The sequence below is a fragment of the Mytilus galloprovincialis genome, chromosome 5, assembly GCF_965363235.1.
Source record: "Mytilus galloprovincialis chromosome 5, xbMytGall1.hap1.1, whole genome shotgun sequence".
Taxonomy (NCBI): Eukaryota; Metazoa; Mollusca; class Bivalvia; order Mytilida; family Mytilidae; genus Mytilus; species Mytilus galloprovincialis.
In genome coordinates, this window is record NC_134842.1 from 86,976,410 (window position 1) to 87,048,498 (window position 72,089).

Sequence of the window (72,089 nt, forward strand, 5' to 3'; positions counted from 1 at the left end):
CTATATTCATATATTTATATGGCATAAAACACTAGAAACAAACAGACAGAGTAATTTCGGAGTAATGATTACGACGAGTTCGTAAAAAAAAATCGATCGCAGTTTACTTTCCGAATGCTCAATACTTTTATCTGAGATCACCCCTAGTTGTTGGTTGGGTTCGTGTTGCTTCTTCTTAACTTTTCTATGTTGTGTCATGTGTTCTATTGTTTGTATGTTTGACTTCTTTCATTTTTAGCCCGGCATTGTCAGTATATTTTCGATTTTTTAGTTTGAATGCCCCTCTGGTATCTTTCGTCCCTCTTTTAGCGCAACTTGATTTTAATAAGATAATTTCAAGAAATGTTTTGCTTTCGTCAAAACCCAATGTGAAGGAATACATTCAATTTAAGTTGTTTTGAAAAAAAAAAATTATATACAAACCCTTCAAAATACATATTGATATATGTATTATAAATAATATTTTATTTGAAATATTATCAATATAATGATGAATTTTAATATTTCTACAGATTGCTGATGATATGAATTGGGAGAAAGTAAAGTTCCGCTTCCTTGACTAAGATTGTAACGACGACCAACTGATAAACCCTATAGCATAATAATTAGTATCTTTGATGAGTTGTCTTATAACTTTTATAGCCATGTTATGGTATAAATTTAAGGAAAACTATTTATTGCCAAATAAAAAAACAACAGACAAAGAAAGAAACAAACAAACAAAGAAGCTTATGAAAATAATGGTATTATTTATTTTTGGAGTGTTAAAAATACTTTAGAGGTTTTAGATAAAATACATGCTTTTGATGGTCCTTATAATTCTGTTGACAGTTATGATTTTTTTACTCTGTACACTACACTTCCACACAATCTTATAAAGAAAAAGTTTTTGTATTTGATAAAATGGTCTTTCGAAAAATCTCATTGTAATTTTATTTGCTGTAACTCGTTTAAAGACTTTTCTGTAACGAAAAAGGAAAGTATGCTAGATACACTTACTGGAAATGTGAGGATATGATTGAAGCTTTAAATTTTCTGCTAGATAACATTTATGTACGTTTCGGCGATAAAGTGTATCGTCAGGTAGTAGGAATTCCTATGGGCACTAACTGTGCCCCTTTAATAGCAGATTTATTTCTATATTGCTATGAATCCCAGTTTATGACCAAACTCAATAAAGATCCATCATTGTTATATTTGGTTGATACATTCAAAAATACCTACCGTTATCTGGATAATATTTTTTCGTTGAATAATCAAGAGTACTCTACATATACTTCCGAAATTTACCCAAAAGAACTTACTCTAACTAAATCTAACATAAACAGCAGCAGTTGTCCTTTTCTAGATTCACACATTTCAATTTCTAACGGGAAACTACATACTAAAATTTACGACAAAAGAGACGATTTTTCATTTCCTATTGTTAATTTTCCTTTTTTAGACGGCGATGTGCCTTTGGTACGCCCGTGTGTGTTCTGATGTCATAGCTTTTAACGAACGTAATCAATGCATCACTGCGAAATTATTGTGTCAGGGATTTCGATACCATAAATTACTTAAAACTTTTACTAAATTCTTTCATAGATACAAAGATTTGATTAGTAAATTTGGCTGTACCTGTAGAAAACTTATTAAAAATGGCATTTCACATCCTAAATTTTACGGTAATATTGTACTTAAAACGAGGAAATCACTAAGTGGTCCATATAAACTCATCGAACCTTTAAACAAACTTATAAGTAAGAGTTGTCGTACCAATATTGTAATTAGATCTCTGAATATAGTTTACATTGGCACTAATATCGATTTTGTCATTAGCAAATTAAAACATAACTAAATTGTATCTTCTTTTGAAGCGAGATGTATAGAGACACAGACACGTTCATTTTTATCTCTAAAGAAGTCGCTCCTCACTATCCTACTACCTGTCGATAAATTTATTTTTGGCATTGCACAAGTCATGTCTTCTCTGACTGTTCATGACGTTAAAATACTAAATCCCTGGGATGTGTTTTAGTTGATTTTGGTCTCTGATGCATGATTTTTGTATTATTAGTTGTTTTTGGCTTTTAACTAGCTGTCAGTAACTGCGAGTACTCTCAAATCGTATTTTCTTGTTAATTCGACCTGTTGATACTTTTTATTATTAATATGGATCTTGTCTATATACCAGCTTTGATTATTTGGAATATCTGCTAATTTTCACTTCTTCGTACTACATTTTTATGAACTTCAAGATTATTCTCCTTAAATCTGTACAGGAAAGTTTTAGCTAGCTCTAAATGTATCGTTTTATTGTTGATATTCACCCCAATTTGTATCTAGTGTTAAATTATGTATTTATATGACATAACTTTCTTGATATTCCTAATTATTGGAAGAATTTTATACACATACATAGTATACCTAAAACGATAAAGTTATTTTTCATTTACCTGTAGATATTATAAAAACCGTTTTTTTTTCAAAAGTGATTATTTTCGAAGGGTTAAATATTTCGCGGTGGTGTTTTGCCATGGCTTTGTTTGGACCTTTTTGTTTGCTTTTTGGCTTGTATGTTTGTCCCTAATATTCTATTAACTGTGTATTTGCATTCAAGTATCACAGATCAAATTTATTCGTTCATAGTGTGTTAATTTACGTTTTTTGATTGAGATAAGCCTTCCAATTGATATTTTATCGTGTGGTTTTCTATGTTATGATGTTATGCTATTGTTTCAGCAAAAGAGGAGAAGGTTTTGTACCATTAAAACGTTAAATCCCGCTGCAAGTGTTTGCACCTGTCCTAAGTCAGGAATCTGATGTACAGTAGTTGTCGTTTGTTTATGTAATTTATACGTATTTCTCGTTTCTTGTTTTTTTATATAGATTAGACCGTTAGTTTTCCCGTTTGAATGGTTTTACACTAGTAATTTTGGGGCCCTTTATAGCTTTATGTTCGGTGTGAGCCCAGGCTCCGTGTTGAAGGCCGTACATTGACCTATAATGGTTTACTATTATAAATTGTTATTTGGATGGAGAGTTGTCTCATTGGCACTCACACCACATTTTCTTATATCTAAACACACCAACACAAAAAACCCACAAAAACAAACAAACACAACAAAAAAACCCCACAAAAACAAACAAACACACCAAAAAAACCACACAAACAAACACAAACAGTATCTTGTTTCGAAATTTATAGACTTTGAATGAATATATGCGAAACACTTGAAACACGCTTTAAATGCTTTCTATGTTATCATTTAAAATTAATGATTAACTATGCTACAAAGTTTGAAGCTTCATGATTAAAAGAGACATACACATAATAGTCAAATTCATGAAATGTCCACTTTGTCCGTTGGAGTTGGATCCTTAGTTTCTTATGGAAATGTCCACACTGTCCGATGGAGTTGGATCCTTAGTTTCTTATGGTAATGTTCACTTTGTCCGATGGAGTTGGATCCTTAGTTTCTTATGGTAATGTTCACTTTGTCCGATGGAGTTGGATCCTTAGTTTCTTATGGCAACGCTGTGGTGGGTGGTTAGATAAGTTTATGTTATAGTTTGTTTAGACAGACAATACATTCCCCATTCCTCATTTCCTTTCTCAATTTTAATATCAACAGTCCGCAATCAACTGTATCGAACTAGACTCAGTGCTAATAAATTTAATAAACACTTTATATGACGTTGACAGGCATGGTCACTTTTGATCGTGACGCCTTATGAGAAATCCAGAGAAAAACAAGAAAATTTGACGTCATACTTGATTTTGACCGATGTGGACTAATCGGCTAAAGTAAGAACAAAATGTATTTTCATCCAACAGGACCGCTTAAACCTTAACATTTGATATCCAGTGTTGAGTAAAAAGATGAAATAAAAAAACAGCAAAATAGATGTATGGAAAAACAGGAAAACTTTTAAATGCATTCTCAAATATCTAAAACAACATCACCCCAAATTTGATGAATGCAACTTTTTAAAGAATACATAAACATTTTAAATTAAGAGAAATAATACAAAAAGATGATTAAATCAATTTGTGATTTTGAAAAGAGTAACAAATGGCTTAGTTTACATCGAGGAAGACTAAAAATAAGTGGCATAAAGGTAATGGTAGTATTATTTGCATATAACGAATCATAAATAAACTAGTCAAGCAATCATGCAACTTTCAAATTGATCAAACATAATTAAAACATTACAAAAATATAATAACAAAACCACACGTTTGCTGAATAATAGAATAACAACTGCATTAATGAATATACAGCTCGTGAAATTTCATGTAATTGAAAGTTAAATACCAAATTACCGAACCCCACAGAAATTTCAAAACGGAATCAAACAATAAAATCAAAAGCTCAAACACACCAAACGAATAGATAACACCTGTCATACCTCTGAATTTGCACAAACAGACATACTAGGTAAAAATATTGAAAATAAGGGTACATCATCAATATTATGTTATAATCTTAATCACTAACATACAAATATATAAACAGAGAAAAGCAGAAAGACATATAACCAAAGCACACCCGAAAAAAACAGAAGAAAGAAAACAAAAATGTTCTATAGCGCAATAACATAAAGACAAAATGTCTTAAGTTCCGAGACAGTAATAGTAATAACTTACACAGAAAATAAATGAAAACGAAATTAAAATTTTGACTCGAACCAAAACCTTCAACTATAAGAGGAAAAGTAACGGAAAAACAGAAACACTGAACTGTAACTTACCAAATACTAAAGGAGAATACACAATGAGATTATAAAACAAAAGGTGGTGTTTTGGATATGACACATCTTTTTTATTCAAACAACTTGTTCATTACTAAAATCCTATTATAACAACGATTATATAAACCAGTCCTATTTATCATTAAATACTCACGTAGATCGCGATAATTTATCTTTTTAACAACACATCAAAAGATTTGAAAATCAAATTAAAATAATTAGTGTTACTGTCATTTTCTTCGCTTATATTATATAAACGTGTAAGTGTCCATTCAATTTTAATTCGAGGCGAAATAAGCTGTTGTTCATTTCCGAATAAATCTTGATTTACACGGAATTAGGAAGTAAACCGTAGCTTCATAGATAAGATTGTTTATGGTAGTTTAGTATGATTTTGTATGAATTCAATTACTGACAGTAATTTCTTTAGATCTGTTGTAAAAATCAGTTGAAAAAGTTATAGGTTTTCATGGTTACTCATTTTCAAGGTATGGATACGTAAATTATTAGTTTAATGATAAAAATTGTCATGTTCTCTGTTTCCTAGTATACCAACAGGATTTTGTAAATGACGAAATTTACATACGCCATTATTAGTATTTCTATATCGTATTTTTTTAACTTTTGATGGTCCGTTTGTCTGTTTCTTCCCTATTTGTTAGCCCTGCCGTTGTCAGTTTATTTTGTACTTATGACTTTTAAAATTTCTGGAATGCTTCACCTCTGCTGTACAAAAGTTGGGAGACATCTGAAGAAAAATCTATAACGCTATCATTTCACATTGTATATGTAGAAATAGGCTCCAATTGATTATTTCTAACGGTGTGCAGCTTTCACAATCTTTTGACAAAATATATCTGTTGTCGAGTTTTATAAACTGTTATGACTGTATTCTGTATGTAACTCTCAGGTTATAAATTCAGGTTTATCGTAAATGCTTCTAAACTATTTTCTAGATTCTTTTACTGATACAAATGTTTTGATTGAAATTTGAACTTTACCTTGAATTAATTTCATGTAATTATCAATTATGATTCCTCATTCTGATAATGAACAAGGTTATCCTTGTTTTAAGTTTGTTAATGAAATCCTTACACATCTTAGATGTTCTGATTAACTGTTAAGTTTTGAACTCATGGTTAATTGTTAACTATCGATCTTTAAACTAGAAACAATAGTCGAAAATATTCTAAGATTTGTCACTAGTGTTTTTATCTTTTTGTTATTTTTGTTTAAGTATGTTATCTATGGAAATTTAAACGATATTGATGTTTTCTGAAGTTCCTGTATTTACATTTACACATTTAAACAACGATGCTTTGATTTTTGGTGTTTTAACTCCACTTTTAAGCACCGCATCATTCAGTATTTCGTGGCGGTCAGTTTTTATTGGTGGAGGAAGCCGAGTGCGTGGAGAAAACCACCGACCTTCGATAGGAAAATTGACAATCCTAGTCAATTAAGATTGGATTCGAGTGCACCCGCACGAGCGGGGTTCGATCTCATAACTTCAGTGCTGACTGGCTAGTGATTACAGTAGTAACCAATCGGCCATTGAGACCACTAAAACAACAACGAAAAACTCAGCTCAAAACAGACAAGAGGTTTGTATGATCATGATGATAGAAATATCAACAATACAAAGACAAAATGAATACGGAGGAATTATGAAGTACAAAGATAACTTTAAACAGAATAAATCAAAGTGCAGATCGAAAAAAGATATGATTTGTGTGAAATGACGAAATAATTTAAAACAGAAATAAAAGAACAAATCAAACTATAAAATAGACATAAAAAAGTCACAGAATAACAATCTGTATTTTTTTTATATTTATTTTTTATGTTTCTGTTGTGGTTTCGGATAGTTGGTTATATTATATCTTGACGTTTGTCGCCTTACCATACCATCATTGTTATGAAAATTGTTTTGGACAAATATTGTGAAAATAATTGTATAAAGTTCGAGATTGCCTGTTAGTTACGTCAGCACATCACCGTTTTGATCTTATGCGGTGTTTGTCGCTGATGATCTATGTTTGTTGTTGTGTCGACTATCATATTATTTGTTTGTGTCTTTCTCTGTTATGTATGTTCTTGCGTGTGTTTGTGCTATATTTCTGTCCAAATTGTTAAGCGATATTTTGTTAACATTATCTTAAAGCGTAAGCTTGTTATCATTTTTCTCGTTTCTTTGTGTTGGGATATGTTTGTGTTGCACCCCGATGTTCCTGTTGTTCCTTTGTTTTCGTCTTATGGTTGATGTGTTTGCCTCGGTTTCAGTTTGTGGCCCGGATTTTTTTGTCGGACGATTTGTGAATTTTCAAGACCAGTATAAATTGCCTTTGTTTTCAAACATAAAGAAAAGGGGAATACATCCTTAAACTTATTTCATCGTGTATTTATTGGATAAAGTATGATTAATGACGAAGACAAATTCACCAGACAAAACGACTGATAAAAAGTTGATATGACAATGTTAATATTAAATGTAATGATACAACAAAGCTTAACGAACAAGAATGTGTCCATAGTACACGAATGCCCCACTCGCACTATCATTTACTATGTTCAGTGGACCGTGAAATTGGGATTAACATTAGAAAGATCATATCATAGGGAACATGTGTACTAAGTTTCAAGTTGATGTAACTTTAACTTCATCAAAAACTACCTTGACCAAAAACTTTAACCTGAACTTCACACTATTATTTTCTATGTTCAGTGGACCATGAAATTGGGGTCAAAACTATAATTTGGCATTAAAATTAGAAAGATCATATCATGGGGAACATTAGTACTAAGTCTCAAGTTGATTGGACTTCAAATTCTTCAAGAACTACCTTGACCAAAAACTTTAACCTGAAGCGAACGGACGCACAGACGGACGGACGAACGGAGGCACAGACCAAAAAACATAATGCCCCTCTACTATCGTAGGTGGGGCATAAAAAGAATAGCCCGATTTATAGTTTATAATGACCTTAAAATTACCACAATTGATATAGTTATAGGAACATGGGGTAGATGTAGTATGAGTGCCAATGAATAAACTCTCCATCCATTTCTATGGGGATGGCTCGTTTGGAAATTATTTTATTCATGTTATTAAATTTTTGTCAGATAAGAAATAACCCAGTGAATGTTAACATAACATTAACGGTACCAATTTTACTGCACCAGATGCGCATTTCGACAATACATGTCTCTTCAGTGATGCTCGTGGTCAAAATATTTGAAACTCAAAGCTTATATAAAAAATAAAGCGCTATAATCCAAATGGTCCAAAAGGTATAGCCAAATCCGTTAAAGGAATCAGAGCTTTGCATGAGGGAGAAACATTCCGTAATCTATAATAATTTCGTACATTTTGTAACAGCAAATTTTAATAACACATACAATCCGTATTTACAAACGTCGATTTAACACCTTATCACAATAATCAACCCTAATTGCTATCATTGGCCGGCAACTAGTGTTTAAATAATCAAGGCAGACACACTTGAAAGGCAATTTCAGATGTTTAGTGTAACAGTGATTTTTTATAAGTCAAAGTACGGCCTTCAACGCGAAGCTTTGGCTGACACCGAACAGCAAGCTATAAAGGACCCCAAAATTTACTAGTGTAAAAACATTCAAACGGGAAAACCAACGCTCTAATCTATATAAAAACGAAAAACGAAAAACACTTATGAACCACATACACAGACGACAACCACTGAACATACACATAGGTTTTTCGGAAAGGGAGGGGGGGGGGGTAATGGCTCTTTCGGAGTTTTGTTTATTCATGCTACTTAGATTTTGTCAGATAAGAAATAACCCTGTAAATTTTATAAACGTCGATTTAACAGCTTATCACAATAATCAACCCTAATTGCTATTATTAGCCGGAAACTAGTGTTTATATAATCACGGCAGACACGATTGAAAGGCAATTTCAGATGGTAAGTGTAACAGTGATTTTATTTTTGTATAAATCGTGCTTAATTTCCCACGAAATTGCTTTTAAATGTATAAAGATAAATTATGTTTCAATGGGATAAATCGTAGACGAAAGTAACAAATAAAATTGCGAGCAGAAAACATCCAGTAAGAACCAAAGATATTTGAACACAGCGAGGAAACTACGCAACCAGAATCGTTTTTTTAGCTTCTCCCTAAAAACATACTTAATAATCAAAGACAGTCCAAAATACCAACATGAACAACAAAGAAATTCAATTTCATAAGTGAAAATTAAACTGACCAGGCCATTAACCATTGTTTAACAACGACGAATAACTGTATAGAAAAGACAAACAAAAGTATACAAAATACAATTTAGAAACATGAAGACTTAGCATCATAATGTTACAAAAAAAACCCAGGGGTGCTCTTATGTGATTCGATGGGATGGTAGATCCTGCTTCACCAGGGACACCCTTAGATTTTTTAATGTAGATATAGGTACATTCTCAATGACAATGGTACGCTATCATATATACTACCGATCGAAATAATGTTATTAGCACAATGATAGTACTTTCACTGAAATATTTGTTTTGTAGTAAACACAAGTAATGATGGTTGGTTTTACGTTTAATGTGTTCATGTTATGTTGTACGTTTGTGATTGCAACTCATGGTAAGATTATTATATTTTATCGCACCACTGGTAAAATATCACGTTGTGATTGGTATAGCGCCGACACGTGGTTAGTAAATTTCAAACGTCACGTCTCCTGTTAATGGTGACGTCATCTACTGATGTTGTTGTATTTCATTGTTTATTTTTCTACAAAACGGGGTAGTATAAGTCCTGCGTGCGATAAGTTCGTTATACGGTTCACTACTGACACCCAACGAATCCATAGAGGGTGAATGAAATATATAGGGATTTTACTTACCCTCTATGGATTAATGGGGGGTCAGTAGCGAACGATATAACTTATAATGCAAGACTAATGGGGAAATATTAACTGCTAGATTAGCATGACAGATGCCGCACCAAGGTAACTTTTTAAATCAACTAAAGCTGCAATATTTATTGAATTATGTTTACTTTTTGAATAGTTTGTTGCTAGATTGTCTGTTATGTTCTTGTTTCTTTCCCTTTATATTAAGTTTCTAGTTCATTTTAATTTTGTTTACCAAACACAATATTGAACAATTTATCGCGATGATAAATATCAAAATCCTTTTTGTTGTAAACCTGCAAACTCAGTTAGTCAATTCCTGAAGCGAGTGTATAGACATTCTATCGGCTAAAACTTCCTATTTAAGTTATAACTGTTTTGACCCGACATGATCACTGCTGTCTATCGTGTAGAACGAAGTCTGAATATGTGTTAAATGCAGTATAGGAGTTAACTATATTGCAACGTTGTGTTATATTGACTAATTAAGGATTTCACTATGTGCTTGTATATTTAGGTCTATCAATTACAAAGTACGCGGAGTTAGAAATGACCAAAGCCTGTATTGGACAAGGCGCAATGCTGTTTTGTGACATAAGTGGAGACCCATTGCCCGATTATGAATGGTTTAAAGATGGAGTCAAATTAGAACATGGTGGTCGTTTTAACATCAGACGACATTCCTCTGGATCATCAAGGTAATTCTTACAAAACCACATGACAAAACTCATGACCAACCACGTGAGTCAGTATATAAGATGCGGAATATAAAATCATAAACTAAAAGAGGGACCGACAAATATTTCACAATCTGTCAAAAAACTAAACAATTTACAAAACACTACAAATAACAATAAGAGTTGAGAAACACAACCACTACATAAACCACCGCTGATTTTACTTACAAAGAAAAACAAATATTTTCAAACGCATATATAATATAGGACTACTCTGTTTACCTTATGATTTCATGTGCCAACATCAGACATCAATTAGTAAGTGATATACATAAATAATAATAAATTATTAAAATGGCATTAGTAATCATGAGAAGTATAAAAAATGTTATTCTATATATAAAACGTCTGCAACTGACTGCTCAATCATGTCATATATATATGTACCCAATATCCTTTGTTTTCTATTACCAGTATATTCGACATTTTATGATGAAATTATATATATTAGAACTGTGCAGGATTTAACAAAATATTTCGTTGTCATGTTTCCCTCATTATATTACAAAGTTAAAAAAGGATTCTACAACCAACTTTAAGTGTGAATATATAGGATGCATAGATCTAAAGAAGTAGATAAAGATGTACCAAATATTCTTAATGTGGAAATGTAGCAACCTTTTAGTTTCATTTGGATAATGTATGCTGTTTAATTTACTATTTTTTTTATTTGGAAGGGTGATAATAGTAAATTTGAAAGATTCTGATAGTGGAATGTATGTATGTAAGGCTTCTAATTCGGCGGGGACAGAAACCAGTAGTGGTAGGCTCGGTTTTGCAACAGGTAATAATTTGCTGAATGAAGTGATTTTTTTTACTTACTTTTGAACAGAGTAAAATTCTTAAGTTTCAAAATACTATAAAATTCAGACAGAAAAAGACTAAAAGTATCAACAATTTATATGATTTTATAGAAAATATACGAGACAAAATAGACACATGTAACAATGAAAAGAAAAAAAACTTTCAAATTAAAGTTACATTGTATGCAATTGTGTCATTTGATAGACAAGATTGTTAACCTACAATCAATGTACTCGATTATCCCCTCTTGTCATTTATAAACTCACATTGGGCAGTGGAAATATTTAATTTTTTCGTGAATACAAGTTTTTAGGGCATATAACTTATTTGTTAACTGAAACGATATATACATGATATATGTGTCTTAATTAACGAGTCATGTTGATCTAGGATTCTCGAGAATTCGTCTGATTTGTAAAACTACATACATATCATAGAGACATTACGTCTACTGATTCCTTCAATTTTTTCACTTTGTTCGTATTTTTAAAATAGATTGTCGAGATTTGAACTTCATTTAGTACAGCTTTATTAATACACGATATTTCTTTACTCTTTTGCAGATTGCTAATCTAGTGCAGTTGAAGTAAAATATAGTTTCATGCGAATAAGAAAAAAATAAAGTTATTTTAAAAACTGCAAATACCACTCGTTTATCATTTGATTTTTCAAGATAATAGATAAAAATTGAAATAAATGGAAAACGCAATCAAAATGCGAAATCCAGGAGAAAAAGCAGAATGTATCAACACAAATGAAATGACCATATGTGTACATGAAAAGACTATACTATACGGTTAGTCTAGTTATTCACTTGGCAAAACATATGTTCGTACATGTCACATTTCAAGATCTCAATTAATTAAACATATTGAAAAGAAAATAAATAAGAACTCCGAGGATCGTTTTAAACGGAAAAGCCTTTATCAAATGAAAAGAAGAAGCTCAAACACAACAAGGAAATGGAAAACAACTGTCATATATCTTACTTGCTACGTATACACTGAACAAATATTTCGTCATGTAGAAAATAGTGGATTAAACCTGGATAACAAGCATTTTAGGGTTTCAATACTTTAACTCGGGGCAATGTTGAGTTTAATATATGGTTATAACATTTATGTGGCTGGTTCTTATATTATAATTGATAGGTGGTCTCAAAATGCATTATAGTTTCATGATTGTACTATAATGTACACCGATCATATACATCTTCCTGTTCTCTTAGTTCATTTGTGGTATATATGTTTTGCTTTCAGTCATACATTAAAATGCTTGTTTTGTTGTTTACCGAATGGCAATAATTGTTTTAATTATTGTGCTATGTACTTGAGATAATAATATTCATCTATTCATTTTAAAGACATCGATGTACATTAAAACTTAAGGAAAGATGTTCCGAAAGAGGAAAAATATACAGAACGGTAATCTCGTCCTATATTTGTGTATAATTATTTCGTATTAAATTAAAGAGGAATCTGAGTAACAAACATAAGCAACAAAAGAGGGATGAAAGATACCAGAGGGAAAGTCAAACTGATCAATCGAAAATAAACTGACAACGCCATGGCTAAAAATGAAAAAGACAAACAGACAAACAGTAGTACACAACATAGGAAACTAAAGAATAAGCAACAATTATAATAACAAAATACGTCAATACTGACGCTCTGACGTTGGTGAAATCAATTGGAACTACACTATCTGTTATTCCTCTCATTTCATTTGAAAGCATGGCGTTTACTTTACTGATTAGGATAGAAGTTCTTAGTAGCCTGTGGCACTTGATGTCACAATAGCGATTTCAATTCGCCGTTTCAGAACCTAATGCATTCTGGGTAATATTTTCAAAAGCGTACATCAAAACGTTGTGATTGGTTAAAAACATTCTACACAATTAAAATTCAACCAATGACGTAGCATTATTTTCATTTTGATGTAAGAACAATGAGAGTAATCATAATCTCTAAGATTCTGAACAGGCGAATTAGTTTATGGTTCCTATTTGTTTATTTTCAATTCTGATATTTATATTTGTCATGGCCATTATTGGATTTTAATTTCGTATTCAATATCTTAAAATATAAGAATAAGGATATGTGGTATGAATTTCAATTAGTCAACTATAGACAAAGTTAGATTTATATAGATGTAAGCAATTAAAGGCAACTGCACGGGGTTCAACATTGAGAAAAAATCCATATGGTCATGGTCAGCTATAATAGGCCCCAACATGAAAAATATGTAACAATTCAATTTAGAAAACTAACAGCATAGTTCATAACAAAATCATTAACGGAAAACAAAATATGACAGACATTAACCAACGACAACCACTAAACTACAGGCTCCTGAGTTTGGACAGGATCATACAGAATGTGACTGGATATAAACACCCTTTTGTGAACGCTAAATCTTCCGCTAACACAGTAATGTAATAATAGAAACAAAAGAAGAAACCATTAACATCAGTTTTAAAATACAAACTCGTCATAGGTATGCAAATAGAAATACAGAAAAAAAAAACACACAGAGTGGACATGGACTGGTACTTATACATCCCAAAAATAAAAAAAATATCAAGAACAGATATGAGAGTTCTCGCATTTATTGACAGACAATTCAAGGCGAATAAAGCCTTTTTATAAAATCATGATGTCTAGTTGTCGATACGTATGATATTTTGTAATATATCAAAGTTAAACATATAAATTATACATGTAAATACACATACAACATAAATGTTACTATTGATGCATCTATCGAGCTGTGATTAATCTTAGGTATTCTTTTTACTTTAGTGTCGTTCGGATTGTGTCTCAATTCATTTGAAACGAATAAGATATGTGATATGAGTGCTTATGAGCTACACTCCATCTAAGTAAAGACGTTGAAAATATTCACATTAATATTTCAAAGTTCAGCCTTCACCAACGAGCCTTCATTCACAACAAACAGCAGGATATAAATGACTAGTGTAAAAAAATTCAAACAAGAAAACCAACAATATAATTTATATAAAAAACAAGTAACGATAAACACCTATCATCCAAACCAAAAACTGACAACCCCTGAATGACAGGCAACAGTCTTATAAATTGCGCATAAACATGCACCGGGTTTAAACGTTTAATTTTCGCCAACTTTCACCCTAACCTGAGACAGAATGATTTTTGTGATAGTGTCTCTTTTTCAATATGTGTTGTAATGTATTATTAATGATTGACTGAATATAAATTGTCGAGCAGTTATCGAAACTAAGACCTTGCACCTATGCTTAGAACAATACGTAATTTTTTAAGGAGTTATCTTAATGTTTAAATAGTAGTTACATTTATTCTACATTTCTCTAATAATGGTTTATCATTAGTCTCTACAAACATAACTAGTCTGGTAAGTGGTATTTATTTTGTAATGGCTCACGAAGTTTACGATTTAACAAACTTTTTAAAACCGGTTATAAATTTTAAAATTATTAAGAAACTAAGTTGTAACACCCTTAGGCAAAGTTGACTTTAGAAGAATTCGGCTATTTATTTTAGGTATTTTTTACAAATAGCTCTTTACAATTTCGGTACTTATACATCCTCGGATTTCAAATGTTTGGCTTCGACCGTTCTGATGACGGTAAATCCAGGAAAGCACTTCCAACGCATGACATTATTAAACGTGTTATTTTCATGTTTTTACATGACTGGGTCGATACCTCTGCTGGTGGACTGTCAGTCCCCGAGGGTATCTTCAGCTCAGTAGTCAGTACTTCGGTACTGACATGATTCAACAAACTTTTTTAAAATTGTCAGACTTATTTTTCATCTGAAGATTTGATGAATTATTTTATATAAACTAGTAATGTTTGCAAGAATTATATGAACTCATTTTAAATACGTTTATTCACTCCAAAAAATGCTTTTCGTGCATGAAATCAAAGAGAGGACTTAATATAATACAAAAATATGCACAAAGCGACAATTGTTCAAAAGAACCTTAGAGACTTGAAATTACTATTTGTGCAATCATGTTTTGTCACATGGGACAAGACATGTACTTTTTTTATGAAATAATGGTGTTCAATTAAGTTATTTTGTCGTGCATGTAGAAGCACAGAGGTATTTCATATATAATTTCAAAGTCAAACTTTATTTTTTTTTCGATTAAGAATTCTTATTGAACCCTTATCAATACCATACTGATATCTTTTTTCAAATCTAACAAATGTATCATTTAGTATTATTTTAAACTTAAGTTTAATAATCATTTGTTTAAGGAGAAATGGTTTCCAATTACATTCCTTGTACATTTATGTTATGTTAGACACCATATTGATATATTTCCAGCAAATTCTAATTGAAACCATAATCCTTTGCCATTATGAATGCAATTTGTTTCAGAATCTAAATTGTTACAGTTGGCATTCCATACAAAAGAAAAACATAGTGCAATTTAGAAACATGAACAATGGCAAAAACAAAAAGATCTACCGCAAATTTATAAACTTTATCTTTTATATTTCTCGTCCTTTATAGATATCGTCTCTTTATTTTTTTAACATATAACAGCTTTGATAAGTGTTTTGTATGACTATAAATTTTCCTTTTGTTCTCGTACTATGAGCAACAAATTATTTTGTTAAAATTATTTCCGTTTTCCATTACTGAATACCTTTAAACAAAATTATTTTCATTTACGTGTTTAAATTTTTCTATTTAACGGCATTTTGTTTGAGGCTATGGTTGTCTTTCTGAATTTTTTTGACATCTCACCTCTTTTTTTTCCCGTATTTACATTGTGTCGTAAATCAAATTTATTCACTCGAAGTATATTCACTTGTTTGGGTTCATATGTGTTTTGATTGAGTTAAGCCATTTCAATATTCATATTTTATAGTGAGTCCTTCAATGATGTTACACGATTGTTTTAGGAAAAGGTGAAGGTTGTTACCTATTAAAACGTTCGAACCCGCTGTATTTGTTTGCACCGGTCCTTAGTCAGGAACCTGATGTTCAGTTGTTGTTGGTTGTTGATGTGTTTCTCGTTTCTCGTTTTTTATATAGATTAGACCGTTGGTTATTCCAGTTTGAATGGTTTAACAGTCTAGTCTTTTTTTAGCCCTTTATAGCTAGCTGTTTGGTGTGAGCCAAGACTCCGCGTTGAAGACCTTCCTTTGACCTATAATGGTTTACTTTTACAAATTAGACTTGGATAGAGAGTTGTCCCATTGGCACGGATAGAGAGTTGTCCCATTGGCACTCATACCACATCTTTTAATATTCAGTTATAAGATTGGGTTTACCTGAATAACCCTATAGTCTAAAATATATTGTTCCTCGATGTGGACCTTCACTATTTTGTAAATTGCAAGTGTTAAAACTGGCATATCGTCAATTTATCCATAAAAAACAAATAGTGTTTTCAGTTATCATAGTTTTGTGTAGATAAACAGCTAGAAAATAGGATACTTTTTACGCCTCAAGAGTTAAAATTAAGAAAAAAGGAAAACATGTCAATGTACTGTATAGTTTCATTAAATTCGTTATTCAAAGTTGTATTATCATTTATTATAACATGTCAAATAAATTGCTCCGCAGGACGCAGCTTGATACGACCGCAGAGGTCGAAAAGTTGGGGCAAGATACAGCTCTGAATTTGGATTGTGAGATTAAATATTTGACACAGCATAGGTTTCTGACACAAAATGGATGTGGTCTCAAATGAACTTAAAAAAATCAACTTTACCTACTATGGATCAATATAAAAAATATAGGTACATGATTAGATTAAGCATATCAAAGAATCCCAAACGTTCAACCAAAGTTTAATTTTTGGCCCTTTTGACCTCAATGTGGACCAATTTGATAATAGGGGCCAAAAATCAAAATGATGTTTAGATTTGGCATATGAAAGAACCCCATATATTAACCATGCTCAAATTTGAAAGAACTTATAATCTCGATACAAAATGCTGTAAAGAAAGTGACGCTTTTCCAATTTCTTGCCATTTGCTTATTTCTGCTAGTCTTTAATTCATACTGGTATTGTATAAAAATTTAAAAAAAATTAAATTGGATTTCTTGTCCTGAACGTCCGAAACTACAGTAGTGCATTGTCTGCCCAATTCTTGCTTGGTTCTTGTGCAGGCAGCTATATCAGTTTTCAGCACATGACTTTTTTTCGTATGAAGATTTGATGACTTATTTTATATAAACTAGTAATATTTGCAGGAATTATATGAACCCATTTTAATTACGTTTATTCACTCAAAAATAAGTGCTCTTCGTACATGAAATGAAAGAGAGGACTTGATATATAGCAGAAATATGCATGCAGCGACAATTGTTCAAAAGAACCTTAGATACTTGAAATTACTATTTATGTAGTCATGTTTTGTCTCATGGGCAAACCATGTACTGTTTTTTTATGAAATAATGGTGTTCAATTAGATGATCTTGTCGTGCATGTAGGAGAACAGAGGTATTCTATATATTATTTCAAAGTCAAACTTTATTTTCTTCAATTAAGAATTCTTATTGAACCCTTTTTTAAACCATGCTGATATCTTTTTTTCAAATGTAACACATGTTATCATTTAGAATGAATTTAACCTTAAGTTAAATTATCATTTGTTCGATGGGAAATCGTTTCCAATTAAATTCCTTGTGCATTTAAGTTATGTTAGACACCATATTGATATTTGTCCAGCAAATTCTTATTTAGACCATAATCCTGTGCCATTGTGAATGCAATTTCTTTCAGAATCTTAATGGTTAAAATTGGCATTCCATACAAAAGAAAGACATGATGCAATTTAGCAACATGAACAATGGCAAAAAAAAAAAAGATCTACCGCAAATGTATAAACTTTATCTTTTATATTTCTTGTCTTTTATATATATCGTCTCTGTTTTTTTTTTAAATATAAAACAGCTTTGATAAGTGTTCGGTGTGACTATAAATATTCACTTCTGTTATCGTAATATGAATCCCAAAATTATTTTGTAAAAATTATTTCCGTTCTCCATTACTGAATACCTTACAACAAAAATATTTTCATTTACCTGTGTATATTTTTCTATTTGACATTTTGTTTGAGGCTATGGTTGTCTTCCGAATTTTTTTCACATCTCACCCCTTATTTTATTATTTCGTATTTACATAGTGGCGTAAATCAAATTTATTTGCTCGATGTATATTAACTTGTTTGTGTTAATATGTCTTTTAATTGAGTTAACCCGTTTCAATTGATATTTATAGTGGGCCTTTCTATGGTGTGATGTTACACGATTGTTTCAGGAAAATATGAAGGTTGTTACCTATAAAAACGTTCGAACCCGCTGTATTTGTTTGCACCGGTCCTCAAGCAGGAACCTGATGTTCAGCGGTTGTAGGTTGTTGATGTGTTTCTCGTTTCTCTTTTTTATATAGATTAGACCGTTGGTTATTCCAGTTTGAATGTTTTCACAGTCTAGTCTTTTTTGTTTGCCCCTTATATCTTGCTGTTGGGTGTGAGCCAAGATTCCGCGTTGAACACCGTCCTTTGACCTATAATTGTTAACTTTTACAAATTATACTTAAAATCTCATATATGTAATGAAGGTATGATACTAAACCCCTGACGGGAAGGATTGTGCCCGATATTTTATGATAAAGACATAATCTTTCAATCAGTTTAATTGAAGTCTGGAGCTGGCATGTCAGTTAACTGCTAGTAGTCTGTTGTTATTTATGTATGGTTGTCATTTTGTTTATTTTCTTTGGTTACATCTTCTGACATTAGACTCGGACTTCTCTTGAACTGAATTTTAATGTGCGTATTGTTATGCGTTTACTCTTCTACATTAAGTAGAGGTACAATGTATAGGGGGAGGGTTGAGATCTCATAAACATGTTTAACCCCGCCGCATTTTTGCGCCTGTCCCAAGTGAGGAGCCTCTGGCCTTTGTTGGTCTTGTACTATTTTTAAATTTAGTTTCTTGTGTACAATTCGGAGTTTAGTATTGCGTTCATTATCACTGAACTAGTATATTTGTTTAGGGGCCAAGTGAAGGACGCCTCCGAGGGCATTCTCAATTTTATTGGATAGAGAGTTGTCTCATTGGCACTCATACCACATCTTTTTATATTCATTTTACAAGATTGGGTTTACCTGAATAACCCTATAGTCTAAAATATAACTTTCAACCATGTCGACCATCACTATTTTGTAAATTGCAAGTGTTAAAACGGGCATATCGTCAATTTATTCATAAAAAAAAACAGTTGACAGAATTTTGTAAAGATAAACAGCTAGCTAACAAATAGAATATTCCCCTTTTTACGCCTCAAAAGGTTAAAATAAAGAAATAAAGAAAACATGTCAATATACTGCATGTACTGTATGGTATCATTAAATTCATCTTCAAAGTTGTATTATCATTTATAAAAACATGTCAAATAAAATGATCCGCAGTGTGCAGCTTGATACGAACGCAGTGGTCTAACTCTGGACAGTTGGGACAAGACACAGCTCTACATTTGGATTGTGATTTAAAAGTATTTGACACAACATAGGTTTCTAACACAGAATGAACGTTGTCATATTGAGCTTAACACATTCAAATTTACCTATTATTGGCCAATATCCAAAATCTAAATGCATGGTTATATTCAGCATATCAAAGAATCTCAAAATTCAAATAAAGTTTAATTTTGGACCCTTTTGACCTCAATGCGGACCAATTTGATAACAGGGCCTAAAAATCAAAAATATAACTACATGGTTAGATTTAGCATATCAAAGAACCCCATATATTCATTTTTTTTTTATATCAAACAAAGTTTAATTTAGACCCAAATTTAGACCAACTTGAAAACTTGGCCCATAATCAAAAATCTTAATACGTGTTTAGAATCAGCATATAAAAAAAAACCCAAGGATTCAATATTTGTTAAAATCAAACAAAGTTTAATTTGGGACCCAATTTAAACAAACTTGAAAACTGGGCCCATAATCAATTATCTACTAGTAAATACATGTTTAGGATCAAAATATCAAAGAACCCCAAGAATTCATTTTTTGTTAAAATTAAGCTCAAGTTTAATTTTGGACCTTAATGAAGACCAATTCAAAAACAGGGCCCAAATTTCAAAAATTAATACACGCTTAGATTCAGCATTTTAAAGAACCCAAAGAATTCAAAAATTAAATCCCTTTGAAATTGATTAAGAAGTAACCAATCTATAAAAAGTATAAGAAAAGTATTGTTTTTGGCTCCAACTCCTAAACACTTTGGGCCATAAGCCCCCACAATCAATGTACAGAATACTATCATAAAAGATTCAATGTAAAATACTTGAACGTATAGGATGTCTGCATGTGGATTTATATTTACGAACGATAGACTTTTATCGATGATAAAATTTAGTAAATAATTAAAAAAATCATCTCTTTTTATCGTAAATTTTAGTATTGAGCATTCCGATAAAGATAAATATATTAAGATCCAGGAAAGAGCAGTGTTCATTGATAGTAATAGCTTTATTTAATTTCAATTCAGCAGGATAAATCTCTTTAGTATACATACTTCAGGTGTCATTATTGAGAACCAATATAGCATCCAAATATATAAAAGTATTATTAAATATCTTGGAATCAGATGTTGTTTCGATGGGTCATTGCTGATATTAATCATAAATTGTAATTCGTAACAATACAGAAACAGTTCCGTAATAAGTGGTGTACAGTTTGTCCCCATTGGAATTACGATGACTGAGTGATATACGGAATCTCCATAGCGAACAAAAATGTTATCAAGTAAAAACTCATAGTCAGTAAAAGTTTCAAAGCAGGTCCAATTGACATGGTTCTTTTGTTTGTTGTTACTAAAATATGACCTAAAAAAGTTTCAAAATATATATTTTCATTCTGACTTTTTATATGCCCATTTTTTGAGGTGTAAAATTTTTTTTCTTAATAAGATTATAAGACAAAGTGGTATATAGGGTTAAAAAATAAAAACAAAATTAACAGATTCAAAATCACTTATATAAGCATGTAATTTATCCAGTACTTACAACACATTTTTGACCCTCCAAAAGTAATTAATTCCACTATTCTTAAAGACCTCATTTGAACAATTTATTATCAGGTTTTTGATTGTATCAAATGTACTAGTAAGAAGAATAGATAGTTTGTTAGTGAAACAATGGCTTGAAGAGATAATCTATATTTGTAAGGGGTTTTATGCAGCTTCAGAAGCCAGTACATGGTTGCAACTTTCTTTGTTTTCTTTCTGCTTGTAAAGAGGTAGCTATTTTTCGATAATGGAGTCAGTTGGAATGTAGGTGAATTCGTGATTTCCTTTTGTAGAACCTCAATGTAAAATTTACGTCAAACAATAATGGTATTCTTAGAAGTCTTATCAGCCGGGACAAAAAAAAATATCCTTGGCGAGCTCTTTTAGCTTATGTTTGATATTAGAAATAGGGCTATAATGGTTGTTGTAAGGAGTATTAATAAATTACAAATAGTATCTAACGATTTCTTGTCAGCTTTTTCTCGTTTTATCCATTTTGAGCAGTATGTATGGATGTAGGTACCGTATGGCACAATGACAAGCTCAATATTTTATTTTTAAATACAAAATATTTTCTCTGCCTAAAAGTCCAACATTCCTTATCAACACAGCCTGTGTAAGTTATTTGAACGATCTATAAAAGAAAAATTAAACTTCTAATTATGAAACGTGTGTTGATATAGTAACTGACGAATCCTCGATTACTTTCATCTTGATCCGTGACCTTATATACATGCCGCCAAATGAAAGAAAAATAATTTAGTTTAACTCGATCACTGGTGTAATTCTATTAATTCAGTGCGATTGCAATTGCCTGCAGACGTCTCGCTCTCTTAAATTAACTATGAGCTAAGTTATTACAACATTTTCATTTCAATGTTGAGTTCAATCGTGGAAAGACGTTTTTTATAAGGTTTAATTAAAAATAAAATCTTTTAAAAAAACCATGTTTTAATTTAAATGCCTTTCATTTGACTTCGTTAAATGCGCACACAATTGCTATTTTATTTCATTTTGTCTACTGTAACAATAGAATACACTGCAGATGAATTAATTGCAGTTTATCGAGTGGATCAAAATTAAATGAGTTTTCAGTATTTTTCGAAAATTTAAAACTTAACATTTAATATCAAAATAAATATCCATTGTTTCAGACAGTCATGCAAATATTTGAAATCGCTTTGATAATGAGTTTCCTATTTCAAAACGTGAGGCTTACTGTTGGGAAATATCAGACAACTAAGGAATTCTTCAGAGTAGATAAAAACAAGGAAATAAGGTCAATGGATCTCGAAGTTATAGGTAGTATGTCTGAAATTCAATGTGCCGCATTCTGTGAGGAAAACAGTGATATCTGCTGTGAGATTACTTATGTAAAATCGAGTAAGGAGTGTAAACTGGGACCCTCTGGTTGCTGTCATATGGAATTTAACACCGTTTCTGGCTCAAACATTCTACACTCCGGTCGTAAATTTAACGGTAAGTCAAACATGTGCTTTATGATCTTATGTAAACCGAGAAACTTCATGACAGAATAATAGAACCCCTTGACTTACTACCATACGTACATGCTTTCAATATGGATACATATAGTAAATCCTTTAAGCTCTACACGTGAAGCTGTCATTATTTCCGCAGCCACAAATCATAACAGCTTAAAACTTTACAACAAACTCTCGACATTTTGAGTACGTGACTGATTTGTTTTTTTTTAGCTTGGATTTTTTAAAGTATTCGGATAGTCATCTGATGAAATCCCTCAGTGAGTTAGATGGACAGTTTTCTATACATTCAATATCTTTCCGTGCCGTTTTTTTCAGTCGTGTTTAGCGTTAGTGGGGAGGGGGGAGTATTACATTTCCCATCTTAAGGTTGTCCTTTCATGTACCCAAGGCAGGTAAAGGAAGTCAACTTATGAGTGCTGTGAATGATAAGGTATAATATGTTGGTGTTATTTTTTATTATTATTTTATGAACAACTGCAGTATGTTTATTCATAATATAAACTTTGAAACACATTTGTGGTGAGTAATTTGAAAAGGCTTCCAAATTTTCATAAGTTTTATGTAAAATTACGATGGGCATGAATCCCATACATAAGCTCCGTACGAAGATAGTCTTGTTACAATTTTACGTAAATTTCTAAAACAGAATAATAAACTACTAATATAACACATACCTGTTTTGTCAAGGATTTTATTATAAAAAGTGGTAAATCCAGAAAACCTACTGCGCACACCACCACATACATCGCTGGTCAGTATATAATCCAAAGCAGCCATCTTGACAGAACGGCCTAATACCCCGTACCAGCCACAACATTGCAATCGTAGTAAAAGAGAGCCAAAGATGTATTGCGCATCTGTTATGGCCAAGGCACTATATACTGCATTTCAATTTTGATTCAATTATTGTGCATACAATTTTATTCGTAAACCGTCTTCAAATTTGCTGCGTGTGTTCCAATGATTGAGGAAAATACATGAAAAAGAAGAAAGTAGTACGCCTACAAAACCACCCCGATTGAAATTACGGAAAGGACACTCAAAAATCATTTTATTTTCCAAACTTTCTCACTAAAAACTCAAGAGGAATTATCTTCAGAAAAGATAACAAACTAAAGTTGTCTACTAAGTCTACCTGAAGAGGTACAAGGCGACTATATGTCTCTTTTTTCTAATCATGCTTATTGTTTTTACGATTATTTTCTATTTTGTAAACCCCAAGATATAAAAGGCCACGTCATAACAAAATGCGAAAAATTTCAAACGAGGAAAAACAAATCCGATTAAATAATAAACAATAAACGAACAATAGAAACCAATGACCTCCATTGAATTAGAGGAGAACCAGAATGATTGTGTGCCCCATATCTGTCAGTGTCCTCACGAGGCGATCGATATTGGACGAATTATAAAAAGTTGATTATTCGCATTAGCGTTTTACCTAAGACAGGTACGTGAAGCATGTGGCGGGATTTAAGCATATTTGCTAGCAATGAATTTCTGTGTGCCTTTCCAAAACCAGAAATCTAGTACTAGACCTAACGGTTTTGCTATCTTAAAAAATAGTGTCGATTGCAGAACATTATTTCTGTCTAATTGATACTTTGTTTTTTTAATGGGGCGGAGGGGGAGGTGCTGGTGTTGCTTCAACTTATATTGTACACATACCTTTTTATTGTTGCATATACTCTGTATTGATTTTTAGAGGTCTTTGATTTGTGCTGTTGTGTTTGCTGTAACGTTAATCGTATTTATAAAATAACTGATGTTTTTCAGACTATATCTATACATTGTCTGTATCAAATGGTGGAGTTTTTGGTGATTGGACATACCAAGAGTTTTGTACGAAAGGTCATTATGCCGTTGGTTACAAAATGAAAGTATGTATATTTCCATGGTTATTACCGGTATATTAAGCTTACGGGTTTTGATCGATGTCAATAGGAAGTACGCACTACATGGTGTGGAGGCACCAGGTCAATAGGAAGTACGCACTTCATGGTGTGGAGGCGCCAGGTCAATAGGAAGTACGCACTACGTGGTGTGGAGGCGCTAGGTCAATAGGAAGTACGCACTACATGGTGTGGAGGCGCCAGGTCAAAAGAAATTACGCATTACATGGTGTGGAGGCGCCAGGTCAATAGGAAGTACGCACTACATGGTGTGGAGGCGCCAGATGCTCATTTTTATCTATTTTTTTTGCCGTAGAGAAATATCATAAGCGAAAAAAGAAATTATTAATCTTTTTTTTTTTTTTTATTTTGACAGGAGTAAGTCATGAGTGATTAATGTAGTCGGTGGTTTTGTTTTGTTTAATCTGTGGGTTTGTTTTCGACAGCTGCTTCAAATACCATTTTCTATAAATCAGAGAAAAACACTGTCATCAACAATTTATTTAAAACCATTCTCATATTTTTAATGTATCCTCACGTCATTTGGAATCGGGGCACAATAACAAATAACCACCACTCTTTTGCCCCGGACTGCAGTATGAGTAGGACAATTTTGCGGTTATCACATCTGCAAAACCCATTTTTTCCGTAACAAATGTGATAATACGATATATTATATACGGGGTCCGTACATTTGCATTAGATGAGTAGGTGTAAGATAATATAATTGCTCGTTTTTTCTTCTTTGAATGACAGATTGAAGGGCCACATACCGATAGAACAGAACTGAATGCTATCGAAATTATCTGTGGAAGCAGAGGGGGTGTTCCTTGTGGTGACACATCAAGTTCTGGTCAGCAGGAATGGGGTGGTTGGACAGATGAAGTACTTTGTCCAGCTAGTACATTGCTGGTCGCATTCTCCCTACAAGTGCAACAGTACAATGTAAGATGTTTACACTGTAATAAATGTATATGTTTTAGGACAGAAATTATCACGCGTCTATATATTGTCTAGACTGTAAAAATTACTAAACAAGAAGAATCAGGTTATTTGTATCAAATAATGCCTTGTTACAAGGTAGAAAATCTCCACTGGGAGTAGCTTTTTATTATATAGACAATAATTGTTTAGTGTCTGTAAATATCATCAGTATGTGTACAAGGCTACGAAACAGGTGTAAAGAGATCTTAAGCGAGGTATAACTCCTGTTTCGAGCCGAGTACAAATACAGCTGATATTTATAGACACTAAACAGTTATTTTCTTTATCCTGCAAAAGCTCATCTTAATGATAAATAAGGTAGTACCATAAGGCAATAACGGGGTTCCATTTTATTCTGTAGTAAGTGCTCTTTTCGACACTTAACACTGCATTGCATTTTGAGCTTTCGAAACAAATGATTTTTTTTTATTATTAATGATAAAATAGATTAGAAATAGATAAAGTAATTTCAAGTTAAGTTTTGTATTATATTGAAGTAACTACATGATTGCTTACAAGTGTTTGCAATAAATGAAATAAAACTATTTATTTTTAATATAATCAATAGTCATTTAATTGCATTCCTGGTGGAAGATAAAACACAACAAATCTTTTTAAAAAAATGTAATCCTGCAATTAGGTGTCTTACTATACATATACAGTCCAATGGATATCGCTTCGCAGATGGTATACAGATACAGAATAGCGATATCTGTTGGGTTGTATATGTTAAATCTTGCAATATTGTCTGTTTATCAATTTGCAACCAAAAAGTAAAATAACAAAAATACCAAACTCAAAGGAAACATATAATAATTCAGTTTACGGTGGACTAGTGTTACCCTTTCTCGTCTGTAGAATCTAGAGTTGTAACACAGTACATGATATAGTAGGCATGACGATTGAATTGATTGCACATTAGCTAAATATCTATCGTAAAGGATCGTAAGATACAGTCACAGAAATAGTACGTCTAAACAAGTGACAAATCTACGACAAATCCATCTATTGGATCACCAGTGAACATATATATTCATAATTACTCTTAGTATCAGCACAACAATGTTTAATTTGCAATCGTCGGGATTCGAACTATATAAATCTTAAAAATAATACAATTAAAACCGAAAACACACAAACACATAATATATATAGCGCGCAGGGCATAGTGCAAGGCGATTTGGTGCCACGATATCTCAGTAGCATGAGTTCGAATCCAGCCACGGAAGAAAAAAAATTGCTTCCGCAAAGGAGTAGGTCCGGTAAGGACCGATTTTGGCCTCAAATTTCAGGTTCATCTGACGAAAGATTTTGACCACTTTTTAAACACTTAAGTGTCTATTTTATTTGAATTAATTAGTTTATGAGAAAGATTTTAACAGATTTAATCATTAAAAACGATCCGATTCAAGCTCAAATATGAAAAATGTACCTAATATGCAGAAAAATGTCACTTTTCAGATGGTTTTTGGTAGAAATGAAAGTGGCCGCATTCGTGTTCATCCTCAACCTTTATATATGTTATGTATTATCATAAAATACAGCTTACATTTCAATATTAAGGATGAACACGAATGCGGCCACTTTCGTTTTACACGAAAACCGTCTAAAATTTAACTAAAATGCTAGAATTAGGAGGATTTCAATAATTTAGCATGACTTAATGGTGCTAGTACCGGATGTGTGTACATTGTATTGTCAAAAACAGCCCATATTTATGTAGCAGAAGCATTCCACTGTCCAATAAATAACTAAAGGTTTACATTTTAACAATTTTGTAAAACTGCAATATTTTGGGCCCAAAAAGGGGTCTTACTGAACCTACTCCTTTACAAATCTAACATTGTTGGGTTGTTAGACGTATTATGTATATCTTCCTTAGACACATATTTTACCAACGCAATCATATGTTTTCTCTGTTAAGCGGCGTGAAATCAGAACTTTTATTTTTTCCAATTGTTTTATAGGTTGTAGTTGATAACACAGGTGCCAACTACGTCAAATTCAAGTGCAGAGATTTTAAAAATGACGCCGGTAACTTCGATCTGAGCTATCCCCCCGGTTATGGTGTGTACGGTTCTTATGGCGAATGGAGTGACGCTTGTCCAGTGAACAGTGCAATATGTGGTATACAAACTAAAATCCATGGAGGAAATCCTTATGTACAAGACGATACCGCACTAAATGATGTTAAATTTTTCTGTTGTGAATAAAAGGCTACTGCATATCACTATAGCAACATGTACAATAATTATTCTAATGCATTTTTATGTAACAATCTTTTTCATTGGCTAAAAATTACCGTCAAATTCACAGTTGACCAGTCGTAACTAAGGAGGGACACGCCATTTTGAATTCATTGGATCAATTAATTAATGTTAATTACTGCAATATTCTGATGTTGTTACGGAAAGTCAGAAATATATGATATGAAACAAAAAAGTTCCTTTTACTTTTGAAATAAAAAGCCCGGTAGTTAATTTTTTTTCATAGACGAAAGTCTGCAGGGTGTTCATGGCTGTTTTTCTATTTACGAATTTTCACTCTCAACACTTTGGAAGTCAATCAGTTTTTAACACCAGATGAAACCAAACCAAAATGGGAAAAGGTTACACTTTCACATATGCAAATTTTGAAATGTTTTACATTTTAAAATCCTGATTATACAAAAAGGGTAGAGAACAAGAATCCGAGCGACACCCCCTATCAACTGTGTATTGAAATGCATCCCCTTCCTCCTGACTCGAAGATGCCTATGTAAAACGCTAGATAAATTTGTAAAATGTAGATAGAAAAATAAAGATTTTTCAACTTTCAGCATTGATTTGTTAATTAACTTCATTTCACAGATCTTTATGATTTAAACAATAAATTCATTATAAACATCTGCCGATCTGGAATGAGATCTGGACTATCTTTCAGCTTTAAGTTGATGAAAACATTCAATAATACGGCTAAATTGTAATGGGTATGGGGAAAGTTCATACGGGATACGGGTTACACATTTTTCACCGTACCAGCTGTCAATATGATTTGCAAACACGTGCTTAAAGTAAACTATCTAATAATGACGACCTTAATATGTATTCTATATAAATCTATCCTTTTGAACTTACTTTAAATAAAGCTTATACTAACAATGAAGCTTAATACAAAAATCTAAGATAAAAGAGATAATTTTCATTTCCTATCGTTAATCATCCATTTTTAGATAGTGACGTTCCTTGTCACCATAATAATCTTATGGTGTTCATATATCTCAGCTCGTGTATGGAACAACGTATTTGATGTTAACGAAAGAAATTTATGAATTACTGAAAAATTATTACACCATTTTATTTTATACGTTCAGGTTTTTCACATCCAATTTTTTATGGTAGTATCTGTACATTGATTCTGGGGATTATGGCCCAGAGTGTTTAGAAATTGGGGCCAAAAAGAGGCCGAAAAAATACTTTTCTAATACTTTGTAATTTTTGCTTATTTCTTGACCAATTTCTATGGGGTTCAATTTTTGAATTCTTGGAGTTTTATAAAAATTAGTCAGTACAAGTTAGAGATAAACAAATATATGACAATTTATATCATAATGAAAATCTAATAATGTATTCTGGGACAAATAGCAGGTGCGACATAAAGTTAAATAGTTTCAAGTATTGCACACATTAGATTAATAGTAATTAAACAATTATCGTAAACATCTGTTTGTTATGTCCATATTTCGAAATTCTATCAGTAGTGGTCAAGACATCAAAGATAATTTGATAATCAGTAATTACAATAAAGTCTACGAAAGCCTAGCTTTACAATTTGTGTTCAATTCGAACACTTATTGTATTCTAGGTAGGTTTGAAATAATTTGAAATAAACTATTTATTTTTAAGATAATTTCTAATAGTTAAAATAATTTATTTTTCATTGAGGAATGTTTTTAGATCATAAGTATTGTTATTATTATAACTGTTTTATTATGTTAAGAATATTAATAAAAATGTATGTTTCATTTCTATTAATGCTTTGAATTTACAAATGCTTTAAAAAACCGATGTATCAAATATTATCTAATATTGTAATGTCTTAACTTTATTCTGCATTAAACAATCCGAACACTTATTGTATTGTACATTTTCGTGTTGCTGATTCCGGCCTCTCTATAATTGATTGTGATTTTGTTTCACTCTTTATTGTGGCATACGTCAATACTATAGGTATGGTTTCATGCTACGATAACAATTGAAACAATAGAAGTTGAATTATTGAGGTTCTTTGATATGCCGAATCTAATCTTGTAATTAGATATTTAATTTTGGGTCCCGTTATCAAATTGGTCTACATTCAGGTCCAAAGGGTCCAAAATTAAACTTGAGCTTGATTTTAACAAAAATTGAATTCTTGGGATTCTTTGATATGTTGAGACTAAACATGTTTTTAGATTTTTGATTATTGGCCCAGTTTTCAAGTTGGTTAAAATTGGGGTCCAAAATTAAACTTTGTTTGATTTCAACAAAAATTGAATACATTGGGTTCTTTGATATGCTGAATCTAACCATGTATTAGATTATTTCTTTTAATTTTAGGGCCCTTTTTCAGTTGGAACTCATTGAGGTCATTAGGGTCCAAAATTAAACTTTGTATTGTAATGAAAAATTGTGTTCTATATTGTTATTGTTTAATTTATAAATATGTGGTGTATATTATTGATGCTTTAAATTATAAAAGTAGATTTGACATGACTTTTGGACAAACTATGTTGTAAACTATCCATCTAACTATTCCTGATATTATTATAGATAATTGGTATCAATATGTTGTTATTAAAAATGGTAGTTGTGTTGCTTAATACCACAAAGACTGTTTTATAAAAATTAGTCAGTACAAGTTATAGATAAACAAATGTATGACAATTTATATCATAATGAAAATCTAATAATGTATTCTGGGACAAATAGCAGATGTGACATAAAGTTTAGTAGTTTCTGTGACAAATATTGCACACATTAGATTAATGGTTATTAAACAATTATCGTAAACATCTGTTTGTTATGTCCGTATTTCGAAATTCTATCAGTAGTGGTCAAGACATCAAAGATAATTTGATAATCAGTAATTACAATAAAGTCTATAAAAGCCTAGGTTTACAATTTGTGTTCAACTCGAACACTTATTGTATTCTAGGTAGGTTTTAAATAATTTGAAATAAATTATTTATTTTTAAGATAATTTCTAATGGTTAAAATAATTTATTTTTCATTGAGGAATGTTTTTAGATCATAAGTATTGTTATTATTATAACTGTTTTATTATATTAAGAATATTTAAAAAAATGTATGTTTCATTTCTATTAATGTTATAAATTTACAAATGCTTTAAAAAAACAATGTATCAAATATTATCTAATATTGTAATGTCTTAACTTTATTTTGCATTAAACAATCTGAACACTTATTGTATTGTACATTTTCGTGTTGCTGATTCCGGCCTCTCTATAATTGATTGTGATTTTGTTTCACTCTTTATTGTGGCATACGTCAATACTATAGGTATGGTTTCATGCTACGATAACAATTAAAACAATAGAAGTTGAATTATTGAGGTTCTTTGATATGCCGAATCTTATCTTGTAATTAGATATTTAATTTTGGGTCCCGTTATCTAATTGGTCTTCATTCAGGTCCAAAGGGACCAAAATTAAACTTGAGCTTGATTTTAACAAAAATTGAATTCGTGGGGTTCTTTGATATGTTGAGACTAAACATGTTTTTAGATTTTTGATTATGGGCCCAGTTTTCAAGTTGGTTAAAATTGGGGTCCAAAATTAAACTTTGTTTGATTTCAACAAAAATTGAATATATTGGGTTCTTTCATATGCTAAATCTAACCATGTATTAGATTATTTCTTTAAATTTTAAGGCCCTTTTTTCAGTTGGAACCCATTGAGGTCAATAGGGTCCAAAATTAAACTTTGTATTGTAATGAAAAATTGTGTTCTATATTGTTATTGTTTAATTTATAAATATTCGGTGTATATTATTGATGATTTAAATTATAAAAGTTGACTTGACATGACTTTTGGACAAACTATGTTGTAAACTATCCATCTAACTATTCCTGATATTATTATAGATTATTGGTATCAATATGTTGTTATTTAAAATGATAGTTGTGTTGCTGAATTCCACAAAGACTGTTTTATAAAAATTAGTCAGTACAAGTTAGAGATAAACAAATGTATGACAATTTATATCATAATGAAAATCTAGTATTCTGGGACGAATAGCAGATGCGACATAAAGTTTAGTAGTTTCTGTGTCAAGTATTGCACACATTAGATTAATAGTAATTAAACAATTATCGTAAACATCTGTTTGTTATGTCCATATTTCGAAATTCTATCAGTAGTGGTCAAGACATCAAAGATAATTTGATAATCAGTAATTACAATAAAGTCTATAAAAGCCTAGGTTTACAATTTGTTTTCAATTCGAACACTTATTGTATTCTAGGTAGGTTTTAAATAATTTGAAATAAATTATTTATTTTTAAGATAATTTCTAATAGTTAAAATAATTTATTTTTCATTGAGGAATGTTTTTAGATCATAAGTATTGTTATTATTATAACTGTTTTATTATGTTAAGAATATTAATAAAAATGTATGTTTCATTTCTATTAATGCTTTGAATTCACAAATGCTTCAAAAAAACAATGTATCAAATATTATCTAATATTGTAATGTCTTAACTTTATTTTGCATTAAACAATCCGAACACTTATTGTATTGTACATTTTCGTGTTGCTGATTCCGGCCTCTCTATAATTGATAACAATTGAAACAATAGAAGTTGAATTATTGAGGTTCTTTGATATGCCGAATCTAATCTTGTAATTAGATATTTAATTTTGGGTCCCGTTATCAAATTGGTCTACATTCAGGTCCAAAGGGTCCAAAATTAAACTTGAGCTTGAGTTTAACCAAAATTGAATTCTTAGGTTTCTTTGATATGTTGAGACTAAACATGTTTTTAGATTTTTGATTATGGGCCCAGTTTTCAAGTTGGTTAGAATTGGGGTCAAAAATTAAACTTTGTTCGATTTCAACAAAAATTGAATATATTGGGTTCTTTGATATGCTGAATCTAACCATGTATTTAGATTTTTTTTTTATTTTGGGCCCCTTTTTTAAGTTGGTACCTAATAAGGTCAATAAGGTCCAAAATTAAAATTAGTTTGATTTTTACAAATATTGAATTTTTGGGGTTCTTTGATATGCTGAATATAAACATGCAATAACATATTTTATTTTGGGTCAAGTTTTCAAGTTGGTCCAAATTTGGGTCCAAATTAAACTTTGTTTGATTTCAACAAAAAATTAATATATGGTATTCTTTGATATGCTTAATCTAACCATGTGTTTTAGACTTTGATTGTTGGGTCCTGTTAGCAAATTGGTCCACAATGAGGTCAAAAGGGTCCAAAATTAAACTTTGTTAGAATTTTGGTATTCTTTGATATGCTGAATCTAACCATGCATTTAGATTTTGGATATTGTTCCATAATAGGTAAATTTGAATTTTTGAAGTTCAAATAGATCCCATTCATTCTGTGTCAAAAACCAATGTTGTGTCAAATATTTAATCACAATCCAAATTCAGAGCTGTATCTTGTCCCAACTGTTTAGAGTTCGACCTCTGCGGTCGTATCAAGCTGCACCCTGCGGAGCATTTTATTTGACATATCTTGATAAATGATATAACAACTTTGAATAATGAATTTGATAATACCATACAGTACATTCACATGTTTTCTTTATTTCTTTATTTTAATTTTTAAGGCGTAAAAAGGGGAATATCCTATTTGTTAGCTGTTTATCTTCACAAAAGTATGACAACTGAAAACACTATTCGTTTTTTTATGAATAAAAAGACGATATGCCCGTTTTAACACTTGCAATTTACAAAATAGTGATGGTCCACATGGGGGAAAGTTATATTTTAGACTAGGATTATTCAGGTAAACCCAATCTTGTAAAATGAATATAAAAAGATGTGGTATGAGTGCCAATGAGACAGCTCTTATTTATAAAAGTAAATTATTATAGGTTAAATTACGGTCTCAACACGGAGTCTTGGCTTACATCAAACAGCAAGCTATAAAGGGCTATAAAGGGCCCCACAGTGAATTTAATTGCAAAACATTTCTCCTTAAACAAACGATTATTAAACTTAAGTTTGAAATAATTCTGAATGATACATTTGTTAGATTTGAAAAAAAGATATCAGCATGGTATTGAAAAGGGTTCAATAAGAATTCTTAATTAAGCAAAATAAAATTTAACTTTGAAATTATATATGAAATACCTCTGTTCTCCTACATGCACGACAAAATAACTTAATTGAACACCATTATTTCATAAAAACAGTACATGTCTTGTCCCATTAGACAAAACATGACTGCACAAATAGTAATTCCAAGTCTATTTCATGTGCGAAAAGCATATATTTTTGAGTGAATAAACGTAATTAAAATGGGTTCATATAATTCCTGCAAATATTACTCAATTCAATTCAATTCAATGTTTTATTAAAGTCTCATCCCTCAACAAGTACAATCAATCTTTATTCATCGTAAAATAACACTAAATAAAATGAGAGCCATTCTATACAGAATTATAAGAGACTATTAAAATGCATAGATATAATACACAATATGAAATAAAATACTATTTACAATATATAAAATTTCTACGTCTTTTTAAAATCGAATGACAGGTTTTGGCACACACACGTATCATATTTACATCTGAGAATAAAAACACTAACTTTTGATCATCTAAAGTATTAAAATTATCATTAAAAGTTTCAGCAACATAAAATAAATGGTTTCTAAAATCGTCAAAAAGAGGACATCTAAATAAAACATGCGCTTCATCTTCAATAAAAACGTCACATATATGGCACACTTTATTTTCTAAAACAATATTTTCATATCTCCCTGTTTCAATTCTTAGGGGAGCAACACCACATCTAAATTTGGCGAAAGCACTTCTGTGACTGAAGGGTAAAGCTATTTTGCAGTATTCCTCTGGTTCAAAATTTTCCTTAAACAGTCTCTAAGTTCGAAGCTTATTGCCACCTTTGCCCGATATAGATTTATCAGATGGTAAAACAGCATGCCAATTATCGACATGTTTTCCGTGTAATTTTGACATAAAAAATTTTATAACATAGTTAGTGTCCATATTTTCAGGACACGATAAATGACTTAAATCTAGTTCACAGAAGGTTTTCTTTACTAAAAAATTCCAGTTTTTAACACACTTATTCTTAATACTCATACTATCAGCCCAGTTGTGAACTTTTGCATTTAACCGATTTGAACTCATGTTATTTAATCTACACCACAAACGAATAATACTTTTCCACTGCTTATCAAAAATAGGTGCTATACCTAAGTCTCCAGTAACTGCAGCATTTGGGGCATATTTTCCTACTCCGAGAAAAAATCAACAGGCCCTATTATGAATGGAGTTAATACAAGAATATGTTTTTACAACCCATATACCCGCTCCATATTCTATTATAGGACAAACCAAACTTTCATATAATTTTACAAATACATCGAAACAAACACCACCTAAAAGTTTACACTTGGCAATTACCAACCCTAAAGCTCTATTTGCTTTATATTACTAGTTTATATAAAATAATTCATCAAATCTTCAGATGAAAAAAAGTCATGTGTCGAAAACTGAAAAAGCTGCCTACACAAGAACCAAGCAAGAATTTGACAAACCACTGTAGTTGCGGATGTTCAGGAAAAGAAATCCATTTTCAAAACAATATGCTTTTATTCAATACCATTAAAATGAGAATGGAAATGGGGATTGTGTCAAAAAGACAACAAAAATATAAAATGTTCATCTGGTATCTATACATGCTATGGTTTATATGATATAGATTTAATTTCAGACTACTGTTTGGTTTCGATATACGGTGATCTCCTATTATCATTTTGAGCTGTAAATTTTAAATTTGTCACAATTTTGACGGTTACAATTTTTCAAAATTGTGGTTTTCGGACATCTTCTGTTCATCTTAATCTGATGGTCACTTTAAAAAAATATAAAAACCTTCAAAGGAACACGTTGGACTGTTTTGTTCAAAATCTAAGTAAACATTGATCTAATTTTATTTTCAGAAGGATTATATTGTGTTACAAAATTTCAAGGTAAATTGGTTGATTCGGTTTTTTTTCTAACAGTTTGTCAGTTCGTTAATTTTTAACAACATGATTATAAATATTACGTCGCGTCAATTTCGTAAATGTGTATCAAAAGAAAGAGTTTCTAGCAAATCGATGGATACGTTAAGCTCACATAGGTTATGGAGGGGAAAAAATGAAGTGGACAATTTTATTTTTCGGTCAGAATTACGAATTCTTGCACTCAACTTACTTTTGGTCCTATGTCTTCATATACGGTTCTAACTTTATCAGACAGCACTTTTTTACACGTGCATTCCTGAATATTCAACATGTTCAACATCGTCAGACTACAATTTTTTCAAATCTACACTTTCATGCTTTAATATTTTGAAAAATGAAATGAGATAAAAAGTGTGACGCTTTTCACAAAATATAAGGGCTTTTTACAATAAGGGTAAATGTTACACCTGAAAGTATATTCAAATTAGTAAGTTGTCTGCAAGATTACACAATTTTACAACTTAGAAAAGTTTTGTACTCATTGCATCGTCGTAATGTGAGGCATGTGAGTCTTCAAAACGGTGTATTTCTTTCATGAAAACAATATCCTTCAACGCCGGCAAACACCGTCTGTACAGTGATAAAATAAGTAGCCTGTTAACTTTGATGCCCGTCTTGCCCGAATAGTTGTTATACTTCCTTCTGAAAATGTACATAAAAAATATTATTAAGAATTTGTTCTTATCGATTTCGGTTGTTGATTGTAATAATAGACTCAGTATTTCTTTATGTCCATGATATAGGGCCAAATGCCATGGCTTGAGACGAGCAAAATTTGTTTCAACATCTGTATCAGCGCCAAATTCTAACAAGACCCTGCACTGTTCTGTACTACCATTTTCTGCGCAAATGTGTAAAGGATACTTCCGAACTTTAAAATGATACGAGAAGAAGAATTTTACGATTGTGTCGTTGTTTTCATAAATAATCGCATAAGTCGAATCTAAGTTTGCCAATATGTTACTGTCTGCACCTCTTTTTAGTAACAATGTCAAAATAGAAACATTTCCGCATAAGCAAGCCACATGGAGAGGTGAAAGCATACATAAAGTGTCCCTGTATTCAGGAAAAGAGCATAACTTATCCACATATCTGTACTTATTCAAGAACATACATATATGCCACACAGATATTGAACATATGTCGTCCATTGTTTTAACTTGTGATGAAATCATTCTGGTAAATGTTACGTTTTGCATTAGGCAGGCCAAATGTAGTGGAAACATTTTTGAATGAGTAGGAATTGTAACAAGGTCAGATAATTCGAATTCTATTGATAATTTAGCAGACAACTTCAGATTAGCATTTCGTCTTATGAATAATTCTCCAATTTGTATATTTTCTTGAATGCATGCGATGTGAAAAGCTGTCACTTGAAATGACGAATACGTGGTTATCAACTGAGCAATTCTTTCGTTGTACTTGAAATTTATATGGAGAGGGAAAATTTTACAAACAATGTCCGTTTTATTTGTTTTTCTCAATAATAATTCAGTAATTTCTGCGTCATTAATGAGGCTTGCAATGTGCAATGGTGTTAACTCCGATAAAGTGCTGTTATGTTTTTCGCTTTTCTGTACGAAAAAATATTCCTTGGTGAGAAATTGTAAATGCAAATAAGTAAGATTTGTAGCTTTGCTGTCGAAATCACACTGTGTATGTGATAAACCTTTTATTCCGTCATTGTTTTGTCTAAAACATAAAATATGAACAGGAGCCATTTGTCCCATTTGTGGGAAGTTCTCATTTATAGCGTATTCTTTCAAGTATTGCGTATTCCCAGTAATCAAAATAATATGTAAAGAAGATAGGGTTGCGAATGAGTTCACGTTACATTTCATCATTAATAACTTCAATACACGTGATTTCAAATCTTTAAGGCATGCAACATGTACAGATTGAAGTTCTGCATTCAAGCTTAAATTCATCATCTTCTCGTATGGCATCATTTCTAATATTTCAATTAAACTCATTTCAAGGAAACAAATAAGATGTAAACACGGAATGGTATATGTAATGTTCATATCGACATTCGAGTTCAGTAACCATTTCAAATTACGTTTATTGTTATGCAAACATGCTGCAATTGCAGACGTAAAGAACACCTTAATTTCTTCAGCCTCAGGCATTTCAAATAATATATCGGAAATGTTTCCACAAGTTAAAAACTTCAACTCTAATGCTGATGTCATAATTCCATGTTGTGGAAGCCCACAGGAAAAATCTACAATGTCAATATTCCGTAAACAAATTAGATCAACCATGCCAAAACATATGTAATTACTTGATAAACTGGTAAAATACATTATGTTTAGCACGGTATCCCATTCATTGTTAAGACATGCAGATAAAACTATACTAAAATTGACAGATGTGCACAATCCTAAATGTTTGAGATCTGTTAATATTTCATCAGTTTCATTGATATCCAAATCTATGATGGAAACAATGAGATCGGAATCCTCAATTGCACATATTTTCGGCAAATCTGCAACTACAAAATCGGGCAAATGGTAACATATTTCATCAAAATGTGTCTTGCGATACAATAACCAAGCAAGAAAACAAATAGGAAAACTGCTTTTTAACTTTTGTCTATTTATAAATAAGGATGGTGGTTTTTCTTCTCCAAAACAAAGTGTTAACAAACACGGTGTTACATATACAGATATCTGCATTATACTTGGAAGTTCTAGCAAGGTTTGTAATATATAGGGATCAGTAAATAAGCAACTGAATTCAAACAATGAAATGTTTAAGGCACACTGGTTTCTGTTCCATGGTATCATACATTCGATAAAATTATAAAGGTGATCATCACCTCTCAATTTAGAAATGCACAATAAATGTGAACATTGTATCGTGAATATGTTGTTTGCATTTATGTTACTATTCAAAATCATTTTTAAGTGATCACTGCATCCTCTTAAGCAAAGAAAATGAATTATAGTCATATCTGTGCTGTCATAAAAACTCCCCAAAAATGGCATTACAGTTGCTATTACATCTTTGTCGTTTTTTAGTAATGCAACAAACAATGTATTTAAACTGCATCTAGATGTTAGGGAAAAAATGGCTCGGCAAGCTAAAATCAAAGATGTTATTTCTGGTTGAATTGATATTATGTCAAGTAGGCTAATATCTGTTGAATATGTAGTTGATGCATTATTTTTTAACAAAATATTGATGAGTTCAGAATTTTCCATTAAAATCGCATACAATAGAGGTGTGACCTCAGTCTTGCAATATTCCTCTTGTAAGTTATAAGTTTCTAAAACTTCAATAAAAGATGAATTCCCAGCTAGTGACGATAAGAGTAAAGGATTTATATCAAATTTACTATTTACATCAATAAAACCATAATCTACAAATATTTGGACTATGTCATTGAATCCTAATATCAAAGCTACTTGGAATGGTGTTAAGTTCAATTTGGTATGATATTTTGTTGTTCCATCAAAAAAATGATTCTTTTCTATCAACGTGTTGCTAAATATAGACACGTTTCGCATAGACAAAGGATGATACGAATTGATGAGCAACATATTAAGCATCTGCTTGTTGTTTGACAATACAGCTATATATACTGAAGAAAGTTCCTCAAATTGAATTTCATGGGTCAAAGAATAGTGGTACATTTTAAAGCTTGAACTACAATCTGCATTTCTATTCAACAAAACACTCACTATCTCTTCATTATCTAGCAAACACGCCAAATGAATTGGCAATACATTTTCCATTTTTTCTATAGAGGTTTTTCCTAGGAGATTTTGAACACCCTGTTCATGAATATCATTTGAAACGTTTATAGTGGCTTTGGCATCTATTAGTATGAGAACAACATTTAGATTCTGCTTGGAAATAGCAATGAGAAGAGGTGTTTCGCCGAACGCGTTTGTACTATTTACGTTTGCATTAGCCGTTATAAAGTTATGTAGAAGTTCTTCGTCCTCCATTCTGCAGGCAAAGTGAACTACAGTATCTATGGCGTTAATTGAATATCCTACTTGAAAGTAACAAAGCATGTCTTTCAATACAGATCTCATAGATATGTAACATTTTTCTAAAAATGACGTATTTATCTGCCAGAACTGCTGTAAAATGTCATAAGGTTTAAGTTCATATAAAACCGATAAAACATTGTCATGTGAAAATGAACAAGCTAAAAATAACGCATTTTCACCAGACGCCGTTGTGGCATTAACGTTTGCATATCCTTCGATTAACAATCTCACAATTTTAAAGTGACCATTTGTGATTGCCAAATGAAGCGGTGTGAGCTTGGCAGAATTTGACTTACTTTCTGGCTTTATATTTTTACAACTTAATAAAAATTTAACTACCTCTTTATTACCTGCAGCACACGCAATGTGTATGGCCGTATGACCGTCTTTATTGCGTTTTTTATTAACATTCAGGCCTAATTCATATAAAAAATGCATACATTCTTCAGTACTACTTTCTGCAGCTTGAAACCACCCTTCGTATAAAACGCTGATGATGGTTGTTATGTCTTTGAAATAGGAATCGATGAAGATACTTATTAGAGATATTTTTGATTGTCTGCAAGCCCAAATAAATTCGTTTTCAACTGACCGCTGGTGTACCGACGTAATATTTAAAATATAAACTATGTCACTAAGTTTTCCATGCAAACAAATAAGGTGAAATAATGAAGAATGTTTATTAATATCCGCCCCAAGCTTTAATAAAAGTTTCCAAATTTCTACATTATTCGTTTTTAGACTTGTGTGCAACAGTGTCTCACCATTGAAAATAGCCTTATTGATCTCAATTTCATTATGATGTTCAAGTATAAGTTTCATTAGATCATAATGTCCTCTTTTACAGGCAAGATACAAGAAGAAATCGCGTTCGTGTTTGCAAACGTTCAAATCGGCATTGTTGTTTAGAAGGCGTCGCACTATATCTATGTTCCCATCTTCAAAAGCAAAATAAAGTGCTGTTTCACCACTATAATGGCAGTAATTGACATCTGCGTTGTACTGCAATAATAAATCTACAATGTCAGGGTGATTAAGTTTACATGACATTATCAACAAACTTTCAGTATTCCCTAATACAAAATCCGCATTTGCATCTTTTTGCAATAACAATTTTGCAATTTTAACATTATTATTCATGCAAAGACAGTAGAGGGGACTATAACAATCATACGAGCTTATATTCACGTTAGCATTATTTTCAAGAAGTTTACATGTAATTTTGTCATAATTAAGACAGCAGCTTATATAGAGAGGTGTTTTGCGATCAACGTTATAGACATTCGTGCTTGCTGCTTTTTCAAGCAGAAACGAAACTATGTCTTCTTCTCCATCTTTGCATGCCTTAAACAACAATGATTCTTGTTGTAGTCCGTATATGTTATCGATATCGGCACCCTTCAGAATAAGAATTTCTAATATATTTATATTTCTGTTATTATAAGCAATAGAAAGCGGTGTCATTCCTGAGATATTTTCCGTACCTATATATTTTTCATAATAATATTCTTCATCAACAAAACTACTTTCAGTAAATTGGAAAAGGAGCAGTAAGCATTCTGCATTATCTTTCATGCATGCTATGTGAAATGAATTGTCGCCATCATTATTTGTAAGCGACGGGTTTCCGCCATTTCTTATCAAAAATTCTATTATTTGTGTGCACTCATTTCTAGTTGCTATTAGAATTGGAGTTTCACAATCCATAGTTCGGCAATTCACTTCGGCATTATGTGACACCAGCAAATCCACTACTTCTGCATGGTTAGCCTCGCATGCATAATGAATCGCAGCTTTGTTTTTGTAAATGATAGATATATCTTCAATGATGTTTACAAGAGTTTCAACGGTTTGTAGATCGCCTGCAAAGCAACTGTTGACAAAGGTTTCCACCATTTTGTTAAAATGGTCTGTGTTTATCTGTAGTCCTAAATCTTTTAAGTCTCGTATTATACTGATATGATTGTTTTCATACAAAATGTTTTCAACTGAAGTTTTGTATATTGCTTCTTTATATTTGAAGTCATGTGAATCCTTAATTTTTCGGTTAAAGCAAGCTATTAATGTGTTTGATATTTCGCAAGTTTCAAAAATAACAGCCCCATATTTAAATAGCTTTTTCAAAATAGTCCAGTTACTACTGAAACATGCAATCTGAATTGGCGAAAGCATAAATTTCTGCTCTTGATTTGGAATTATGTCAAACTCATCTAATAAACCATGGATACACATAACCTGCTCTGTGTTAAGTTCAATTAAACTCTCCGTATAGTAAGGACCGTAATCAGTATTGTTTTGTAATAAAATCTCAACAATGTCATCATTTCCTATTAAACAAGCTATGTGGAGAGGAAGAACATTGTGAATAATACTGCATTTAGCATGGCTCCTTGGAGATACTTCATGCCTTTCAGCACTCTTGATTGGTTTACTTAACACGTTAAGTACCATTGGACTAATAGAACATTTCACATAAGAATTTGCCTTGCTATTTAAAAGCATCTGCACGATATTAATATTATTGCTGATGCTTGCTATATGCAATGGTGATAATGGAAATGTTGGTGTATCAAACTGTTGATATGCGATTTTTTCTACAATATCTACTTTGTAACCACATTGGAATACGGCAGTGCATATATCGTCAATATCAGTAAACGTGTTTAAGTTTGACCTGTTGTTCAACAAAAGTTCAACCATTTTCTCATTTTCAAAAATACAGGCCAGAGCTAGTGGAAAACTTCCCGATTGAAAACAGATGTTAGGATCTGCACCATTGTTTAGCAGAAGCCTCATTATGTTTATGTTTTGTTCTAAACATGCTATTTCTAAGGGAGTGACATAACCGTTATGCCATTGTCCAACTTTTTCCAATAAATCATCTATATATTTAGTAGTTCTAATTGCATATACGGTATATACAGTTAATTCTACACTTTTATTTACATTCAGTGCTTACAGAACTGTGTAGAAGAAGTGAGCACATCTCATAATTATTCAAAAGGCATCCTATATGAAGAGGTAATGGCAAAATTGTTGACTGATTTGAATCAATTATTTCAGCACCTTTAGTGATCAACAATTTTACTAAGTCACAGTTTGAACTAAGGCACGCAAGCTGAATTACTGTCTCGCCTTGCATCGTACAAGTATTTACATTTGCCTGATTTTCTATTAATAAATTTGCAATATCTAGGTCACCTTTTAAACACGCTATGTGAAGTGCGGTTTTTCCTGATTCCATGAACTCGTTGATTTCTGTGTGACTTTTTATTAAAATTTCGACAAGATCTTTATCATTTTCTTTAAGAGCATATTCAATTATTGAGTATATTTCTTCTTTTGAAATAACATTCCGCAGAAGACTGACTAATACCTCACTGTTATCTCGTTGAAGAACATTTAGAGGTGTCAGTCCAGTTTTTCCTGACTGAGCCATAAGGTCGGCCCTCTTAGCAACAAGCATATTTATTATATTGTAGAACGATGTAGAACAGGTTATATGTAAAGGCGTTTCACCATCTGAAGAACATTCGTTAGAATTTGCACCGTTTTCTAATAATAGTTCGACGATTTTCTCATAACCACTGCTGCAAGCTTGGTGGAGAGCAGTAATACCTCTATTGTCTTGTTTATTTATGTCTGCCCCGAATTCTATTAATAATTTGGCAATTTCAAAATATCCTTTTTCACTAGCAAGCAATAAAGGTATCAAACGCCTACCACTACACAGATTTGGGTCTGCTCGATTCTCCAAAAGATGTTTTACAACATGTATTTTTCCAGACATGCATGCTCCAAATAATGCAGTAAATCCCCTCGATCTATAGGAATTTACACTTGCACCTTTCTTCAACAATAAGTTGACTAACTTTTCATTTTCATACTTGCACGCAGTATGTAGTGGGGTCATTCCTATGGCGTCATATTTGTCTATATCTACACCTTTTTCTATACAAAACAAAGCAAAATCCATGTAGCCACGTTTTGATACGAGATGAAGGAGATCTATCCCGAAGTATGATAACTTCATTATCCTATGTATTTCTTTAGAATCAAATGTTTTACAAAATGCAAGGAATTGTGCTCTGTATTTTGTATCAGTCATTTGTTTGCAATCGAAAATATCAAGGAAATTATCATCATTTGTCTCCTTTAATAATCGTTCAAAAACGAAAATCTCTAAATTACTTGGTACGAAAAATTGATAGTGTGACCGACCTTCACCTAAGCACTCAAGACCAAATTTATCACAAAGCATGGATACTTTACAATGCTTTATAACGCATTTCAAGAATGTTTTAGCCATGAAGGTAAATGTCATTTCAAATAACCTTTCATTTGCAAATCGGTATGAATTTTCTTCGAACATTAAATAAACTCCAATCATTGTGTCTAAATGATCTTTGATTAGTTTTCTTGAAGTTCCTCGTGTTTCACCGCATTCTTCAAGTATATTATCTAATGTATTACGATCGCTTAAATCTATGTCATCAATAAGCAATGCATTATCAAAATTGTTGTTAAAAATAGTCACAATAAGTAAAGCACACAAATTTAGTTTCTCCCCACTTTTCATCTGTTGCAACTCATTTTCAAAAACACTAAATGGATTCACTAAGAACGTTAACGCTTTACTAGCCTCCCATGTTTTGGACATTCGGCATAATAAAGGAAAGCAATCATAGGCTTGGATACATTCATCAGATAATTTCTTTATTACCTCTCCGGATAAATATTTTGATGCAATCAAACGTTTTTCAGATATTGTAAAGTCACTGGTCAGTATTTTAATTTGGCACTTTCTCAACAGTTGCAATGACTCAAACTCTTTACTTTGAAATATTTGTAACCTACAATTACACAATATTTTTATATCTTTCCCAAATATACAATTTGTAATGTCGTCTGAATATCTTTCCCAGTCTTCGATCTCGCTATGTAATAAATGGGTCTTTCCGCAGACATCGTCAAAAACAAATATAATTTTCGCATTATGCGAGACAAACTTTAAAATATCGAATGGTTTCCTGACAGGCAAAACATCATATCCCTTTGATTGCAACTGTAATGCTACATGCTTTGTTGTAAACGATTTACCAACTCCAGAATTACCTGTGATAGTCAAAAAAGCTTCAGTGTCAAAATGTTTTAATATTTTGTTTGACGGTTCTGTTGAAACAAATTTTAAATCCTCTTGCTTCCATTTGGAAATTTCGCTGTAGTACAGAGCTAATAAAATTTAAAAAAAAATAGTAAGTGACTTGGTGTTTCTGAAACATATTGAATATTAAGTTACCATGTATTAAGGCGTGCATATTCAGCATTTTAAAAAGAACCTGCTTAATTGAGTAAAACTCAGAATTGAACCCCAATAATGCATTAAATATTTGATAAGGATTTCTCCAATTATAATGCTGAAAATCAACACTCATATTTTCTCTGTATCATAATTGAATTCGAAAAATTCATTTTTGAATCCACGTTAAAATTATGTCCAATGAGTTCCCTTATGATATCGGGGCCACTTGATCACTGTGTAACGTCTTTATCTTACCGACTATTTAAATATTGGAAACAATATGTTTGTAGTTGTTTTGTAGTGAATAAAATGAGTCACAATTGTTAGGTGTCTAGTGGACTATTACAACGATTTAATCATCAGAATTAAGAAACCACTTGCACTAGGGTAAACAAAAACAAATAAAGACTATAGCAATGCATTATCAAAGATGTCACAATTTTAATACAACATTTAATATAACTTTCAATCATTAACAATGAGGAATTACGCGTCTTTTAGAACCTTTCTAAAACTGTCCGTTTATAAATTTTGAAATTATGAGAAAACTAAGGTTTTAACTCCCTCAGGCAAAGTTGACTTTTGATGAATTTGGCTATTTATTTTAGGCATATAGCTCTTCAACGGTTTGGGTACTAATACATCTTTGGATTTAAAATGTTTGGCTTTGAGCAGTCCTGATGAAGGAAATCTAGAAACGCGCTACAGACGCATGAAATTATAAAATGTGTTGTTTTCAATTTTTTAGACATGTTTTTGTATAAAAGCTTGGAAATTATTATTATGTATAACTCCAATGTATTATGATTTGAAAGCAACCTTGTAATGTTTTTCTAGCACTTATTACTAATTACCCGGTATATAAAATAAAACACGTCCACTAATCGGGTATTAAATGTAGAAGTCTTTATATACACTGTTTTAAATTTTATTCGCTTTTAATCAATTATATTTCTATAAGTCTATAGAAAGTAAGAGTTATATCCACACATTGCTTAACTTCATACTACTAGTATGTCGATACAATACTTTTCACATACTGTGCAACCTGGGACATCCTCTTAATTATGTCCACATCAAGTGTTAACCATTTATTGGGGTATTAAATCTTGAGATGTTGATTGTTATTTTATCTAAATATGTAACTGTTGAAATCAATAAGTGTTAAAGTTTTCAGCATGTATTTTTCATTTAAATTTACTTTAGAGGTAACATCGGTTTCTTTCAAATTTGACACATAACCTTTTTTTTAAATAAAGAATAAAATCTTGGTTATAAATCTATATTAATTGTTGATTTTTCTGTCTTTCAATATATATTTTTATTTTGATATTTTTTATTCATAATTGGTTTTTCTAATAACTTTTGTACGGGTTTTTTTCTTTCTTATTCTTTAACTTTCTTCTTGGTTATAGTCTCGAGTATAAACAAGGATTTGTATTACATCCTTGGTAGAAATGAAAAATTGAAGATAAGTTTTTGACTAGCATTTTAAAACATTTAAACAGATAATCCTTAAAAGATAAGTAATAAAAAAGTTATTATACATGATGTAAATTGTATTAAATTGTTCGTTTAAATGATGAAATTAATTATTATTAGTTATAACTTATAATCATGCAAATGATATGTTTAAACATGTTAAAGGAACCATGAAGCAAGTGATTTAACAACCTTTTTTAACAATATTTCAATAAATTTTGATAAAAAAAAATGTACAAGCTGTGTTTATTCAGGAAAATACAAATATCATTATAAAATTTAAGAAAAACAATTTTTGTTTCAAAACAGGAGTTGTGCATGAAGAATCACTTTAATTTTCAAAATATCCACCTAGTCTTCAAGTTTCGATACATGCTCATTAGATACGTTAAAAATTCTAATCATTATGAAAATATTCTTATCTCTCAAAATAATGTGAATTTTATGAAGAAAAAAAAATAATGAAAAAAATTGTATTGCTTTTTGAAACAATTGTAAACTTTTAGTTTGACGAAGGATATGTATATTTTACAAATCCTTTTTACAAGTCCTCAATGCTCTTCAACTTTGGTTTTGTTTGGCTTTTTAACTATTTTGATCTGAGCGTCACTGATGAGTCTTATGTAGACGAAACGCGCGTCTGGCGTATAAAATTATAATCCTGGTACTTTTGATAACTATTTGATACATCTCTGTCAGTTAAGAGCTAAAATCTGTCTTCAGAAAAAATAGAGTACACTTATAGATTGTGATAATTTTTGCAAGAATATTTCACTCGACCCAGGCATTTTAGATAAAGTTATGAGTTGCAGAAACTTGAATGAATGAAGACTCTTTGAAGTCCTTGACTAAAAATGAATTTACAGAAAAAATGTAGATATTTCCGAAAATATAATAGAAATTTATGATGTGAACTTAATTGTAAACTTAATTGTTTCATTTCGCAAAGAATAGTGGTCATAATGTAGGCAAAGAAACTAGTTGATAATATAAAATTCCAAAGGAGAATAGAAAATGTAAACGGTACCACAAGCTAGATGGTGAGGAACACTTCTTCCTTGATTGTAAACTCAGAAAAAATAACTTAGAGATAATTTATTTGAAAATTGTTTACCTTCACATAATAATGTCTCTTTGATACCCATGTTACCCAAAAACACAAAGTAAAGGAAATGCTGAACCTCTGTATAAACATGGAACATGTTTGAAATATTGGCTCATTACAACTGAGGGAAGAAACTCAATAATAGTTTATTTTCCATATGTTTATAATTGTCATTTCTCTGCTTTATATGGTTTGTTTTTAGGAGAGTTTTTTTGTCACAAACTAATTATAATATTTTTATATGAGAATGCAAATCTTATCAAATCTTGCTTAAATGAATATAATATTTATTCAATAGAGAAATAATGAATTTCCTAAATTTTATTTAGAATAAGTCATAAAGACAATCTTAAACATATGTTAAACAATGTTGAATGCAGATCAGTCTCTCTAAGTAGAAACAATTTTGATTTTAGAATTATGAAAATTTGCATTATATTAAAAGATGATATCAATTTATTCTCCAATTGTCAAAAAATACATGATAGATTATTTATAAGGTATAACATCAAAACAAACAGTCATGGGACAATCTTAAAAAAGTGTTTTAAGCTATATGATCAATAAGTTTTAATAATTAATTTTACATTTTATTTTTGAATTTCCTTGTCATAATCACATAATTAAATTTGTCAATTATCTGATACACTGGTCCTGTAACAGTAAGTTATGTAATTTTAACACTTCATCCTTTATCCTTGAGTTGTTTTCGATGTATACCTTGTGTATAAATTAAGCAACAGGGGTATAATGATAAACATGTAGGGCCATCATGGCGGACATAATTTTTAAGGCCACCATTAATAAGATAAATTGGCCGAAGACTACAATTAATGATCCCGCTTTTCGTTGTCCATGAATATAGTTCCCTTTAATTATAGTGTATTTTTTCTTTATCTTTTTTCTTTCGCTTTCTCATACATTTCTCAGTTTTTCTGTGGTGGAAATGAAAGAAGAGAACTGAAATAATCTTTTGGATCTTTTATTTAAACTTATTTTTATATGGAATGAGTGATTAGGCCAGGTGCAAATAGGTGATAATTACAGTTTTCGGAACATCTCTTGACTTTTCCATAGGGGCAAGGATGCGTATTGGCTAAATTTGTAAAATACAGCAGAGCAATCTTTCTGAATGTTGGATATATTTTTTGACCAGAATTGTACTTTACAATAATTCTTATATCATTTGCATATCTTTAAATACTTGAATTGGATTGGTCAATTAGAATTTTTCTCTTGGTTTACACTTATATAAACCATGTTTTTGAAACTACTTTCGTAATCTATTCATGCACGATACACATTCTTGCAGGGATAGTGGGATTTTCAGCAAATTGAGATTATAAAACAATTGCATAACACTTGTTTATATTCTAATACACAGATAACCAAAAAAAAGGAAATGAAATAAATGCACTAAAGCTTCGAAAATGTATAAAAATCAAATTTAAAAAAAATTCCGCGAAATGTCATGAAGAATTTTGGGAATTTACGGTCATGGCAAAACACGACGTCATACGAATAAAAATGTTCAGGGGAAAGATTAATTCGTTACGTGTACGCTTCAAATTCGGATAATATTTAATTAAAATGAAGTTTTTGAGGTAGGAGCTATTTCATGTTAGATTCTGTTGCATTTATCGGACATTTATGGTTTTTAGGAATTCAATAAGGTGGCGAACTCCTTAGTTACGACATGCCATTGTGCTTTTGATGGTAAATATAGCAAATAATTTAAATTAATAATCGCGTATGTTTGGCTGTAGAATTATAAGGATTAAACACATTTTTTCTAGAGGTTATTGATGTGTAAATCGGGTCTCTTACTCACAAACTTGACATAAAAGTCCCTCGGACTTTAATTCAGTTTGTGAGTTTATCGCCCCGGTTTACACATCAATAATCTCTAGAAAAAATGTGTTTAATCCTATACACACACAAAATTTGACAAAAAGATCAGGTGCATTTTTTTTTTAATGAAACAAAACGTTATAAAGAACTAATATAGAATTTAAGTGTGGTCTGTGGCCAATTCACAGATACTACTGTACGGTTACCTTAAATCAGTTTATTGAATATTATTAATATTTTACCTCTCATGTTTTGAGGAACTGTGTCTTGCAAAATGTTTTCCATGTCAGTTGTCTTTTTTGTTAAGGCTTCAACCATATTTGCCATGGAATGTGATACTTCATCTTGGGAATGGCGAATATTCAACAGTATATCTTGATAGCATCCACTGTCTAAATTGGAACTTTTTAAAGAAAAGCATTCTTGCTGGAAAGCAATACCACCAAGTCTTCCTACTGCCTGCAGTATACAAGAAAAGAAAAGTAAACTGTTATAACAAAGATATGTCTCGCAGTTTTGTAATTTTGATTATGCAAATGTTGAAACTATTATACATTGTAGCAACTAGAACACACCCATGATATCGCAGGTCCGTGACTGAATTAAAGTATATAACTATGCGTAAGCCTTATTTTAGTATTGGTATTGTCATCTGATAAAGTCATGTCTATTATTAGATACAAAGTTTTCTCTGCTTTCAAACTTTTTCTATGTGAACCTGTCGACCTCGACCTTATTAATTATTGGTAATATTAATAATTTGGAAAACAAAAAGTCCTAGAATGGAGTATTTTTAACAGCATTGTCCTATATTAGTTATAAATAAAGATGAATTCTTGGATTCGCTGTTTTACGTCATGTCTGTTAACGAATTGAAAACTGTACCTATACGCCTTATATTAAGTCCAGATCTTTAGTATTCGTATTGTTATCTTAGAAAATATTACAGATTAAAATACTACAATAGAGAACATTTTGACGATAATTGAATTTAGTAGTGTCAACTCTGTGAGTACGAACCGTGTATATACCAAAATCCAAAATACACCGTTTGGTGGTGCGCCTGTCAGATGCGGAACGTACAGATAAGATAATAGGTAACAGGTGAATATACTATTGGTATCGGTATCGGATTTGACCCGGAACTTGTTAATTATTGGTAATATTAATTATGTGGAAAACAAAAGGATCTTGAGTAGTGTAATTTTTAATCTACATCATTGTCCTATATTAGCTATATATAAAAAAGTTGAATTCTTTCATTTGTCGTTTGTACCACATGACGGCTGAAAAATTGGACCTCGTTATTTTAGTATTATAGATACTTTTATATGTTTCATAAGTAACGCAAATATTCAAAGTCAATGAACCATGACTGAGGTACATGGCTAAATAATCTCCATGTAAATGAGATGTGCCAAAGCTAATAGTAGGGAGCCCAGATCTAGAAAGACGTCCAGTTACCACGTTTAGAGTGGTATGAGTGTCTTGCGCCATTTTGGATTGTAAAAAAACAGAGATTCTAAAGTCCAGATTTTCTATCAAGTTAGCAAAATTTGATACAAGGAATGCAGATATTTAATGTGAATTTTCAGTCAAAAGAACCAATTTATAAGAATATAACTTATAAGTATTAATATTTTTACAAGTGCATATTATTTTGGTTGAATTTGTTTTTATTTAAATAAGCATTTTAAGGGGAGGTCACTCTGAAACAGTGCTTTTTCTGAGAAATTTACATAGAATTTTTTCTATTTTGTATTTTAGCAGAAAAAGAACGTACGGTGACTTTATCTTTTCTTTTGATATTCCCAAAGCCTTGTCTAAAAGCTATACTTTTGTAATTTATTTTACAATTCTATCATTTATTTTCCAATAACAAATTGTTGTACTTTCCTACATAACCCATACACAACCTGTAGCTTCAGAAAACCCCTCATTTTTATTATATTTTTGAACATATATCAATTTATACTACGTTTTGGCAAAGTATGAACAAATTCTATCATTTTTGTTTTAGACTCCCATACCACCTTAAGTTAACGGATAACACACGCAAAATTTATGTGCAAACTATACGTTTTTCAAAATTTTGTGGTTTCTTATGGTACCCAAAGATACCGCACCGTACAAGATTTTTACAAAATTATTGCTCTCTGTCTTATTTGTTAAAATGGTACTTAGCATTTAGCTTAAATATCAAATTATTCATATAACGAAAACTGAAAATATTTATAGGATTTTAAAAGTACAAGTATTTTATGATTTTGATAAGTCTGGTTATTTTTGCAGGTGAAATATACCACATTTTCAACGAAAGCAGATGTATTTACGTATTACTATCACGGTATTTGTATTCTAGTGAAGCAAAAAGCCAGGATTCATATATGTTCCAAATATTTTTCGTGAAATGTTTTAAAATCGAGGCTAAGAAAATAGCAATTCAAACATAAATTAAATCAAAATTTCAGCCTTCATTCAAACATTATCTCGTCCCGTTAATCGTTTTGTAGCTGACACTATCAGGTCATTAAGGTAGCACTCCACAGTTAGGTGTGTAGTTTCGCATTTTGGCCCCTGTGGATTTTTCAAATATGAGAGCTAGTGTGCAATAAAATTCATTTTTGGATAGCTGAGTATTAAAATAGCCTTTGTATTGGGTTTATATGAACATCAAGATTATGTAATGTATGTAATATAGGCTGTTTTCTGTATGACAGTCCGTATTTGCATGTCCCTACCATACATTGGTCCGGCAATTATTGTAATGTTTTTTTCCAACTTTTTATCGCACGAACTTTGTGATTGGAATTTACGAAAAAATGAGGCGAAAGACCCCCATTTTTTATTTGATTATTAGGAAGATTTATGAAAACAGTTTCTAAAAAGGTATCACTCAAAGGCATTGAAATTCTAGTTTCATCCAAATTTTGGGGGGATATGTGACATGTCCACCCCCCTTTTTGCAATATTTTATGGTAAATAAATGCAGAATGTTGCCATGGATACACATAAAAGGAATTAATTTTCACTCTTTTAACTTTTGAAAATCAAATCTATGGACTATACTGATTACATACATATGCACATGTACAACACAAACAGTTAGGTTAATGTATGAGAAATCCAGGAATAGGAGATGATAAAACATTTTGTGGCTCATTTTTAATTTTATTTTCTAATTGTGGAGTGCTACCTTATAGCACATCAGAAAGCACAGAAATGCACTTTTTAAGATAAAATTTACCACAAATCTTTAGTCTTTTATGTTCTTGTTATAGTTCTGAAGGTAAAAAATCTGCTAGGAATGCAATTTATGTTTATTTTATTGTTTACTGTCCTTAGCAACCAAATATACACATTTTGACACTTAGACATGTTGCGGTCTTAAATTTGTACACCATTAGCTTCGCCAATGTAACCAAAGATTGCGCTTTATATGATATCCTCAGAATGTATCGCTTTATATTTTTGAATGCGAATAAGTCAAATAAACATTTTTAGCAGGATTTTATATTATAATTTGGCATTTATTGAATTTAATGATGCCAGTACTGCTAGAAATTTATACCCTGCTTGAGAGTTTCTAAACCAAGGTTAGGTATGCTATTTACAGCAAAATTGACCTATAAGTGCTTTCAAATACCTAAAAATTGTACAATTTGTCCTCTTTTAAGGTAATTTTATGATTTTAAATAAGATAATGGGAAAAGTTTTAGAAATTTACCCCAAAAATGAGACAGACTTAAAGTTTTTCACTATGATCCAGCATTTATTTTTAAATCACTTTTTGTCGCGTTTCAATATCAACTGCTAACCTTCATAAAATCTTTATTACTGAACCAATTTTAAAAACTAAGGTACCATTTTCATCGTAACAGCTAGTAGAACATAGAAAATATAATAAAAATTGAGGCAGGAGGGGGAAAATTTCACCTTAAGGTAGCACTCCACAGTTAGGTGTGTAGTTTCGCATTTTGGCCCCTGTGGATTTTTCAAATATGAGAGTTAGTGTGCAATAAAATTCATTTTTGGATAGCTGAGTATTAAAATAGCCTTTGTATTGGGTTTATATGAACATCAAGATTATGTAATGTATGTAATATAGGCTGTTTTCTGTATGACAGTCCGTATTTGCATGTCCCTACCATACATTGGTCCGGCAATTATTGTAATGTTTTTTTCCAACTTTTTATCGCACGAACTTTGTGATTGGAATTTACGAAAAAATGAGGAGAAAGACCCCCATTTTTTATTTGATCATTAGGAAGATTTATGAAAACAGTTTCTAAAAAGGTATCACTCAAAGGCATTGAAATTCTAGTTTCATCCAAATTTTGGGGGGATATGTGACATGTCCACCCCCCTTTTTGCAATATTTTATGGTAAATAAATGCAGAATGTTGCCATGGATACACATAAAAGGAATTAATTTTCACTCTTTTAACTTTTGAAAATCAAATCTATGGACTATACTGATTACATACATATGCACATGTACAACACAAACAGTTAGGTTAATGTATGAGAAATCCAGGAATAGGAGATGATAAAACATTTTGTGGCTCATTTTTAATTTTATTTTCTAATTGTGGAGTGCTACCTTATGGCACATCAGAAAGCACAGAAATGCACTTTTTAAGATAAAATTTACCACAAATCTTTAGTCTTTTATGTTCTTGTTATAGTTCTGAAGGTAAAAAATCTGCTAGGAATGCAATTTATGTTTATTTTATTGTTTACTGTCCTTAGCAACCAAATATACACATTTTGACACTTAGACATGTTGCGGTCTTAAATTTGTACACCATTAGCTTCGCCAATGTAACCAAAGATTGCGCTTTATATGATATCCTCAGAATGTATCGCTTTATATTTTTGAATGCGAATAAGTCAAATAAACATTATTAGCCGGATTTTATATTATAATTTGGCATTTATTGAATTTAATGATGCCAGTACTGCTAGAATTTTATACCCTGCTTGAGAGCTTCTAAACCAAGGTTAGGTATGCTATTTACAGCAAAATTGACCTATAAGTGCTTTCAAATACCTAAAAATTGTACAATTTGTCCTCTTTTAAGGTAATTTTATGATTTTAAATAAGATAATGGGAAAAGTTTTAGAAATTTACCCCAAAAATGAGACAGACTTAAAGTTTTTCACTATGATCCAGCATTTATTTTTAAATCACTTTTTGTCGCGTTTCAATATCAACTGCTAACCTTCATAAAATCTTTATTACTGAACCAATTTTAAAAACTAAGGTACCATTTTCATCGTAACAGCTAGTAGAACATAGAAAATATAATAAAAATTGAGGCAGGAGGGGGAAAATTTCACCTTAAGGTAGCACTCCACAGTTAGGTGTGTAGTTTCGCATTTTGGCCCCTGTGGATTTTTCAAATATGAGAGTTAGTGTGCAATAAAATTCATTTTTGGATAGCTGAGTATTAAAATAGCCTTTGTATTGGGTTTATATGAACATCAAGATTATGTAATGTATGTAATATAGGCTGTTTTCTGTATGACAGTCCGTATTTGCATGTCCCTACCATACATTGGTCCGGCAATTATTGTAATGTTTTTTTCCAACTTTTTATCGCACGAACTTTGTGATTGGAATTTACGAAAAAATGAGGAGAAAGACCCCCATTTTTTATTTGATCATTAGGAAGATTTATGAAAACAGTTTCTAAAAAGGTATCACTCAAAGGCATTGAAATTCTAGTTTCATCCAAATTTTGGGGGGATATGTGACATGTCCACCCCCCTTTTTGCAATATTTTATGGTAAATAAATGCAGAATGTTGCCATGGATACACATAAAAGGAATTAATTTTCACTCTTTTAACTTTTGAAAATCAAATCTATGGACTATACTGATTACATACATATGCACATGTACAACACAAACAGTTAGGTTAATGTATGAGAAATCCAGGAATAGGAGATGATAAAACATTTTGTGGCTCATTTTTAATTTTATTTTCTAATTGTGGAGTGCTACCTTATGGCACATCAGAAAGCACAGAAATGCACTTTTTAAGATAAAATTTACCACAAATCTTTAGTCTTTTATGTTCTTGTTATAGTTCTGAAGGTAAAAAATCTGCTAGGAATGCAATTTATGTTTATTTTATTGTTTACTGTCCTTAGCAACCAAATATACACATTTTGACACTTAGACATGTTGCGGTCTTAAATTTGTACACCATTAGCTTCGCCAATGTAACCAAAGATTGCGCTTTATATGATATCCTCAGAATGTATCGCTTTATATTTTTGAATGCGAATAAGTCAAATAAACATTATTAGCCGGATTTTATATTATAATTTGGCATTTATTGAATTTAATGATGCCAGTACTGCTAGAATTTTATACCCTGCTTGAGAGCTTCTAAACCAAGGTTAGGTATGCTATTTACAGCAAAATTGACCTATAAGTGCTTTCAAATACCTAAAAATTGTACAATTTGTCCTCTTTTAAGGTAATTTTATGATTTTAAATAAGATAATGGGAAAAGTTTTAGAAATTTACCCCAAAAATGAGACAGACTTAAAGTTTTTCACTATGATCCAGCATTTATTTTTAAATCACTTTTTGTCGCGTTTCAATATCAACTGCTAACCTTCATAAAATCTTTATTACTGAACCAATTTTAAAAACTAAGGTACCATTTTCATCGTAACAGCTAGTAGAACATAGAAAATATAATAAAAATTGAGGCAGGAGGGGGAAAATTTCACCTTAAGGTAGCACTCCACAGTTAGGTGTGTAGTTTCGCATTTTGGCCCCTGTGGATTTTTCAAATATGAGAGTTAGTGTGCAATAAAATTCATTTTTGGATAGCTGAGTATTAAAATAGCCTTTGTATTGGGTTTATATGAACATCAAGATTATGTAATGTATGTAATATAGGCTGTTTTCTGTATGACAGTCCGTATTTGCATGTCCCTACCATACATTGGTCCGGCAATTATTGTAATGTTTTTTTCCAACTTTTTATCGCACGAACTTTGTGATTGGAATTTACGAAAAAATGAGGAGAAAGACCCCCATTTTTTATTTGATCATTAGGAAGATTTATGAAAACAGTTTCTAAAAAGGTATCACTCAAAGGCATTGAAATTCTAGTTTCATCCAAATTTTGGGGGGATATGTGACATGTCCACCCCCCTTTTTGCAATATTTTATGGTAAATAAATGCAGAATGTTGCCATGGATACACATAAAAGGAATTAATTTTCACTCTTTTAACTTTTGAAAATCAAATCTATGGACTATACTGATTACATACATATGCACATGTACAACACAAACAGTTAGGTTAATGTATGAGAAATCCAGGAATAGGAGATGATAAAACATTTTGTGGCTCATTTTTAATTTTATTTTCTAATTGTGGAGTGCTACCTTATGGCACATCAGAAAGCACAGAAATGCACTTTTTAAGATAAAATTTACCACAAATCTTTAGTCTTTTATGTTCTTGTTATAGTTCTGAAGGTAAAAAATCTGCTAGGAATGCAATTTATGTTTATTTTATTGTTTACTGTCCTTAGCAACCAAATATACACATTTTGACACTTAGACATGTTGCGGTCTTAAATTTGTACACCATTAGCTTCGCCAATGTAACCAAAGATTGCGCTTTATATGATATCCTCAGAATGTATCGCTTTATATTTTTGAATGCGAATAAGTCAAATAAACATTATTAGCCGGATTTTATATTATAATTTGGCATTTATTGAATTTAATGATGCCAGTACTGCTAGAATTTTATACCCTGCTTGAGAGCTTCTAAACCAAGGTTAGGTATGCTATTTACAGCAAAATTGACCTATAAGTGCTTTCAAATACCTAAAAATTGTACAATTTGTCCTCTTTTAAGGTAATTTTATGATTTTAAATAAGATAATGGGAAAAGTTTTAGAAATTTACCCCAAAAATGAGACAGACTTAAAGTTTTTCACTATGATCCAGCATTTATTTTTAAATCACTTTTTGTCGCGTTTCAATATCAACTGCTAACCTTCATAAAATCTTTATTACTGAACCAATTTTAAAAACTAAGGTACCATTTTCATCGTAACAGCTAGTAGAACATAGAAAATATAAAAAAAAAAATTGAGGCAGGAGGGGGAAAATTTCACCTTAAGGTAGCACTCCACAGTTAGGTGTGTAGTTTCGCATTTTGGCCCCTGTGGATTTTTCAAATATGAGAGCTAGTGTGCAATAAAATTCATTTTTGGATAGCTGAGTATTAAAATAGCCTTTGTATTGGGTTTATATGAACATCAAGATTATGTAATGTATGTAATATAGGCTGTTTTCTGTATGACAGTCCGTATTTGCATGTCCCTACCATACATTGGTCCGGCAATTATTGTAATGTTTTTTTCCAACTTTTTATCGCACGAACTTTGTGATTGGAATTTACGAAAAAATGAGGCGAAAGACCCCCATTTTTTATTTGATCATTAGGAAGATTTATGAAAACAGTTTCTAAAAAGGTATCACTCAAAGGCATTGAAATTCTAGTTTCATCCAAATTTTGGGGGGATATGTGACATGTCCACCCCCCTTTTTGCAATATTTTATGGTAAATAAATGCAGAATGTTGCCATGGATACACATAAAAGGAATTAATTTTCACTCTTTTAACTTTTGAAAATCAAATCTATGGACTATACTGATTACATACATATGCACATGTACAACACAAACAGTTAGGTTAATGTATGAGAAATCCAGGAATAGGAGATGATAAAACATTTTGTGGCTCATTTTTAATTTTATTTTCTAATTGTGGAGTGCTACCTTATGGCACATCAGAAAGCACAGAAATGCACTTTTTAAGATAAAATTTACCACAAATCTTTAGTCTTTTATGTTCTTGTTATAGTTCTGAAGGTAAAAAATCTGCTAGGAATGCAATTTATGTTTATTTTATTGTTTACTGTCCTTAGCAACCAAATATACACATTTTGACACTTAGACATGTTGCGGTCTTAAATTTGTACACCATTAGCTTCGCCAATGTAACCAAAGATTGCGCTTTATATGATATCCTCAGAATGTATCGCTTTATATTTTTGAATGCGAATAAGTCAAATAAACATTTTTAGCAGGATTTTATATTATAATTTGGCATTTATTGAATTTAATGATGCCAGTACTGCTAGAAATTTATACCCTGCTTGAGAGCTTCTAAACCAAGGTTAGGTATGCTATTTACAGCAAAATTGACCTATAAGTGCTTTCAAATACCTAAAAATTGTACAATTTGTCCTCTTTTAAGGTAATTTTATGATTTTAAATAAGATAATGGGAAAAGTTTTAGAAATTTACCCCAAAAATGAGACAGACTTAAAGTTTTTCACTATGATCCAGCATTTATTTTTAAATCACTTTTTGTCGCGTTTCAATATCAACTGCTAACCTTCATAAAATCTTTATTACTGAACCAATTTTAAAAACTAAGTTACCATTTTCATCGTAACAGCTAGTAGAACATAGAAAATATAATAAAAATTGAGGCAGGAGGGGGAAAATTTCACCTTAAGGTAGCACTCCACAGTTAGGTGTGTAGTTTCGCATTTTGGCCCCTGTGGATTTTTCAAATATGAGAGTTAGTGTGCAATAAAATTCATTTTTGGATAGCTGAGTATTAAAATAGCCTTTGTATTGGGTTTATATGAACATCAAGATTATGTAATGTATGTAATATAGGCTGTTTTCTGTATGACAGTCCGTATTTGCATGTCCCTACCATACATTGGTCCGGCAATTATTGTAATGTTTTTTTCCAACTTTTTATCGCACGAACTTTGTGATTGGAATTTACGAAAAAATGAGGCGAAAGACCCCCATTTTTTATTTGATCATTAGGAAGATTTATGAAAACAGTTTCTAAAAAGGTATCACTCAAAGGCATTGAAATTCTAGTTTCATCCAAATTTTGGGGGGATATGTGACATGTCCACCCCCCTTTTTGCAATATTTTATGGTAAATAAATGCAGAATGTTGCCATGGATACACATAAAAGGAATTAATTTTCACTCTTTTAACTTTTGAAAATCAAATCTATGGACTATACTGATTACATACATATGCACATGTACAACACAAACAGTTAGGTTAATGTATGAGAAATCCAGGAATAGGAGATGATAAAACATTTTGTGGCTCATTTTTAATTTTATTTTCTAATTGTGGAGTGCTACCTTATGGCACATCAGAAAGCACAGAAATGCACTTTTTAAGATAAAATTTACCACAAATCTTTAGTCTTTTATGTTCTTGTTATAGTTCTGAAGGTAAAAAATCTGCTAGGAATGCAATTTATGTTTATTTTATTGTTTACTGTCCTTAGCAACCAAATATACACATTTTGACACTTAGACATGTTGCGGTCTTAAATTTGTACACCATTAGCTTCGCCAATGTAACCAAAGATTGCGCTTTATATGATATCCTCAGAATGTATCGCTTTATATTTTTGAATGCGAATAAGTCAAATAAACATTTTTAGCAGGATTTTATATTATAATTTGGCATTTATTGAATTTAATGATGCCAGTACTGCTAGAAATTTATACCCTGCTTGAGAGCTTCTAAACCAAGGTTAGGTATGCTATTTACAGCAAAATTGACCTATAAGTGCTTTCAAATACCTAAAAATTGTACAATTTGTCCTCTTTTAAGGTAATTTTATGATTTTAAATAAGATAATGGGAAAAGTTTTAGAAATTTACCCCAAAAATGAGACAGACTTAAAGTTTTTCACTATGATCCAGCATTTATTTTTAAATCACTTTTTGTCGCGTTTCAATATCAACTGCTAACCTTCATAAAATCTTTATTACTGAACCAATTTTAAAAACTAAGGTACCATTTTCATCGTAACAGCTAGTAGAACATAGAAAATATAATAAAAATTGAGGCAGGAGGGGGAAAATTTCACCTTAAGGTAGCACTCCACAGTTAGGTGTGTAGTTTCGCATTTTGGCCCCTGTGGATTTTTCAAATATGAGAGCTAGTGTGCAATAAAATTCATTTTTGGATAGCTGAGTATTAAAATAGCCTTTGTATTGGGTTTATATGAACATCAAGATTATGTAATGTATGTAATATAGGCTGTTTTCTGTATGACAGTCCGTATTTGCATGTCCCTACCATACATTGGTCCGGCAATTATTGTAATGTTTTTTTCCAACTTTTTATCGCACGAACTTTGTGATTGGAATTTACGAAAAAATGAGGCGAAAGACCCCCATTTTTTATTTGATCATTAGGAAGATTTATGAAAACAGTTTCTAAAAAGGTATCACTCAAAGGCATTGAAATTCTAGTTTCATCCAAATTTTGGGGGGATATGTGACATGTCCACCCCCCTTTTTGCAATATTTTATGGTAAATAAATGCAGAATGTTGCCATGGATACACATAAAAGGAATTAATTTTCACTCTTTTAACTTTTGAAAATCAAATCTATGGACTATACTGATTACATACATATGCACATGTACAACACAAACAGTTAGGTTAATGTATGAGAAATCCAGGAATAGGAGATGATAAAACATTTTGTGGCTCATTTTTAATTTTATTTTCTAATTGTGGAGTGCTACCTTATGGCACATCAGAAAGCACAGAAATGCACTTTTTAAGATAAAATTTACCACAAATCTTTAGTCTTTTATGTTCTTGTTATAGTTCTGAAGGTAAAAAATCTGCTAGGAATGCAATTTATGTTTATTTTATTGTTTACTGTCCTTAGCAACCAAATATACACATTTTGACACTTAGACATGTTGCGGTCTTAAATTTGTACACCATTAGCTTCGCCAATGTAACCAAAGATTGCGCTTTATATGATATCCTCAGAATGTATCGCTTTATATTTTTGAATGCGAATAAGTCAAATAAACATTTTTAGCAGGATTTTATATTATAATTTGGCATTTATTGAATTTAATGATGCCAGTACTGCTAGAAATTTATACCCTGCTTGAGAGCTTCTAAACCAAGGTTAGGTATGCTATTTACAGCAAAATTGACCTATAAGTGCTTTCAAATACCTAAAAATTGTACAATTTGTCCTCTTTTAAGGTAATTTTATGATTTTGAATAAGATAATGGGAAAAGTTTTAGAAATTTACCCCAAAAATGAGACAGACTTAAAGTTTTTCACTATGATCCAGCATTTATTTTTAAATCACTTTTTGTCGCGTTTCAATATCAACTGCTAACCTTCATAAAATCTTTATTACTGAACCAATTTTAAAAACTAAGGTACCATTTTCATCGTAACAGCTAGTAGAACATAGAAAATATAATAAAAATTGAGGCAGGAGGGGGAAAATTTCACCTTAAGGTAGCACTCCACAGTTAGGTGTGTAGTTTCGCATTTTGGCCCCTGTGGATTTTTCAAATATGAGAGTTAGTGTGCAATAAAATTCATTTTTGGATAGCTGAGTATTAAAATAGCCTTTGTATTGGGTTTATATGAACATCAAGATTATGTAATGTATGTAATATAGGCTGTTTTCTGTATGACAGTCCGTATTTGCATGTCCCTACCATACATTGGTCCGGCAATTATTGTAATGTTTTTTTCCAACTTTTTATCGCACGAACTTTGTGATTGGAATTTACGAAAAAATGAGGCGAAAGACCCCCATTTTTTATTTGATCATTAGGAAGATTTATGAAAACAGTTTCTAAAAAGGTATCACTCAAAGGCATTGAAATTCTAGTTTCATCCAAATTTTGGGGGGATATGTGACATGTCCACCCCCCTTTTTGCAATATTTTATGGTAAATAAATGCAGAATGTTGCCATGGATACACATAAAAGGAATTAATTTTCACTCTTTTAACTTTTGAAAATCAAATCTATGGACTATACTGATTACATACATATGCACATGTACAACACAAACAGTTAGGTTAATGTATGAGAAATCCAGGAATAGGAGATGATAAAACATTTTGTGGCTCATTTTTAATTTTATTTTCTAATTGTGGAGTGCTACCTTATGGCACATCAGAAAGCACAGAAATGCACTTTTTAAGATAAAATTTACCACAAATCTTTAGTCTTTTATGTTCTTGTTATAGTTCTGAAGGTAAAAAATCTGCTAGGAATGCAATTTATGTTTATTTTATTGTTTACTGTCCTTAGCAACCAAATATACACATTTTGACACTTAGACATGTTGCGGTCTTAAATTTGTACACCATTAGCTTCGCCAATGTAACCAAAGATTGCGCTTTATATGATATCCTCAGAATGTATCGCTTTATATTTTTGAATGCGAATAAGTCAAATAAACATTTTTAGCAGGATTTTATATTATAATTTGGCATTTATTGAATTTAATGATGCCAGTACTGCTAGAAATTTATACCCTGCTTGAGAGCTTCTAAACCAAGGTTAGGTATGCTATTTACAGCAAAATTGACCTATAAGTGCTTTCAAATACCTAAAAATTGTACAATTTGTCCTCTTTTAAGGTAATTTTATGATTTTGAATAAGATAATGGGAAAAGTTTTAGAAATTTACCCCAAAAATGAGACAGACTTAAAGTTTTTCACTATGATCCAGCATTTATTTTTAAATCACTTTTTGTCGCGTTTCAATATCAACTGCTAACCTTCATAAAATCTTTATTACTGAACCAATTTTAAAAACTAAGGTACCATTTTCATCGTAACAGCTAGTAGAACATAGAAAATATAATAAAAATTGAGGCAGGAGGGGGAAAATTTCACCTTAAGGTAGCACTCCACAGTTAGGTGTGTAGTTTCGCATTTTGGCCCCTGTGGATTTTTCAAATATGAGAGTTAGTGTGCAATAAAATTCATTTTTGGATAGCTGAGTATTAAAATAGCCTTTGTATTGGGTTTATATGAACATCAAGATTATGTAATGTATGTAATATAGGCTGTTTTCTGTATGACAGTCCGTATTTGCATGTCCCTACCATACATTGGTCCGGCAATTATTGTAATGTTTTTTTCCAACTTTTTATCGCACGAACTTTGTGATTGGAATTTACGAAAAAATGAGGCGAAAGACCCCCATTTTTTATTTGATCATTAGGAAGATTTATGAAAACAGTTTCTAAAAAGGTATCACTCAAAGGCATTGAAATTCTAGTTTCATCCAAATTTTGGGGGGATATGTGACATGTCCACCCCCCTTTTTGCAATATTTTATGGTAAATAAATGCAGAATGTTGCCATGGATACACATAAAAGGAATTAATTTTCACTCTTTTAACTTTTGAAAATCAAATCTATGGACTATACTGATTACATACATATGCACATGTACAACACAAACATTTAGGTTAATGTATGAGAAATCCAGGAATAGGAGATGATAAAACATTTTGTGGCTCATTTTTAATTTTATTTTCTAATTGTGGAGTGCTACCTTATGGCACATCAGAAAGCACAGAAATGCACTTTTTAAGATAAAATTTACCACAAATCTTTAGTCTTTTATGTTCTTGTTTTAGTTCTGAAGGTAAAAAATCTGCTAGGAATGCAATTTATGTTTATTTTATTGTTTACTGTCCTTAGCAACCAAATATACACATTTTGACACTTAGACATGTTGCGGTCTTAAATTTGTACACCATTAGCTTCGCCAATGTAACCAAAGATTGCGCTTTATATGATATCCTCAGAATGTATCGCTTTATATTTTTGAATGCGAATAAGTCAAATAAACATTTTTAACAGGATTTTATATTATAATTTGGCATTTATTGAATTTAATGATGCCAGTACTGCTAGAAATTTATACCCTGCTTGAGAGCTTCTAAACCAAGGTTAGGTATGCTATTTACAGCAAAATTGACCTATAAGTGCTTTCAAATACCTAAAAATTGTACAATTTGTCCTCTTTTAAGGTAATTTTATGATTTTAAATAAGATAATGGGAAAAGTTTTAGAAATTTACCCCAAAAATGAGACAGACTTAAAGTTTTTCACTATGATCCAGCATTTATTTTTAAATCACTTTTTGTCGCGTTTCAATATCAACTGCTAACCTTCATAAAATCTTTATTACTGAACCAATTTTAAAAACTAAGGTACCATTTTCATCGTAACAGCTAGTAGAACATAGAAAATATAATAAAAATTGAGGCAGGAGGGGGAAAATTTCACCTTAAGGTAGCACTCCACAGTTAGGTGTGTAGTTTCGCATTTTGGCCCCTGTGGATTTTTCAAATATGAGAGCTAGTGTGCAATAAAATTCATTTTTGGATAGCTGAGTATTAAAATAGCCTTTGTATTGGGTTTATATGAACATCAAGATTATGTAATGTATGTAATATAGGCTGTTTTCTGTATGACAGTCCGTATTTGCATGTCCCTACCATACATTGGTCCGGCAATTATTGTAATGTTTTTTTCCAACTTTTTATCGCACGAACTTTGTGATTGGAATTTACGAAAAAATGAGGCGAAAGACCCCCATTTTTTATTTGATCATTAGGAAGATTTATGAAAACAGTTTCTAAAAAGGTATCACTCAAAGGCATTGAAATTCTAGTTTCATCCAAATTTTGGGGGGATATGTGACATGTCCACCCCCTTTTTGCAATATTTTATGGTAAATAAATGCAGAATGTTGCCATGGATACACATAAAAGGAATTAATTTTCACTCTTTTAACTTTTGAAAATCAAATCTATGGACTATACTGATTACATACATATGCACATGTACAACACAAACAGTTAGGGTAATGTATGAGAAATCCAGGAATAGGAGATGATAAAACATTTTGTGGCTCATTTTTAATTTTATTTTCTAACTGAGGAGTGCTACCTAAAAAGGACAATTGTCCCACACTTTATTTCTTATTTTGCTTGTTGCATGGTTGATTTGTATGTGTTTATCAGTAACTTTGAAGATCGCTATTTTTTCAAGAAATATTTGTTTTTATCATATACTTAGACTAAACAACATATGATTTTTACTGTATGATAATAGCATTAAATTAACGTAAATTCCATATTTTTTAAATTGGTGCTTAGCGGGCTGATATGAAAAGTTTATCACATGCTTCGAGTGTGATCACATGCCTTTCCGTAACGTTATCGCATGGCGTTACGGTGATACTCGGCAAATTCCGGAAAATACACCTCAATTCTTCGTTTTCACTAAAAAAAACATTACAAAGTAGTGTACAAATCAATTATTTGGATAGACTACTGGAAGGTATATTTTGTAAAATAATAATGATAAATAAAAAAAAATCAATCAAATTATTAAATGAATGCATATTTTAAAAGTTTCAAACATAATTAAGAAAGTTACTATAAAAAACGTTGACTGTTCCAAACAGTGTTCGTTATGTATATTGTTGAATTAATTTGTTTTCCTTTGATCCATATTAAATGATTTTTCTTCTCTATTGAGGCATATGATAGAAAGATTTCATATCGAATGTACTAAATTTGGGTTCCGACGTTCATGAACTTTTCTCTATTTGAACTTCTATTTATGAACCACGTAAAAGGATTAATATATGAATCTGTTATTTTTCTTCATTGTTGAAGCATATGATAAAAAGATCATAACATGTCTTTTTTCATATCGCATGTATTATCAGCCCTCGGTCAATATCAGCCCTCGAGCCATGCGGCTCTTGAGCTGATATTCAACCTAGGGCTAATAATACATGTGGTATGAAAAATGCCATGTAATAATCTGATAATTATTGCATAGCAATATAATATTCCCCACAGAAAGTAACCAAAAGTTAGCGTGCAATAAATTCTAATATTGCAGTAGTGCAATAAATCTTCAAATTCATGACGTCATCAACGACAAAATCTTAGTTTAAACCAATTTTTACTTTCAAATATTATATTGCTATACAATAAAAGGTAGATTATATACTACTCGGGAAAATATTCCCCAATATTCATGCAATAACCCTATATGACCTATATTGTTGGTTTTTAGAACTTTAATTGTTTTATTGTTTTAATTGTAATACACAAATCAAATACTTCGGTCACGTTTCAGACCCGGAATATAACATGCATTCACAGTCCTGGTAAAGTCATAAGAAACGAGTGAGTGGTGAAAAATAATGTTTATCCAATTCTTGAACCAATGCATGTATATATCATAAACTTAGTAGTTTAGATAGTAGTAGATAGGAACAAGCAGACCTTAATCGAGGGTAGAAATGCCCTGTACCGTCAGGCGTCAAACGACAAATTTCGGCTACCGTTAGCGTCAAATTTATTAAAATTTTACTGTGATTCCTCAAAATATCCTGATCGTGATTCGTCAGAGGGCTCAAATAATTTTCGTTACCGTTATTTTTGGAAAAAAATTAACCTGATTCGTCAAAATCATTCGATTTTTTTATCGGCATGCACCAAAATTACCCGTTAACGTCATTTGGCAAGAATGTTTACCGTTATTCGTCTTGAAGGTACCCCCATTACTACCCTCTTAATCAGATTTCTTGGCGAATTAATTGTTCAGCATCATGGTAGATCAACAGTTACAATGACAAATGGAAAGGTCACTTATCTAGCTAACACTTCCATTGACCCTATTTCTGTTACGGAAATCTTCTCAGAAGGAGTATTTATATTTATACATACTCGTACGATTTTACAAGCTATTCATGAAGACAAAGTGTTTTTGGTGTGAAAGGTATCAAGGGTAGGATAATAACAAAGTCATCAGATACAGATGTACTGATTGTATGCGCTCATTACTCCCCTTCACTGCAACATACACATAAGCGGTGGTTTCAAAAAGTCACTTTAACTTGCACACAAGATTTGCGCTGCTATATACCTGTCCACAAAATATGTAAAAGTCTTGGGTATGTCATTTGCAACATTCAACAAGCCGCACATGCTGCTACAGGATGCGATACAACTTCATCCCTTTTGAGATCGGTAAGCGCACTGTTTTTAAAGTCTTGAATGGTTAATTTATAAATTTCCTGTTACAAAACTTTGACTTTTTCGAAAAACTAAGGAATTTCTTATCCCAGGAATAGATTACCTAAGCCGTATTTTTCACAACTTTTTAGAATTTTGGGTCCTCAATGCTCTTCAACTTTGTACTTGTCTGGCTTTATAACTATTTTGATCTGAGCGTCACCGATGAGTCTTATGTAGACGAAACACGCGTCTGGCGTACTATATTATGATCCTGTTACCTTTGATAACTATTGAAAGACAACCCAGATGATTTCACCGATATGTAAAACCTTTGAACTGTGACATTGATGAATCTTTAGATGCAGCTTGCAATCTTGTTACTAGGATGTATGATCGCAAGTCAAAACTCAAAACAGATCATAGTGACCTAAATAAAATTGAGTATAAATTGGCTACAATTAAATATTCCTCCCTTGTCAAACTTTCTCTTTATGATTCTACCTTTAAACAACATGTACTAAGAGCTTCACTCCAAACATATATGTGGATGTCTTCCAATATAGCAAAACATTCTCCTCTTCAGTTCGGATGAGTAAAGAAAACAGGGCTTGTTCCTAGATATAAGTAGAGGTGGTATGAGTGCCAAGAGATACTCTCCATCCAAGTCACAATTTGCAAAAGTAAACCACTATTGGTCGTCAACACGGAGCCTTGGCCCACATCAAACAGCAAGCTGTGAAGGGACTCAAAACCACTCAAACAGGAAAACCAACGGTCTGATCTATATAAACAAAGTGCACACACTGAAATGTCTACCATTCTTTACTAAACAAGTATGCTATGTTGCTAGTCCTTAATATAAAGCTTTATTACAACTGTCACATAAACTTTATTAACCAAGAAAACATTGACCAATGAACCATGAAAAAAGGTCAAGGATCAGTGATATTGTTTGCCTTTAATTACTGGAGAATACAGGCTTTTTCCCCTGGAGAAAAATCCCAATTTGACAAAAAAATGGCTTAAAATTATTCCCAAAAAGACAACTTTTTTCCCAAACAGTGCAGTCGCAGTAGTAATTGTGCATGAATACAAACTGAAAAACAATTATTTAAACCATTTTCATGCCTAAAATGACTATATGTGCAGACTTGAGAGTCTATTTATGTATTATCACTCACAATAAGGGGTCTTATTTCAAATGAGGGTTTACCACTTGAAAGGGGGTCTGCAAATTGAAGTTCCAGTCAAATTCATCGTTCATTATAAATTTCCCAATTTGATAAATATGACACATATTTTCCCAATAAAAAAGGGTAGAGGTAGTTTTGACAAAAGCCAACAATATCACTGAGGATAGAATAACCATGCCAGGCAGATATGTACAACTAAACATTCTTCCATACAACAAAATTTATTGACCTATTGCTTATAGTTTAAGAAATTCAGACCAAAACACAGTTAACTGTTAACATTGAGCATAACCGTGTAAATGAGGTCAAAGTCAAATAAAACCTGCGCGACTGACATATAGATCATAAAATATTTCCATACACTAAATATAGTTCACCTATTGCATATAATACTCCATAAACGAAGTATGAAGCATCCAGGTCTTCCACCTTCTTGAATATAAAGCTTTTAAGAAGTTAACTAACGCCGTCGTGACCGTTGCCGCTGCCGCCGCCGGATCACTGTCCCTATGTCGAGCTTTCTGCGAAAAATGTCGCCGGCTCGACAAAAACGAGAACGAGAAACACTTATGAATCACATCAACAAGCGACAACTACTGAATATCAGATTCCTGACATTGAACATGTGTGAACAAAAGCTTCGGATTTAAACTTTTTTTTTAAAGGTACCAACCTCACCCTTATCTGAAACAATAGTGTAACATCACAATATAGAAAGACATACTATATATTGTTCTAGTCTATTTCGAAGGTCAGATGTCATCCAAATTTTTGCAAGATTTAGTTTGCAAAATGTAGAAAATCTGCGTGTTCAAATGGTTGCATTTGTTTCGAAAAAAATCTATCATGTACAGATTTGTGCCACTGTCAGGCAAATGACATACGTCAAAACGCAAATACTCGTCTATCTCTGGGAACAGTATATCAAGATGTATGTTCATGTCTGGTTGCAGTTAGAAACATTGATGACGAAGAAGATGATTGAATATAAGATTTTTTTTTCTCTGTTGGTACCTTATTAATCATTGGTGTCAATCGGTTGAAAATTAAGCTGTCCATAATATTTTCCAAACAATGAATAAAATATCTAATCAGTTTCGAAATCGCAGGAAATATAGTATCAATCTATCTAGATTTTCGTGTTTTGGCCATGCTGTTGTCAGCTTGTCTTCAATTTATAAGTTTTTAATGTCCGCTTGGTATCTCACGCCTTTTTTGTTTGCAGAGGTGCTGTATATAAGCGTCTCCTTGATTATATTCTATGAATACTTGTTAACATGATAGCCAATTGTTGCTCACTTAGACATCTGTATATGTAGGTAGGGATGTTTAACTTGTTTCTAACAGAAATATTTATTTGTGTAAAGCAAAGCTTTACACAGAGCTTTATATTCAACCAAGTTTGACGTTAATGTTATACAAATTTCGAAACAAATCAATAATATATACGCTTTCACACTGAATAACAGAAATTTGATATTTACCTAGAAATTGATGAACAATTTACTACCAAAAGACGTTTAAAAAAATGTTTTCGACAAATTATTAAATTTTAGATCTAACAAAATCTTTCAATCTTACTTGAATGTAAAAATTCCATTTATGATTAACCTACCACTTTGGTCAAGGTCACTGTTATTTAGCAGCTGTTTAAACATTTTAAATTTGCACGTTAAAGGTAAAAAAGTCAATACAAAGTCATAATGCGCGAGAAAAATATAAAATAAGTTTTAAATGTAGAAACAAAAGAATTTTTTTATAAATTAATTGAATTTATTTTTTGCTCCAAATATATATATGTAGGAGAAACACGCTATCTGAATGTAACTCTGCATTTTCCTGGAAATTTTGCTTTGACCCTTGATCCTGAAAAAAGGTACCGTTGCGGACAACGACGACAACGGTAATTCGATGAGGTTTGTTCTCCTCTTTCCAATGATATAAAGATAGCCCTTTGTTATTCCGTTAACCAAAATCAATCATATTCATTGATTGGGCACACAACTATGATACAACTGCATACCAAATACCATTGACTTATCATTAGTCGTTCCCTTTAAATAAACCTAAACACGAACATTTACTAGTAAACTGTGTTCAAGTTTCAAAGTCAAAGAACCATGAAGAGGGGGTGGAACTATATAATCTCAATGTCAACCATACTTGCAAATGCCAATAAATTTGCATACCAAATATCATTGCCTTAACATTAGCAGTTCATCTTAAACTGATCTAATCAAAATCTAATACATGAATACTAAGCGAAAGTTTCTAAGTCGATAGACCATGAGTGAGGGGGTGAGGTCAAATATTCTCCATGTGCTTATGCTTATACAACTGAATACCAATTAACATTTGCTTCCCTCAATGGTAACCCATGTACTGACCTAATCGCAAACAAATACATATTAACTTATCAAACTTTTCAAAGTTAATAGACCATGGCAAAGGGGGTGGATCCCAATAATTTCCATGGAAATGAGATGTGCCAATTCTAATACAACTGCATACCAAATATGATTAACCTACCACTTCTTGTAGTAATGAGATTAAATTATGTTCTACATATTGCCTGAAAAAAAACTCTTTGATAAAGGAATGATTTGATAATGTGTCCATGGAACACAGTTGATTCCTCCGATTGCCAATGAAAAGAGATGCGAAGGGTTCCAAAAAAATATATTCAAAATCATGAGTAGAAAATCACCTGACAACGCAAAGACTATAAAATAAAAACAAAAAGAACCTTTGTGATCACGCTCACATTTACCACGCCCCAAAATTATCACTGGACAAACAAAAATTTACCATATTCTAAGTTCAAAGACTCATCACTCTACAAAAGTCAACTGATAGTTTTCTCTTGTGGATATGTACATCTATATATAATGTCCTCAATAACTATAAAGTTTCATGACATTCTTTTGTGTGGTTTCAGAGTTGCGATAACAAACTGTTGCAGTAGTATTTTTAGACCAATAAGTTGAAACTCCTAGAAAACAAAAAATGAATCAAAGTTTCCGGTCGATACGCACATCTGCATTATATGTCCTTATTATCTATAAAATTTCATGAAATTATGATGCGATGACAAAAAGGTGCAGTAGTATACTGAGACTAATAAGTTCAACTGGGCATTACTCCTAGACAATAATTAAATAATAATTTCCTGTTTTGAAGGTGTTGCGATGACAAGAACAGGACTGACGAACGGACGGACGGACGGGTCAAACACATTTTATCCGAAGCAATAAAATCATAGGGGTATTAAAACAAACAACAGTACACAAAATAACATAAAAAACAAAGGGTGAGCTTCAAACATTTTAC

The 72,089-nt window shown here is 31.5% G+C and overlaps 1 protein-coding gene across 1 annotated transcript; it reads left to right on the forward strand.

Moving 5' to 3' along the window:
• Positions 1 to 5,021: 5,021 nt before the first annotated feature.
• Positions 5,022 to 11,888, forward strand: LOC143076617 (CAVP-target protein-like). Its single transcript, XM_076252438.1, has 5 exons — positions 5,022 to 5,097; positions 9,285 to 9,363; positions 10,152 to 10,332; positions 11,049 to 11,155; positions 11,739 to 11,888. Exons 2-5 carry the CDS (start codon positions 9,300 to 9,302, stop codon positions 11,744 to 11,746), a joined length of 360 nt encoding a protein of 119 aa, XP_076108553.1. The 5' UTR covers positions 5,022 to 5,097; positions 9,285 to 9,299; the 3' UTR covers positions 11,747 to 11,888.
• The last annotated feature ends 60,201 nt before the right edge of the window (positions 11,889 to 72,089 follow it).

Bases quoted from the DNA above. Each gene is read 5' to 3' on its own strand.
- LOC143076617 (XM_076252438.1), top strand. From the start codon at position 9,300: ATGATGGTTGGTTTTACGTTTAATGTGTTCATGTTATGTTGTACGTTT. The intron at 9,364-10,151 runs GTAAGATTATTA...TTGTATATTTAG, and splicing joins GTTTGTGATTGCAACTCATG to GTCTATCAATTACAAAGTAC. The intron at 10,333-11,048 runs GTAATTCTTACA...TTTATTTGGAAG, and splicing joins CATTCCTCTGGATCATCAAG to GGTGATAATAGTAAATTTGA.